This window comes from Gorilla gorilla, chromosome 4 (assembly GCF_029281585.2).
Source record: "Gorilla gorilla gorilla isolate KB3781 chromosome 4, NHGRI_mGorGor1-v2.1_pri, whole genome shotgun sequence".
NCBI classification, from domain to species: domain Eukaryota; kingdom Metazoa; phylum Chordata; class Mammalia; order Primates; family Hominidae; genus Gorilla; species Gorilla gorilla.
Window position 1 is genome coordinate 121,297,044 of NC_073228.2, and position 72,089 is coordinate 121,369,132.

At 34.6% G+C, this 72,089-nt stretch overlaps 1 non-coding gene across 1 annotated transcript; it reads left to right on the forward strand.

The window, feature by feature from the left end:
- Nucleotides 1-17,850: 17,850 nt before the first annotated feature.
- Nucleotides 17,851-42,039, forward strand: LOC109026826 (uncharacterized). The gene is made up of 3 exons (XR_002005870.4): nucleotides 17,851-18,368; nucleotides 34,788-34,824; nucleotides 41,879-42,039. It is a non-coding gene; the product is annotated as an uncharacterized protein (transcript).
- The last annotated feature ends 30,050 nt before the right edge of the window (nucleotides 42,040-72,089 follow it).

Below are 72,089 nucleotides of genomic sequence, written 5' to 3' on the forward strand. Positions count from 1 at the left end.
AACAGACAGACAGTATCTCAAATAAATGATAAGCAGTTTGGACCGTGAGGGATCAAGAATGAGAAATGACAACTTTGCTTTTACTCACACTATTTTTTCTTTCCCTTGGATACCCTCCTTTCTCCCTATGCTATAGTTTGGTGTGTTTGACCCCTCCAAATCTCATATCAAAATTTGATCCCCAGCGTTGGAGGTGGGGCCTAACAGGAAGTGTTTGGGTCGTGAGAGAGGGTTCCTCTTGAATGGCTTGCAGCCATTCTCCAAATAATGAGTGAGTTCTCACTCTGTTTGTTCCCAAGAGAGCTGGTGGTTAAAAGAGCCTGGAACATCCCCCCCTCCATCTCTTCCTTCCTCTCTCACTATTTGATCTCTACCCAGGATGCTTCCTTTTCCTTCTGCCATTAGTGGAACCAGCCATAGGCCCTCATCAGAGGCAGATGCTGGCACTTTGCTTCTCGTACAGCCTGCAGAATGGTGAGTCAAATAAATACCTTTTCTTTATAAATTACCCAGCCTCAGATATTCCTTTATAGCAACACAGAAATGGAGTAAGATCCTCTCTATCCACCTGGAAAATCCTACTTCCCAGAGAGTTTTCTTTTATTTGCTCTTGCCAACAAAGTAGGGTCAACAGCTTGAAACCAAACCTTGTAAAGGTTGCTAATCTGTGGTTTTAAAAATTCAAATGCCTTTAGAAACCAGGCAGGGGACCTTAATGTGAAGCAGGAAAGATTATTCTAACAAAGGATTGTGTAGACTAAAAGGGGCATCACCCTCAGACACTGAATACTCAACAATTATTTGAACAACTTGAGTTAGGATTTCTTCTGAATTGTGCTGGATACTGCTTTGGCAACTTAACAGAGGCTCGAGAGTATGTTGCCTCATGATTGTCAAAGGAAAGTCTATTATTACACTCCACAATGGCTCTAAAACCTGGGAATGGGCTAGCCTATTTTTTACTATATTAAGTAACTTCTATGTCTAATGGCAATAATTTTTCAAGGTTCTTGAGCCCAATTTTTATAGATTTTTAAATTACCTATTCTCTGTATATATATATATCAGTTTATATCCACCACTTCCAAACTTTTTCTTCTAACTTTCAATGTGCTGCTTCTGATGTTTTGTGGCCTAGGACTATGGATAAATACATTTTTGAAATTTTGCATAAATAGAAATAAGGTTTGAGTAAGCAATCTTAGAGCTATGTATAAATTGCAAGATATATTTTTTATATAATATTTGATAGACATTAAGCAATACATCTAACATTTAAGTAAATTTAAAAGTTAATTAAAACATTAACTATGACCTCACTATCAAACTTATAAACTATTAAAATACTAGTAATATTAATACCTATTATCTGTTCTTCCCATATTTAATTTCTAACTTCCCTACCAGAACAAAAACTACTCTTAATTTTGTGCTTATCATTTGTTTGTTGTAGTTTTTTAAATAGTACTACTATATATTTAAGTGTTAAACAATATGTTTCTTAGCTTTCTTGGTTTTGAGCATTATGAATTATCAAAATTATGTCTTCCACTATGAATTGCATTTCTCCCTCATTATATTTCTCACATTTATCCATGTCGTTTTATGTAGTTGCAATTTATTCTTCTCATTCTTTCATAATATACCACCGTGATTATTGCAAAATTTATTTACCCACATTCTAGTCAATGCATCATTTCTGTTTTTTTCAGTTCTATGAACAATACTGTTATGAACATTATGTCTTTCCTGGTATACATATGCAAAATTTCCTCTAAAATATTGTTCAAACATTTTACTGTGATTTATACCAAGATATAAATTTTAAACAACAGCTTGGTAGATATTTACAATAAGGAGTCTTTTAGTCTATGAATGTGGTATAGCATTCCACTTATTTAAGCCTTTTAAATCTTTCTCTTTTTTTTTCTTCTTCTAGAGACAGAGTCTTGCTCTGCTGCTCAATCTGGAGTGCAGTGTTATGATCATAACTCACTGCAGCCCCAAACTCCTGTGCTCAAGCTATCCTCCCACCTCAGCTTCTTGAGTAGCTGGAACTACAGGCATATGCTAATATGCTTGGCTATTTTTTTAATTTTTATTTTTTATATATATGGGGTCTTAACTTTGTTGCCCAGGTTGTAAATATCTTTTCATAAAGTTTTCTTCTTTGCGTGCAAACCATTAGCCACACTGAATTTTTCTATTCCCTCTTGAAATTACAAGTAGAAAGCAGACCTTCTAGTTTATCCCTTAGTTCTTTTAAAATTCTTTCATATTTCCCATTTTCTTTTATCTCTAAACTATGACGTGAGTACTTGCTCCACATCTGTCTTCCAATTCTTTTATAACCTTTGGCTGCTTTCTTACCTACAAATTAATTGTAAATTGTAAATTGTTGTTCTAGAATTTAATTTATTCTTTTCCAGAAAAGGTTTGTAATTGTAATAGTTTATTTTCCGTTGTTCACTTAAAAAAAAAAAACTTTCTTCTTTTTCTCTTGAATATATTACATTATTTTATATTTTTTCTGATAATTATATTATCTGAAGTCTTTGAGAGGCCTAAAGTTGTTGCCTTTTTAGTTTCTGCTTACTCTACCTCATGTTATATTGTGTTTTCTAGGTTTGTTTGTTTGTTTGTTTGTTTTTGAGACGGAGTCTCGCTCAGCTGCCCAGGCTGGAGAGCAGTGGCGTGATCTGGGCTCACTACAAGCTCCACCTCCCGGGCTCAGGCCCTTCTCCCGCCTCAGCTTCCCAAGTAGCTGGGACTACAGGCGCCTGCCACCACGCCCGGCTAATTTTTGATTTTATATTTTTAGTAGAGATGGGTTTTCACTGTGTTAGCCAGGATGGTCTCTATCTCCTGACCTCGTGATCTGCCAGCCTTGGCCTCGGAAAGTGCTGGGATTACAGGCATGAGCCACCGCGCCCAGCTAGGTCTGTTTTTATGATTAAAATATATTAGCTATACTTGGTTGAAGTTAGTTTGTAAAAAACTGGGTCTGACTCAATGATGTTAACCTCCAAAGAGAATTTTATTTGTTCCTGCTGGATCCCAGAACCTGCTATTAATCTGAAGCTACTTTAACCTCCTCAGTGTTTCAATCTTAATCCACTGATATTAGGTCCAGCTCTTTCACTGGTATTCCCAAGGCCTCGGCTCGAATTGCAGCATCACTAGTGGTATTATTTCCCAGGGCAATTATGTACCATTCACAGCTACTTTCTCTCATTAAAGTTCATCGTTTTGTTGTGGTGGTGGTGGTGCTTTGGGCTTAATTTTTACTCTTTGGAGATTTTCCTTATTTGTTATTAACCTTGACCTCAATGTCTTTCAAAATATGTTTTATCCAGATTGTAGTCGTATTGTAGCCAAAAGACCTTTCAAAGTAGCTAGCTTAACTCCCTTATTTCCAGAAACCAAAGCCCACATGCATGATATCAACTTTATGGCTACTTGACATCTACTGAGTGAATGACAAAATTCGTTAGCAAACTAAAGAACATAATCAGCTTATGTGTGAATGTGTTGGGGAGTCTGCTTACAAATTTATGTTTGACTTATACAAATAACTGTACCTGTTACTTTGGATAAATGAAATTGATGAATCTCTTTGGGGACTATGCAAATATTAAAGAAGAAGAGCCTGAAAGTTTTATCTGCTGGATATAATGTTGTGGGAATGTTAATAAGAGTTAGATTATAACTTCTGTTAATAAGATATCTCTGGTGCTATAAAAAGAGGTTTTTGCTTCATTGATGGTACAGTGAATTAAAAAACATAAAGTAAGTGCTTTTCCTCATGTGTCCACATTAAGAGGAGAAGGCAAGTTCTTGTTGGAAAAGTACTAATAGGACTTCGTTCTTCTAATTAGATTTACTTTTTTTCTTTTCCTTTTGACAGCTGCCTGGGAAATATATAAAATGTAGTGAGCTGAATGGCATTAGGGATTTAATAGTGTGTGAGAAAAAATTCAACTATCTGTGCATTGTTTTAAGCCAAAGAAATACAATAAATTATCCAATTAACCTTACAATCCTGTGGGTCTTTAAGTCTTATATTGTACATATTATCTTTCAAAGGACTATTCCACTCTCTTCATGGTTTTGCTTTATCATTTTGGTAAGTACTTTCAAGTTTGTGTATGCATGAGGATGGCTGAACAGGTTTCTTAATACATCCCATGAGGTGGCAACAGAGAGACTCCAGGGTTGAGGTGGAGGCAAGTGATACTACCTTTATGGTACAGTGCTATCATATTACTCCAACTACTTGCCACAGCAATGGCTGGAGTGCAGGAAGGTTCTGAGGATGTGAGGAGGAGGTGTATAAGACACAACTGTGCCTAGGATGCTCATTTTGAACAATCAGTTAGGACTTTCTACAGTTTGCGTACTCCTTAGTCTCTTGTACATCACATAGTAACTACTCCTTAGATTGCTTTTCCTGTGCTTTTTGCAAGTTAGGGATTATTCACTTCATTAAGGTGTAATCTAATACACTGGAATTGTCTGTTCCATAAATCATAAAAATAACTGTTTTATAGTGTCCTGTTTATGAAAATTCTTAAATATCACTTAGATTTTATAGTAAATATAAATATCACAATTATTCCTTTGTGTTTACAGAAAAGCAGAAAATTTTATTTTACGCCTGTGAAATGCAATGCAGGAAATTTAAATTCAGGATATAAATCAAGCAGCTGAGAGAAAAATCCATGATTAATTTAATACTTTATTGAAAAAGGCACTAAAGAATGGTCACAAATGTAGTGGTGTATTATAGATAATCTAATTGTTTATGTAACTGCAAATTTTTTTAAAGGCAATGTCTTTAGTTCTGCTCATAAAAAAAAAAAAAAAACAGCTTGAGCCCACAACTTCTAATCACAAATTCAAATGTATTCAAACTACAGATGTTAATCACTCAATTCATCTTTCCAACTGTGATGAAGATGAGGTTAGAGTGAAGTTGAGTGTATGAGTTTTTCAAGATAACAGATTATTGAAAATCTGGGCATCTACCTGGGTTTTGTTTTTTATGTTTGGAAATAAGAGTGGATCAGAGCACATAAGAAAAATGTTAAAATCAAACTGAAATCTGAGAAGAGACAGCCTTTCAGAGAGCCAGCAAGCCTGAATGGGATAGAAGAGAAAACATGAATTAATTAATTAAAAGGAGGAATTGAAAGACTGCTGTGAAACAGCATTACTGAGGAAGACCAGTTTCAGAGAATATAAGGTAGGAAGATGATTTAAAAAGCAATGACTATGGACCAATCAGACGAGAACAATCAGAGATGAAAAAAATAATTTCTGAAAATGTATCGGGTAGCTTATGAAGCTAAGATCATGGGATGACACCTAGGGCAGAGCCTAATTTTCTCACGTAAGTCTCTATAACCTCTCAGATACGTATATGCACTAAAGACATGCAAGTGCAGTTGAGAGGGCAAATTAGTTTTCTGCAATGCTGTCCTAATATGTTCAGACACATATTTCATGGCAATTCTCATACCCATGTGAGAATGTGTTAATTACAACAATGTTTATGGTGGTCAGGTGTTACAGACAATTTGGGTGACGGCACCAGAAAATGTGAGTAAACATAAGTAAATGTATACCATGATAAATCTTTCAGTGATTCAAACAGTGAATTAGATATATTTATGGCAAAATGGATATATAAATAAATATATGTAGTATTTACATATATTATATATATCCTTTCTGATATTGGTCAATCTACCTAAAGTTATAACAATTTCATCAATATTTTAAAAAAATCTGCATTTATTTGCTTTTTCTTTAGTTTTCTCTCTTTTTAAATTAACTTTTGCCTTTACATTTATTATTTACTTTCTTCTACTTGCTTTGAGATTTTCTTCTCTATCCAGTTTATTATATTAGAAGCTAATATCACTGAGACTTTTCTTGTATTATAAGTCTTTAATGCTATAAATTTCTTTCAAAACATTGTTTTAGCTGTATTCCACAAACTTTGATATATCATTAGCATTTTTATTTACTTCAAAATGTTGTCTAATTTGCCTTTGCTTTCTTTAAAACATGGGCTACATAGAAATGTGTTGTTTACTTTGTAATTACTTGAGAATTTCCCATACATATTGCTGTTTTTTATATATATATTTGATATATAAATATATGTGATATATATAAAATATATATGTTAATATATAGTTTAGTTCTATTATGGTCAGAAAATACATGTTTTATAATTTCAATTCTTTTAAATTTATTGATTTTGCTCTGTGGCTCAAATTATAATTTCTCTTGTTAAATGTTTCATGTCCACTTGAAACTAATGTCCATTCTGCTGTTGTTAAGTTGAAAGTTCTTTAAATATCAATTAGTTGATTTTACTCCCTGGTAAAATTTCTTGTTTTGAATTATACTTTGTATCATATTTACATGGCCACTACAGTTTCCTTTTCATTATTATTTTAATGGTGTATCTTTTCCCATCCTTTTGCTTTTTCTATATGTGTCTTTACATATATATTTTGTAAACAGCATGCAATTCAGTATGGCTTTGTTACCCAAACTGATAATCTTTGTCTTTTTATTGGAGTGTTTAAAACAATTACATTTAAAATAATCATTGATATGTTTGGGTTCAAATATTTCTTTTTACTTTTTTTTCAATTCGTAATATCTGTTCTTTGTTCTAATTTTTCTCTTTCCATGTCTTCTTGGATTATTTTTATTGTTTCATGTTATCTATCTCCACTAATTATTTATTGGTTACACTTATTTTTTCTCCTTTTGTTTTAGTGATTGTTATAGGGTTTTATATACATATGTCTCTCTCTCTCTTTCTCTCTGTGTGTGTATGTGTATTTAGCTTATAATGGTCTACCTTCAAATAATATTATACTACATTACATGTAGTATAACAACATAGAATATACATTCATTTTCCCCCATCTTGCTTTGTGCTATTTATGTCATTCATTTTACTTCTACATATATTATAACTCCCAAAATATATGTTGTTATTTTGGTTTACACATTTGACTTTTAAAGAGATTTAAAATAAGGAAAAATATAGTTTATACATTTTCTTACGTTGCTATACCTCTTTTTTTGTGTATTTATAAATGTATCTGTTATATTATTTCTGCTTAAATAACTGCTTTTAATGTTTATTTTAAACTTTTGGTTTGGCTGTTTTTCTTTCAGTACTATATATTACCTCATTTTCTTTGGACTGCATACTTTTAAATGATATATCTGATATAATTGTTACCTCTGTTCCCTTGTATAAGGTGTGTTTCTAGCTTGTCCAACCTTTATTACTTTTTACTCATCTTTGGTTTTCAGCAGGTTGACTATGATATGCCTATGTATGTTATTCTTTATATTTTTCCAGTTTCGAGTTCTCTGAATTTATTAGAACTGTAGTTTATTTAGTCATTCATTAATTTCGTAAAGTTCTCACCCATTATCTTTTCAAATGCTTCTACAACCCTATTCTCTTTGTCTCTCTCATCTAAGGCTGGGCGTCCAATTACACATATATTAGATCATTTATTAATGGTCTTGGATATTTTATTTTTTCACTATATTTCATTCTCTCTCTCTCTACACACACACAGTCACACACACATTATATTTTGGAAAACTTTAATCAAAATATATTCTAATTCACTGTTAACTTTCTGTAATGCCTTTAGTCTGCAAATAAGCATGTGAAAAAATTTTTCAACTGTCATATCATGTTTTCTTAATCTGTCATTTCACAGGATTTCCTTTATAGTTTCTATCTTACTGCTAAACTTCTTCATCTGTTCCACACTGTTCTTATTTTCCATAGATTAATGAACATATTCATTATAATTATTTAAAAGTCCTAGTCAAATAGTTTCAAAATATGTTTCATTTCTGAGTCTGATTCTGTTGACTGCTTTCTCCCTTGATGATGAGTTCTTTTTTTCATGCTTATTCATGTCTCTTGTGATTTTTAAAATTAGATTTAGGTATTGTATGCAAAAGAACAATGGAGACTAAAGTAAACAGCATTAACTCCTGGGAATTGGTATGCCTCTGCTTCTATCAGGTTGTCTGGGGGATTGAGACTTCTATTAGTCTCTTTAACTCTGAGTCTCAGAGAATGTGGAGAGAGCCTATTCTCAGTATTTTTGTCTTTTCCTCCACAGCAACAAAACTGCCTTTCATAGTTAAGAAGTCTTGTCCAGGTGGTCTTGAACATAAGCAGTTTTTTTCACTTCTCTTCCAGTAGCAACAGCATCGTGCTTTGTATTTGTGTAGGAGCCTTGAAACAACAGAGAATTTATCCTTTCTCCAGCAGCAGCCAACCTTTGCTTGGGATAAAAAGAAGAAAGATTTTCTCTAAAAGACAGACAGGTTTTCGTTTATTTTTTCTCCAGAGTCAGGTTACCTATTTCTGGAATCTAAGCTGAAAGTTTTCTTGCCCCTTACCTAGAGGAAGACAGTTTTTGCTTTATATGAGAGAAGAGTTAATTGTGGGTTTCATACCTGTTCTATAGAAAGAAGCAATTTACCTCAATGTTTCATCATTAAGGGAGACTTTCTCAGGTGGCCTTTTTTGATTCTACTCTTTCTCATGGACACCTGGTGGAGGCTCATGAGAAAGATCTGGCAAGTGGGTGAAGACTACTTTTGTATTTAGAACTCCCAAGAATATTAACCTGTCCCGCTAGCCCACACTCTCTGTTTATGTGTTTGTTAACACTGAAGATTTTTTCTTCTTATTCACTTCAATGAGTGTCATCTCTGTTTGATGTGCTTTGCCAGGGCAAGATACTTAGCGTGGCCTGTCCCGTCTTTCCTTAGAGGAATTTGTTACCCTTTGAAAATCAAAGTACCTCATTGCCTTGGGATTTCAACTCATTGAAGAACTGAAAAGCAAGCAAACAAGCAGGCAAACAAATGAAACCCCAATAACTCTGGTTCTGTATATTTTCTTTGTTTTACTTATTGTTGGGTGGGATCAACGTTCTCTTATGGCTTTCTGTATTCTTAACAGAAGTAAAACTCTGATTGGTCTTTAAGAATAAACCTTAGTGAAAAAAATGAGAACTATAATGACATATATAATACCATTTAAGTAAATTAAAATATCTTCACATTATACAATTTGCATTTTCTAAAAGAATTTCAAATAAAATTAAATACATTATAATTGTTGCCTGAGGAAGAAGCAAAGGAAAGTGATATATATTAATATAAATGAATGAATTAAAGATAAATGAATAAAGCAAGAAAGGAAACTTTCATTAAACAAAGTTGATTATGTGCAATAGACAGTATGATAAACTCTGTCCTTTGTACCTGAAATCCAAAAGGTATTGATAAACAAACAACCAAACACAAAAGATTGGATATATGACATTATCTTTTTCCACTTGTATTGCAATACTGTGCATATATATCATCTTGGTTCCCTCAATATGCTGCTTATAAAACTTATTTTACTTTAATAATAAATGTATTATGAAATATAAAATTTGACTCATTTCATTACTGTAAAATTTTAGTGGTTTTTTTGTGAGTATATGTAGCTAACTGGAGGATGAAGTACAATGTTTTAAGCAAGTGTGATTAACATAATAAAGCACATGTATTACTATATTTTTGTGAAAAGAATAAAACAAAATACTATGAACATACATCATGGAGGAAATATTTTATTTGTTAATATCATGTTTTCTTCTTTAATGGAAATAATTTTAGTTCTGTGTATCCAGTTGAAATAAAGTCAATAGGCAAAGTGATTTGTCTAGGCTATGAACGATTTGTGGTACCTTGGGTCAGATATTTTGCCAATTATGAGCCTCAATGTTTTTCATCAGACTCATGAGGTAATTAGATTTTAAGGTCACTTCCAAATCTCATAATAAAGAATAGCCTACAATAGATAGCAAGTCTTGGAAAATGTTTGGATAAGATACCAGAGAGTACAGCCTAAGACAGGACACCTTGATAAAAGAAAATGAGAGAGACCTTTGTAGGTTGAGATTTATCAAGGTAGTTAAAAAAATAAAAACAAACTAGTAGAATAGTAAATGTAGGAGCAACTTTCACTTATTGCAAGTAGCATCATGTAGTTAGCTTTGAGTAATATTGAATAAAATCTTAATTCAATTCTACTCTCTTGTGCCTACACATACATCTCTGTATGAGTCTTGTTGGCTGTGTAGATTTAGAAAATTGATAGTTCTACCTCAAAACCACTATGAGTATTCTAAATAGGATTTAGATTCCTCTCTAATTTAGCTTGGTTTTTCATCAAAAGCAGAGACTGTAAAGGATTTGTACATAGGTGGTTTATTTAGAAAGCAATGGAACCTCAATTTAGAGAGCTAAGTGAGTTTCCAGCAAGAGTGGACAGCAAAGGAAAAAGAGTCCACCCAAACTACATTATCGGATTGCTCAGTGGATGCATCAGTTGGAGATAGATCTCTTGAAGTCCTTTAGGGTAGTAAATAAAATGTTTCTCAAATTTTCCACAAAAGATCTCTAAGCAAAAAGCACATGACACACCTATCTTGAAATGCAAGTAATATCTTATACTCTTGAGCTGTGTGTGTATGCATGCCATACAGTCTCTCAACACTGCTCCATATCAGGACTTAGAAAAGCCCAGGAAGAAAGAAAAACTCATGCAGAGACTGTTTGAACCAAGGCACTGTCAATATACCTAAGTCTAGTCTTACCAGAAGCTATTTACAGAACAAGGTGAGTCTGAGAGGATGATGTGGGGTGGTGTGGAAAAGGGTCTGATATATCTGAAGCTTTGGCATGGCAAGCAAGTGATTAAATTCCCTCCATCTGGGATTGGTAAGACAGTCCTTCAGTGTGATTCACAGAGGAATTTGCTTCTTATCTTCTCCTGGCTAAACTTAAGACTGAGCTTAAATCTCAGACCATTGGCAGAGTATCTGCCTAATCTTTCAACATACTCAAGGATCGGCACGGGGATGTTGGGATGGAATATTTTTCTATGTACATTTAAGTTTCATGGAAAAAAACTAACACATATTTTATGTGTGATTCTTACATAGGGCAACGATTATTCTGAGTTAAGTACTTTTTGAAATAATAAACAATATTTTTATTAATTTACAGTTAAGAAATAATTTCTCCTGCTGTTTCTTGTGCTTTCTTCACTCTATTGACAGAGGTTTTCTGTGCCTTTGAAAAGCTTTCCAAGTGCTAGAGTTGCTTCATTCAAAGTTTGCTTTCTCAAAGTTCCAATAAACCTAAAACCATATTATTTTCATAGTAGAAAACTCAGTGTGCTAGTTTTCAATCAGAATATATATTTTTTAAATTTCTGGTTGTTTTGTTTCACCTTACTTAGCTTCACAACATAAAAATAAAGAATTAGAAGTGTTTATTTTCTCTTCAATAAACATATATCTTGAACAATAGTATTAGTTATCAAAAGTGACTTTCACCTCCAGATGAAAGACACATTGTTTAAAGAAGGGAAAAGTATGGAAATTTCCACAGAACTACTTTTCAAAATTACTATTCATTTTGATATATTTAGAAAAATGGGAAAATAAGTCGTTTTGAAGTGGTAATAAGACATAATCTTTAACAAAAGAAAGTTTAGGGACATACTACTAAGAAAAAAATAATAGCTTTGTCATCAGTAAGAGAGATGTCACTGGGTGACTATGAGAAGATTGAAGGTAAAGTGGAAATGCAAAAAGTTGAAGGAAGCCAGCTGAGAGGTTAGATTTAGATCATAAAATTCTGAGAAAAATAGATGAAGCTTGGTGAAATCTCAAATACATTTTTATTAGTAAAGCAATTACAATCCCACCTTCTTACCAAGTATTAAAGGTACTTGAAACTTCTAATTCAAAAGATCAAAGAGTGGATGCAATGCATTCATATTGTTCTTTTTGTATAGTTTTATGTTTCTCTTGGACTATAAACATTTTTACTTTCTTTCATAATTATTTGTGCTGCACAGTTTCCTCTCAGCGTGAAATCAAATACCATTTCCTTACTTTTTGGTAGACCTTTATAAAACGATTACACTATAAACCAATCAACAAAAGATGACATTTAAAATAGCCATCTACCTTTTGGCATTGTCTACTGTAAAATTTAAAAAAAAAAGGTTGAAGCAATGTTTGCCTCCCAACTGTCCTTGCCGTCACAGAGGACATGGAAAACCCAAATCAGAGGGCTAACAGTGCCACTGTTGAATTCCATGTCCTTTAACTCCTTACACAAGTAAGTGCTCAACATACCAATGACTTTTTCTAACCCAAACTATTGTAAAGTTGCTATTTTGTCAATCTGGAATGCATTTTCCTGTGGAAACAATATCATAAACTAAATGGAGTCCCAGATATACCTGTTGAAGTAGTTTTAGTATTCATTTAACAACTAGAATATTAATTGGGACCGTGCTGTTGCTGAGTCTTACATTGACTTTGGGAAAAGGATAAGGAGAGACATACAGTCAAGCAGAAAAAAGAAGAAGAGATAGTCTCCCTATTATGGGTTCAGGCTAAATCATGGGAAGATGTCAAAATAAGGCATTTGAAATAAAGAGGAACATTCTCTCTTGGCTTTTCAGTTCAGAACTCATGCTCTAAGTCTCCCTTAGTTGGCATCTCAGATAGGTGTAAAGAGGGAAGGCATCTTATTCGGTCTTAATGGTTATGACTGATGCATCACCTTTTTATTCTGTCAAAAGGTTAAAAAAGAATATTAATAAAATAATCTGTAACTACCATGCATGGCAGACCATGTCAGCCTTTATCCCAAATCCATTTTACTTCTTATCTGGGCATTTTTTTTTTTTTTTTTACTTTCTTATCTGGACAAGAAGGAGTGATGAACTCCTCCTTCTTGAAGGCAAAGTTCACATCGCTTCACTTAGCAAAACATCACCATATTCTGAGCTCCCAAATCATTTGGCTGTTCGTTGATGAAGCCAAGGTTCTTTATATTTAATAAAGCAGGAGTAGAAGGAAGACAGGTAAGGAGAGAAGGGAAGGAGGAGAAAGACAATAAAGGGAGAGAAGGGAAGGAGGAGAAAGACAATAAAGGGAGAGAAGGGAAGGAGAAGAAAGACAATAAAGGGAGAGAAGGAGAGGAGTAGAAAAAGAAGAGCAAAAATGTTTTATGCTTTCTTTCTTTTATATTCACAAGGTATGACCCATATCCAATAATATTTGGTACTTTCAAATCTTATTTGGAATATTTGGTACTTCCTTGTAATAAATTTTATTCTTTTAAAAACTAATAGGACTTAATATTTAGAGAGTTAATTTTTGAAATTTAGTATTAACCTAATGCATATTTTGATTAAATAAAATAAATTATTCCCTACAAGAAAGTCCCTTTGGGGAGTTTATTGTCTTTATATTTTGCATTCTATTTACATGTTTTCTTACACAGTATCTTTGGCGTGATTTTTATTTTATGGAAGGAGTGGCGAAGAAATGGTCTGCACACAGGTCAGTTCAGAATTCCCACTACTCCACATTTATCCAAACAGCCAATTCATAACAAGTGTTATGAATGAGAGTTACATTTAGCGACATAGAAACACACTTCCAATTATAAAAGTCATTTCTTCCCTTCTTTTTCTTTTCTTTCTCTTTCTTTCTTCCTTCCTTATTTTTTCTTTCTTTCTTTCTTTGCTTTCTTTCTTCTCCTTCCTTCCTTCCCTCCCTCCCTCACTCCCTCCTTTCTTTCTTTCTTTCTTTCTTTCTTTCTTTCTTTCTTTCTTTCTTTCTTTCTTTCTTTCTCTTTCTTTTTCTTTCTTTCTTTCTTTCTTCTCCTTCCTCCCTCCCTCCCCCTCTCTCTCTCTGTCTCTCTTTCTTTCTTCCTTTCACCACATTTTCACAGTAACATCAGCCCTATGTCAAACATGAGACAGGCTGGACCAAGGTCAGGTTCAGGAAAAGTAGACAGAGTACACTATGAATTATCTGTTTTTCTTGAAGTTGTGTGTATGTGAAATGCATTAAAGTAAATATATGTTATTATTTGATTTAAATATTAAATGTACCATGTGCATTATAGGGTTTATTTATTCTAGAAATTAAATTCTGGCTTACGTACTTCAGAAACAGCATTTCTTCAACGAATTCCATCACACTTGTCCCAAATTCAAAAAAATTTCCTTTTCACAGATTTTTGCAATTTTTTACCCATTATCTCTCATAGTAGTATATGATTTTCTAGAGGGCAAAAGTATTTTTTATAGTTTTTGCACTTTGCTGTCGTTAGCAAGGATCTTAGTGTAAGACAGGTGTTCAGTAAATATTGAATGATTGAATGGAAATTGTCCAAATGTTCTGCTTTCTGTAGAATGTTTTTATCCTTTACTTTTTACATCACAGATCCTCTAATAGTTTCTATTATTAAATTATTAACTCAATTAAACATTAGCTCCCTTGGGGCCACAGAAAGGGCTTCTCCTCTGTATCTACAACGTCAGCAAGAGCAATCACTTGTAAATTAGCTGTAATGGGAAGTGATTGCTGATGTTTCTCTGTACTTATAAATCTCATTTCTTATTTTGCAGGCATGTTCCTAATGGATAATATGATGTAATTTTGGTGATTTTGTGATTTTGACACCTATAGTAATTGTTTCGAGGGAACTAAAAACCTCATAACAGATAATCTTTACAAAAAGCAAAGAATCATGTCTCTATCTATAGTCTGCTTTTTACAATAGATCTGTATAGTTGGAGCCTACATTTTATACCAAGTATTCATAACTCTAGATATACTTATTGCTCAATTAACACCTTCATCAAATATTTTTCTACTGCTTTCAAAATTCTAAATTACAGATAAACAATAGTTATTACATGGAGCTTAGTAAACTGAAAGTAAACTTCTTAAAATAAGTTTTAGATTTACCTTATTCCCATCTTCTCGTAAAATATATCACTCTGTCTAGATGAATGGGAAAAATGGATAACCACAGAAAAGAAGTTTTTGGTTGAGGATTCTAGCGATAAGGATATTGGTCTTCCAGCTTCTGTTGAACCCTCTGGTCTGGCAAAAGCCACTCTTTCCCCTTGCCAGACATGAGCAGCCTCATCCCAGCAGTCTTTACAAAAGCCCCATTTGAGGAACATAGCTCAGAATATAGCATCTTTTCTCCTCAAGATGCTCCCCAACCATTTTTATTGTCTCTAGGTGGATAAGCAGAGTCCACTTTCAGCATAAGCCATTCAGAAAAGTGTAATCTGTGGTCTGGAGGAAATAGATCATACCTAGAAGAAGTTTTAGGAGTTCACTAATATAAACTAGCCCACCCGGACGTGGGGGAATATGTGTGGAAGGAGTACTGGACTGTAGACTTATGCAGGATTTATCAAAATGTAGTCTGGGGTCAGTAGCATTGCATCACCTATAAACTTGCTAAAAATGCATTTTTTGGGCCCTATCTTAGACCTACAGAATCAGAAACTGTGGGAATGGCACCCAGCAATCTGTGTTGTAACAAGCCCCCCAGGTGCTTCTGATGCCTGCAACAATTGGAAAACCACTTCTCACATGCATCACGTTACATCATTTGTAGCTTCACTATGCCTTGTTACAGCTACTATTGTGGTCACCTGCTGTGCATGGGCTCCAACAAATGCAGCCTAACAGTACCATGCCTCATGCATGTGCCCTGAACCTCTTGCCTCCTGCCCTAGGGCTATCTTTGGATGCCAAAGGCACAAAATGCTATGGGATTTAGTTTACTACCATATATATGCAATGTGGAAGTATGAAAATTTTCCAATTTCCCCAGAGACAATCTTTGACACATGGGAGACACTGGGGAAAACATTTTTTTATCACTTTTTCCCTCTGGATAGACTGTTTTGAAATACAGTTTATATGTTTTCTTAGAGAATGCTTCTTTGAGATCAGGCAATCACCACTAATTCAATAGCACATTTTTGTAGTATACTCTACTTTTTAAATACTCTTTCTCTCCCTTTGTCTCTCAGGTCAGCTCTCTGGGATTACATTTCCTAAAACAGTAGTAGCTCATAAGCCTTTGCCTCAATCTCCAATTTCTGGGGAAACCAGGCTAAGACAAAAGGTGCCCAGTACGTGAGATTCATTGCAGTATCATTGTGGCAGTTCTGATGTGTACTTTCTACATAGAAAATAATATGCAAAATTCATATTTTTATAAAATGTTATAATAAAAGTTGTTACATTTAACATATTAAATAATAATGTAAATGCCTGAGAGCAAACTAAGAAATTTAATATATGCATTAAGTTTCTAATCATTATTTTTAGGCAATTCTACTGGGTACTCAATGAGGTTTTATTGTACCACTTATTTATTTATTTATTTAATTTTTACAGATTTTAGGAGCACACATGCATTTTTGTTACATGGATATATTGCGAGCAGTGAAGTCTGAGTTTTAGTGTAACCATCACCCAAATAATGTACATTGTACTCATTAGGTATTTTTTCATCCCTTACCCCTCTCCCACTGTCCTGCCTTTTGTAGTCTCCAAAGTCTATTATTCCACTCTGTATGTCCACATGTATACGTCGTTTAGCTCTTATTTATAAGCGAGAGCATGTGGTATTTAACTTTTTGTTTCTGAGTTATTTCACTTAAGATAATAGGCTTCGGTTCCATCCATGTTGCAACAAAGGATGTAATTTCATTATTTTGTATGGCGGAGTAGTATTCTATGGTATGTATATACCACAGTTTCTCTATCCAGTAATCTGTCAATGGACACTTAGGTCAATTTCACATCTTGGCTAATGTGGACAGTGCTCTGAAAAACATAGAAGTGCAGGTATCTTTTTGATATATTAAGCTCTTTTCCTTTGGGCAGATAACCAATAGTGGGATTGCTGGATTTAAGGATAGTTCAAATATTACTTATTTGGGAAGTTTCTACACTGTTTTTCGTAGAGGCTGTAATAATTTACATTCATACCAACATTGTGTAAGCATTCCCTTTTCTCTGCATCCTCTCCAACATCTGCTATTTTTTGACTTTTTAATAAAAGCCATTCTGATTAGTGTGAGATGATATCTCAGTGTGGTTTTAATTTGCATTTCTCTGATGGTTAGTGATGTTGAGCATTTTTTTCATGTCTGTTGGCTGCTTGTATGTCTTCTTTTAGAAAGTGTCTGTTAATTTCCTTTGCTCACTTCTTAATGGAGTTTTTTTTATTGTTTAAGTTACTTGTACATTTCTGATATTAGCCTTTTGTGGGATGCATAGTTTGCAAATTCTTTCTCCCACTCTGTAGGTTGTCTGTTTACAGTGTTGAGTATTTATTTTGCTGTGCAGAAGCTTTTCAGTTTAATTAAGTCCCATTTGTCTATTCTTGTTTTTGTTGCATTTGCTTTTGAGGTCTTAGTCATAAATTATTTGCCCAGGCCAATGTCCAGAAGAGTTTTTCTTAGGTTTTCTTCTAGAATTTTTATAGATTGAGGTCTTACTTTTAAGTCCTGATATGGCTTGGCTGTGTCCCCACCCATGTCTCATCTTGAAATGTAGCTCCCATAATTCCCACGTATCATGGGAGGGACCCAGTAGGAGGTAACTGAATCATGTGGGGAAGGTCTTTTCCTTGGTGTGGTGAATTTCTCAAATGGTGGTTGTAGTAGTGACATACTGGGCACGTAAGTAAATGCTCAGTCTCCTATAGAGACAGGCAGGTGGAGGCCTCAAGAAGCTTATCTCATTTCCATGCGCTGTGCTCTGGAGTCAGATTTTGTATCGGGTTGTGCAGTTCAACCTCCCGGCCAGTAGGTGGCACTAGTAAGTAAGAACAGGCTACGGCAGAAACAGGTAAGTATAGGCTTAATCTTTATTTTCTAGGAGGAGCTCGCTGTTACCTGAAGGGATGGACTGGTAGGTGGAATGTCCGGTGCCGTGAGTTACCTGCTCAGCCCTGGAGCAGGGGTCAAAGCTGGGCGGAGCTGGACAGCCAGTCTCAGCCTCAGGTACTCCAGTGACAAGCAGCAGCATCAGTGCTGATGAGGGTAGCAGGGAAAACTGGTGAAATGTGCCGAGGTCTCTCCAGAGGTGGTAGCCGGTTGCGCCAGCTTCACATCCTGGATAGGCAGGAACGTTTCCCTATCATACTCCTGTCCCGGGTCTCATGTGTCTCAGTTCAAACAGACACTGCCGTCTATCTTCAAGCTGCAATGAAGCTGAGAGCCACAGAAAACACCTGTACCATGGTTTCAGGGAGGAGTCTCTTCCCTCAGCCGAAAACAGACAGCTTTGCTGGTCATCTGTTCTCCACTGCGAGGACGCTGCCACTCAGTGTGGAGAGAGGAAGGGGTTCTGCCTATGGTGCAAGAAGGTCGGACTCGGCAGGTAGGCACACCACCAATATCATTGTAGCTGCTCCTAATAGTCGTGTATTGGCTGTCCACAGGCATCCACGGCTTTGTCTGCAGCAGTGGGCAGTCGGGAAGGAGAAATCCTCCTCTCTACTACTGTGCCTGAGCACTGGGGCTGCCTGACCACTGGGGCTAAAAAACACTTCCCCCCAGAGCACTGAGCATGGTGCCCATTTCTCTGCTGGAAGGGGTGCTGTCACCCTCAGTCCCCAAGCAGGAAACTCTTGGGCACAGGAGAGGATACGCTCTGGCTTCGTTTGTCCCATGGGGCACTCCCTAGGCGCGCTGCACTCTCCCTTCCCCTAGGGGCAGCATACCCTGAGGGTCAGACCACCGGGAATTCTGCAGCTACCTTGGGTACATCTGGCCCCATGTGTGGCTGCTGCAATCTAAGCAGGTGCTAAGGAATGTCTGCGGGGGATCTGGTGATGTGGAGACACGAAGGCTGAGATTTTCTGGGCAGGACAGAGGACCACAATGATGCACACTCAATATGGCGCTTACCACTGCAGCTCAGGTCTGGGGAGAGGGTGAGCAACTTTATACAAGCTGGTTGCCTGGTGCAATGCCCTCAGTAAATTAACAAATCACCACCCACACCGGTCCTTGGGCTAGGGCCAGCAAAAGAGCTCTCCTACAGTTCGGAAACCCAGTCTGCCACAGCTGTGAGTGGAACGCAAAACACCGCACCTACCCTTTCCACCAGACTCCAAGTTCCTTGGGGTTCAATCTCTGCCACACTCTTGCTTCCTTCTTTTTTCTGTGCCCTAGCTTCTTTCTGTGAGTTCTCCAGTAGGTTCTGGCACTCTCTCCTTAATCTTCTGTTCAACTTACGATTATTCATCTGTAACTTTGGTTCTTTCTGAGGAGAACTGGCATCTGACATCTCAACTCAGCCATCCTGAGAGGGCAGAATTTTGATAAAATTAATAACACTATTTTCTCCCTTTACTCTGCATCTCAAGAGAATGAAGCAGAGTTATGACTTTTTCAACAGAATCATAAACTTCCGTACGCCATTGAGGAATAAGGAGCATATTCCTTCAGCACCAGATTTACCTTTCTTTTTAGTGGCCTGATTTTGATGCTGCTTTTTTGGATTAAAAAAAAATCATTCACTTTGCAAATGGGATAATGAAAAGTATACACCTCAATTTCTTTTTGGGATTCAGTGGATCTTAAGAGAAATCAAGTTTCGATGTGATCAATGCCCCAGAAGACAGCGGTGCACTTACGGAGACATGCTAATGCTCTTGGTGATCCGTCTGTAAGATGCGAATGGTCATTTATTCCTCTCTTGTCTGAAAAATCCTTCCTTAGGTGCCTAAATTACTCTTAGAGGTGCATCGCCAGCCCAGGAGAAACAGACTTCCGAGACAAGGCTATCTTTTGTTTTGTAATTTAGGGGATGTTTTGAAAAAGCCCCTGAAGTGAAATGTTCCCTTAACCTGCTCACAACATTGTCTTACATTTTTCATTAAAATGATTTTCTTCAACATAAGTTTTGATTTCCAGGAGGCTAGTGTTAAAGTTTTAAGTGCCTTTCTTTGAATGTCCAAAAAGGCTTTAAGTGGAAAAACAGATGTTTTAGTTCTTTCTGTTGAAACCACCAACCAAACACTATTCAGATCAATGCATCTTCTCTAAGGATTCTATATTTAGCCCATTATTATGCATCGGGGCATGCGTTAAAATCTTTTTCTTCCATTTTCAGATTATTCATATTTTAGGATTCTGGACTAAAACCTAAACCTATGTTGTTTTCATACTTCCACATGCTTCTGTTATAAATAAACATGTCCCTGTTGTCAGTTTCAGCTCCACTCTACAGCTTATCTCTGGCTGACCCCCTCCACCTCTGACTTATTGGATCCTCATGAGGTCTTCACATCTTGATTTGTGAATAAGGCCTATCCCAAAAGATCCACCAGTAGTTATGTCATTGCTAACTCACAGTTATATCCCTAAAGTTCATGCCAACAAAATAAGCAATTGGATAAAATTATACTGGGGGATGGAGTAGAAAGCAAGTCCATTGGAATTTTACATTTTAGAAATGTGAAAGTAAAAAAAAGAGAAAAAGTTGTCAACTGGTCATAAGAATGGGACAGACTAAAGAACAAAAATTGTCATTTAATCTTCTTTAAAAATAATCCATTTATGTTATACGCATTTTCGTGAGTTTTGATACATGGCTTTTAATGGCAATTTTTAGTAGTTTTAAAATATTCATCTAGCCTAAGTAGGTTATGCTTGATTTGATCACTTCTGTTTTTGTGGTTGTATTGATTTTCTTCAATTTCTTAAAGATAAAATTTATTGCAATAAAAATTTAGTTCTGCATATAAGTAGTCCTCTTCTGTGGAATTATGACTTTAGGAAATATATTCCCAAAGGTGGAATTACTGACTCAAATTGGATAAACATTTTATCTTTTACTACATATTGTTTATTATAAAGCAAACAGCGGTGTTCAACTGTATTAGTTTCACCACAATCTCACAAACTTTGAATGTTTGTATTTAAGCAATTGTTTTATCCATAGAAGAAGAATACAGTGTGTCCTGAAAAAAAATTTTTTTTTATTTCTTCAATAATGGACAGAATGCACATTTTCCGTGTTTTTATAATCTCTGCTTATATAAACTGTTTGTTCATATCCTTTGCCTTATTTAATATGAAAAGGAAGACTCTAAAAATACTGTAATAATCACAATATAAACACTTTGGAAATCATGTCTGATGCAAATGTTTTCCTAACATTATTTTTTTCTTAGGTGCTTTCATTTGTATGAAATTTTTATTATTTTATATATGTTCATGTTATCCTGTCAATAATTTCTTTGTATTTTTTAATCTCTGCTCTTCCTCACTGCTAGAGATTGGCATGCCCTTGGATGAGTTCTGTATTTATCATCTCTTCTATATCTGTTGTCGTTTATGGGTGATTTCACTTGCATCTCACCCCTTTGGCTTTAAGTATCATTTATATGCAGATGATTTTTATATTTTTATGCCCTGACTCTACTTCTCCCCTGAGTTTCACACCCATGTCCAACCAGCTACTCTTCGTCTCTACTTATACGTTTATCTCAAACTTAAGATATCTAAAGTAGAATTTTTGATTCCATTCTCTAAACCTGTTTCTCCCCACTCTATCTCATCTTAGAAAATAGATCTATACCTATTTTTGTAAGTCAAAATCTAGCATTGGTTTGATTTCATTCTTTCCCTCAACTTCACCTCTAATCATCAATAAAGACTTTCATATTACTTCCATTTTTCCCCAACTCCATACTAGCTGAAACACCATCATTGTCTACCTAGGATACCAAAAGAATGACAATCTGGCCACCCTGCTTCAACTCTTGCCCCCTAAAATATGCAAGCAGATAGCAGAGTCAACCCTTTTACTTCCATAGATGAAATCACATGATCCTTCTGTGTAAAACTTTCCAATGTCTTCTCACCCCATGTAGAAAGCAATCCAAATCTCTTGCCCTGGCCATCCAAGGTCTAGATAGCTACACATTATGAAGCTACACTTACCTCTTAATTCATGCAATTCTAGTTCTTGTTCATTTCTCTGTACTCACATGGCACTTTGTTCTGTCCATAAAGCATGAAAAATTTGTTCTTACCCCAAGCCATTACTCTTGCTGTACTCTGCATAAAATGCTTGTCTTTTTGATATGTCTACGACTGCCTCCTTTTTGTCACTCAAATCACAGTTCAAATATCACCTCCATCAATTTTAATTTTGAAAGAGACTTTCTCAGAGCACTCAGCAAAAAAAAAAACAAAAGCTCCCAAGACGCTATCTATATAGTATCATCCTATTTTGTTTTAGTAATAACACTTATTGTTTTTCTGTTTTTTTTCTTTAACTTGTCAGTTGTTTATTTTCTATTTCACGGAAATAATAGAAGCTTCAGGAGAATCATTATCTTGCATCTCTAGCATCTTAAATCATGGAAGTAATTCAATCAACATCTGTTTGATGAATTAATGAATGAGGTTTTTTTTTTTCTGCTATAAATCTGAGAGTGTTATTTTGTGATGAATCCAGACACTGGTAAACTTTTTTTATTTTCTTGTTTTTCTCCACAATTTCTTTCTTAATTAAATTTTAATTTTTTGAATCAGAAATTTATTTGCATGGTTCAAAAAATTGAAGCTATAAAAAGCAGTATATTCATATCTTTCTCCCCTCCCTCTTTCTTGTCTCTTTAGTTTCATCACTCAAACAGGGGAACAACTGTTTTTAGCTTCTTATAGCACTTCCAAAGTTTGTCTATATAAAAATGACTAAAAATAAATATTTTTATTTTCTACCTTCTTTGTAAGCACTGAGGTTTCTTAACATAAAAGCTGTGTTAACTTAGATTTTTCTTTCATCAATCATACATCCTGGATATCTTAGGAGAATTCTCATTATTTCTATAGCTATATCACATTTTCATTGAGTAGATATATTATAATTAACATAGCCAATTCTTGTCCCCATCAATGCATATATGATTATTCCATTATTTTACATTTAATAATAATGCTGCTATGAATAACCTTGTACATACCTCATTATGCACATACATATGTCTCTAGGATACTACCCAAGTTGAAATTTCTGTGCCAAGAGGTATATGCCTTTGTACTTTTCATAGATGTTGCCAACTTGCTTTTCATAAATCTTATACAAATTACATGCCCATCAGCGATATATGATAATAACTTTTCCTCAGAACTTTGCCAATGGGAAGTTTTAGCACTTGAGTTTTTGCCAATCTAATAGATAAAAATGGAATAATTTATCTTATGACTGATGAGAGAACATCTTTAAATATGTGTAAAAGCCATTTTTACTTTTTTTTTTACAAACTATGTTCTTTGCCAAATTTTTCAATTTGATTCATGTATTCATTCAATAAATATTTATTGTGTGGCAGGTAGTGTTCCAGATACTTGAGATATAGCAAGTATATAGATGAGTTATGTATCGCAAATAGACTTATGTTTATATGTTTGACTTTGCTTGTGTTTTCTCACCTTTTGGCCATGCAATGGTTTTGTTAGGTAATTGAATTTCTACTTTCTTTCTAAACCTTGTCTAGGAAGCTTCTGCTGCCACTCTGATACAAGTCATAGTTTTTGCATTACTGAATGAATGACTCCTCATCTTTAGGAAGTATATTTTTCTGGTGCCTTTAAAGTGCTGCCACTGCTGGGCTTGCTTCACTTTCTTTTTTCTTCTTCTTCTTCTTCTTATGCAGCTTCTATAAATTTCTCCTAATTTCATTTTAAATGGGGTGCCTGAAAAAGATATTTATTGCTTTTATATAATTTCCAGGAAGAACAGGTTGGCAGGAGAAGTTGATATAGACAACCATGTTCATACCAGAAATCTCTACTTACATTTTTTTTTAATAAGACATATGTAATTATAACCCTATAATAGGCATTGTCACAAAAAGTAGTCAAAAAAGTTTTGGGGGTTTCCACAGTGGCCAACTGGGAGAAGTGATGTAGGAAAAATTTATTCTTCAAAGGTCATTGATATTGGAAGTGAATTATCCAATCAGAATACTATTAAGAAGGTAAGAGACACAAAATTGAAAAGTTCAAAATGGTGGAGAAACTTACTTCCAAGACAATGTAATTCTATATAAAATCTCTCTCTAATATCTTCACCAACAAGTGTAAAGATATTCATATGCTGAAAATATTATATAATGAGAATCCCATGCAACCTGTGTCATGGATGCTAAATCATTACATGTAATATTTACCTATTTCTTGGGAAAATGTTAAGTCAGGTTTCTGTTTCTCAATTGATATCTCTGCACGAAAACTATTAGAGATGCGCTCAGTCTTGACACTGCCTATTTTGCATAACATATATTCCTGTACATATTGAGAGGATTAATGATAAAAATGAAGGGGAAACTTTTAGATCACAATTTGCCCTGTTAATTGAAGACTACATCTGACTAACACTCCCTTTCCATTGCAATAAAATGAACGTAGAGACCACTTTTGATTTTCCAGGTGCACACTAACCAATTTAAAAATAGCTGTGGTTCAAGCACAAAAAGGAACTGGGCTGATCTGTGGTCAGGTAGGAGCCTTGTAGCATTGGTTGTCTCTCCCTCTGACTGGAAGCTTGATGGTGTTCAGCAGGATAGAGGGGACAATAATGGAACTGAGCGGGGCATGTAACTGGTCAACATATTGAGAACTTTATAGCCAAGTAAAATTTATATTGCTCTATTTTTGATAATTTTTTGTTTTGTAATCCATTTACTCCAACAAAAAGCAAAGCCAATTCGTTTTCTGCTTTTATAAAATAAGAACCTCCTGGAGTTAGTTGTGAAACAAGATTCCATTTAGAGAAATATCCTCAGTAACAGGAATAGTAGACAATACCGTCTTTATTTCAGACTAGAAAAGTAAAGCTTCTAGTATAAAGAAATCCTGTTATTAGTTGCCAATAATTAGATTGTAGATTTGCACTTTGAGGTGATGGACATAGAAATAGATTATGGGAATGAGCAGCACCAGATATGACTAATGTAGAACTTTGTTCAGAATAATTCAATTATATGAAAGAACATGCTTAGGGAACTATGTCTACCCTGCTATTTAGAGTCTGTGTAGACCTGAATGCCAAGGGATCCTTCCTGTCACAAGTCCAGAAATCCTAAATTCAGTAAATTCAAGCCAGCTGTTTCTTGATTATTCATTAGGAAACACTTAGTAGAAAATAAGCAAAGTTGAATGCTACAGGACTAGTCTTTAAGGAGTTTATTTGTCTGGAAATTACTCTCATCCCATAATTCTAACAATGAGTAATATTTTTCAAATTACATATTCTTTAAAAAATATTATTGATATTTTACAAAGGTAAATACCCTCTGCTCTTCACTATAATAATAACAATTTCCTAATGGCTCAAACTATGTAAAAAGCAGTTAATGTTTTTGGAAATAAATAAATTTAGGTCAAAGGGGTACTGAAGCCCAGATAAAGAAATAAAGGATCTTTATATTCACATAGGCAAAATTTGATTTTCTGCTGTGCCTTGTGTCTCTAAAATTTAGGCATTAACATTATAAATTATATTGTGCTCATAAGAAGTAGGTTGTGTTCAATGATCAAATCATCAAAAATGATCAATGATCAAAAAATGTTCCAAAAAGGAAAGATGTTTCATTTTATATGATACTATTGAAAGTAAACTGGTCTCTTCTCTCGCTGATGAAGGAATATGTACTACATCTACATTTATTTTACACAAAATCTAGCAAATCAATGAATTAAGATAATTACCCAAAATTCAGAACAACAAATACCTTTATTGAATCAAAATGATAATTTGAAGAAAGTACACTTTGCAGCTAGAATAATAGGTGAGTATCCCATGCTTTGAAATCAGAAGAGAGTTAGAAAATGAGTGTATATGTGTGTATATATGTGCATGCATTTTATATGAATGGTCTGGATTTATTATGCCAGTAATCACACTAAAAATAAAATGTGTTTTTATATGTTTATATATAAAAATATTACCATTACAATCAAATATTTTCTCTTCTATAATACCTGAGAATTTTCCCTTTTCTATTGTTCTCATATTTTTCTCAAAATAAATGCTAGAATACTAGATAATATTTTAGTACATAATACTGAAATTAGATAATTGATGACTTTTTATTTACACATACGTATGAATTCAAGATACTCTAGGAATTTATAATTCTTTGAAAAACAAATAAAACTGCAATGAAAAGGTAAAAATTCTGAAAGTACTTTATTCTTCAATTCAGTTCAGGAATCCTGCAGATACAAAGGACATGCCTGAAATAGTCTACTCCCTCTGTAAATTTGCTACTTTGTAAGAGTTTTGCTTTTTATTCCTCCATACCAGCAGAAGATTCAAAAAGATTTTTATTTTTGTGATACTATTTATATCAATTAGGTATGGTTCCAAAAAGAATCATCACATTTACTTCATAAGGCAGATAACTGAAAGTTTATCCTTGAGGCAAAATACTTTTTATTTCTACCCTCAAGCATATCCCTATAATTATCTATTCCTAGTCTTTTATTAGTACATGTTCTCCACACAAATAAAGCAGGTTAGTGATCTCTAATCCTGAAGGTCATTGTTTCCCAAATCCATAAAATTGAATTTACTCCTAAAATTTGCAGCCTTTATTTTATCACATTAGCAGTAGAAGATCATTCACATAATCTCTAATAGTTTTCCACATTACTTTTTAAAAGTTAAAGAAAATAGTGATTATTTGAAAATTAAGGACTTAAATATGTTTGACATGTTGAAAGCCTTGTATCTTATGTATTTCTTCTGAAGCGTTTTGTCATTTAAAGCTAGCTTTAGGCTTAGGGATATTTATCCAGTGGCAACATGACTATAAACATGTCTCACTGCCCTCCTTGCCAACTCACTATCCCTTTTATTGGTAAGACTCACGGTTTTGTTATGAAATATTCATGTTTGGAATTTCAGGCTGCTCCATCCTGTCAAGTGGATGACAGTCGCCTGGAAGGCAGCTGTGCATGTAAATTAATGAACCTTACTTATCTGCCCAAATACATCTTCTGTTTCTTAGGGATTGAAAAAAATATCTAGCCATTTCCAAAGCACTGTGCAATGAATGTAGACTTGGGAGATTTTTGTAGATTTGACTGTTTTCTTCTCCAATATAGCTGGACAGTTGCCATTGTTATCTTCTTGAACACTTTGCAAAGCCATTTATGAATAAACAGAAGTGCTGCAATTGGCCTTTCTCACAAAAATTTTGTGTGGGTTCATTCAGTTGCTCAGGACACAAAGACACACAGTGTACTTCATTAGTGTCCTTGCATTGTACTCTGGTTCTCAAACTGATCCTTAGAAAGGTTGTAGCAAAATAACCTTATAAATCAGAACTTTTGGACTGAGGCCAAGGACACTATTTTGCACATGCATTTTCACTGAACAGCTTGGAGTCCAGATACCTTAACTAACATCTTTACAATCTGGCTCTAACAGATATTCTACTGCTCCTGTTTGATCACTTTAGGTACACTGAACTGTTCATGTATTTTGGCATGCATACTCTCCAGTTCCTCCATGCACTTGTGGTTTTCTCTGCCTAGTCTACCATTGCCCTTTTATGTTTAAAAAACTCTTGATCATTATTTTTTTCATAAGAAGCATGCTTAGATATACCTTTTATTTACATATGTATATTAAATTTTTAGGCATATATAACAGTTGTACATTCTTATGGAATACATGTGATATTTTGATAATCATATAATGCATGATGATCAAATCAGGGTAATTGGGATATTCATCACCTCAAACATTTACATTTTTTCTGGTGTTGGTAACATTCCAAATCCACTGTAGTTATTTTGAAATATACAATACACTATTGCTAACTATAGTTGTCCTATTCTGCTATAGAATATTAGTTCGTATTCCTTCTAATTGTGCATGTCCATTAACCAACTTCTATTTATCCCCTTCCCCCCCAGTACCCTTCCCACCCTCTGATAACCATCATTCTATTCTCTACCTTCATGAGATCAATATTTTGAGCTCCTGCGTATGAGCAAGAATATGCAATATTTGTCTTAATGTGCCTGATTTATTTCACTTAACCTAATGTCCTCTAGTTCCATCCATATTGCTGTAGAAGACAGAGTTCTATTTTTTTTTTATGGCCGAATAACGTCCCATTGTGTATATATGCCGCAATTTATCTGTTCAGCTGGGTTCATGGAAGTTTGGTTGATTCCATATCTTTGCTATTGTGAATAGTGCAGCAGTAAACATGGGAGTGCACATATCTCTTTGATATACCAATTTCCTTTCTTTTGGATATATACTCAGCAATGAGATTGCTTGATTGAACAGCAGTTCTGTTTTTAGTTTTTTGAGAAATCTCCATACTGTTTTCCATAGTACCTATACTAATTTACAATCCCACCAACAGTATCCAAATGTTCCTCTTTCTCCACTTTCTCCCCAGCATTCATTATTATTTATCTTTTTGGTAGAAGTCATTTTAATGGGTGGTATGATATCTCACTTTGTTTGCATTTCTGTAATGATTAGTGATGTTGAGCATTTTTCATATAACTATTGGCCATTTGTATATCTTCTTTTAAGAAATGTCTATTCAGATTTTGGCCCATTTTAAAATCAGATGATTATTATAATTATTTTGCTATTAAGTTATTTGAGTTATTTATTTGTTCTGATTAACCTTTTGTCACTTAAATTGTTTGAAAATATTTTCTCCCATTCTGTAGTTAGTCTCTTCCCTTTGTTGATTGTTTCCTTTGCTGTGCAGAAGCTTTTAAACTTGATGTGACCCCATTTGTCCATTTTTCCTTCAGTTGTCTCTGCTCTTCAGGTCTTACTCAAGACATTTTCTCCCAGAGCAATGTCTTGAAGTATTTTCTCAATGTTGTATTCCAGTAGTTTCATAGATTCAGGTCTTAAATGTATGTATTTAATCTATTTTGACTTAGTTTTTCTACATGGTGAGAGATAGAGGTCTAATTTCATTCTTTGGCTTATGGATAACCAGTTTTCCCAGCACCATTTGTTGAAGAGACTATCTTTTCCCCAGTGTATGTTATTGGCACCTTTGTGAGGTATCAGTTGACTGTAAATGTGTGAATTCATGTCTAGGTTCTGTGTGTGTGTGTGTGTGTGTGTGTTTTAATGCTATTAACATGTTGCTTTGGTTACTATAGCTTTGTAGTATAATTTGAAGTCAGGTAATGTGATACTTCCAGCTTTAGTTTTCTTTTTTTGCTCAGGATTTATTTGACTCTTCTGGGTCTTTTATGGTTTCACATAAATTTTAGTGTTGCTTTTTCTATTTCTGTGAAGAATGTCATTGATATTTTGACAGAGATTGCATTGAATCTGTAGATAACATTGAGTAGTATAAACATTTTAACAATGATGACTCTTTCAATCCATGAACACAAGATATAGATATCTTTCTGATTTTGTGTTCTCTCTCATGTATTTCATTAATGTTTAATCTTTCACTTTATTGGCTGTTTAATTCTAGGTATTTTATTTTATTTTAGCCACTGTAAATGGGATTCCTTTCTTGGTTTCTTTTTCAGATTGTTTGCTGTTGACATAGAAATGCTACTGAGTTTTGCATGTTGATTTTGTAACCTACAACTTTACTAAATTTATTTATCAGTTCTAATTTTTTTGTGTGGAGTCTTTAGGTTTTTCTCAATAAAAGATTATATAATCTGCAAATAAAGATAGCTTGACTTCTTCCTTTCCAATTTGGATTTCCTTTCTTTCTTTGTCTTATCTAATTGCTCTACCTAAGACTTCCAGTACTATGTTGAATAACAATGGTGAAAGGGGCATCCTTCTCATGTTTCAGATTATATAGAAAAATATTTCACTTTCTTCCCCATTCAGTATGACACTAGCTGTGGATCTGTCATATATGGCCTTTATCATGTTGAGATATGTTCCTTCTGTACCCAATTTGTTGAGAGTTTTTATCATGAAGGGATGTTGAATTTTACCAAGTTCAAATACTATTTTTTTCAAGCAGAGTCTGTACCTCTATCTTCTATGCACCTACAACTAGTTGTATCTTTCTGGTATTAATTTTTTTTTTTTGCTTCAGCATACAGTTAAGTATTTGCTAATCTAATATGCTCTTGGATTTTGAATTCTGAAGTACAAGAGTTATATCTTTCTTTTAAACCTTGCTATTACTGTATTGATTTTCTAATGGTATTTATTCTATTTGCAACAATCTGACAAGTTCAAATTTTGAAAATGATTTTTAAAATATAGAAATTGTGAATGCTTTCCATAATGTAAGTGTCCAGTGTTCTTACATTGATACTTACAGTGTAAGGTTACCTTAGACACTTACTTTTTCATATATATATACACAAATATATATACACACACACATATACATATATACATACATATACTTATATGTTTTATATGTATGTGTGTACATAATATGTATACATACATATATCTATATGTATATATGTATACACATATGTATACATGTATATACATATGTATATATGTATCTATATTATATACACCTTTGTATATATGTATATATGTATCTATATTATATACACCTATGTATGTATCTACACACATATGTATATATGTATCTATATTATATACACCTTTTAATTTGGAGTACTTTTAAAGAGCTTCCCAAAATTTTATCTATAGCAAATCACGAGTTCATAAATTTGAGCTTCATTCATTAAATAAGTTGAACAAAAAATATCCCTTTGTAGCCTTGAAATACTCATCAGTTAACTGTTGTCATGAGGTTCAGTTTGCAAAAGTTATTTTGAAGAAATATATAGATATCTTCAAAATTTGTTTAAGTGGTTGTTTTCTATTAATGAACCTTAAAAGGAGCCATAAGAGATCACCTTTCATTACCTTGTCTCTAGTTTGACCCAAACTATTTATTTTTTATGAGTCTTTAGAGAAGAAGAACCTATAGCCTGAATCATTTCAGTGATTAACAATGTTCACTACCAAGACAGTTTTATTTGTTTTTAATCTAAGTTACTAAAAGTAAGTCTATATCCTTTTGTCTTGTCTTCAGAAAAGATGGAAAACAGCAGGTTACCATCCTCTGCAGAGAAACCACTCATATATTTGAAGACCATCAATAAGCCATCCTCCTCCAGGCTAAACAATCTCTGTCCCTTTAGCCTCTAAAATTGCTCTTATAGTCCAACGTGTTAATCATCTTTGTAGCTCTTCTCTGAACATTATCCTACTCCTATAAGTTGTAGATTGCATAATGCTTTTTTAGGTGAGGATTCAGTACATTTTGTTTTGATTGATTACAAAAAAGAACACTTTTTTCAATAGGCAATTTAGAGCTTTACAGTCACATATTTTTCAGAACATTCCCTACTGAAAACTCTTCTATGTGCTCCAAATATGGTTAATATAATCAATTAAATGTGCAAGAGAGAATATCCTATGGCTACTTTTATTACAATTTAAGTATGTAAATTTAGCCACTTAATTATACATCAGAGTACTTTAAATGGATCACTATGACTGAACTCCAGCAACCCAAAATAGAGCCTGGCTGCATTGAGTTTAACTGGTATAATCAACCTGAATTTACAAATCCATAGAAATTTGGTATAATACATATAATGGAGAAAGATGATAAACTGACCCTGAATAGGTCATTATTTTAGAAATGATGTTGCACTACTGTGGTTCTAAACACATCAATCCCATTTTCTTTTTAGTTGCCCCTGGTGACCAGGCATCTCCATTATGTAGCTATGGCTCCCAGGTAACCTATGGCCAAGAAAAGATAGTAACTATACACATGGAAGCTAATAGGGCCCCCATTTAGTACAGGGATTGTAACCATTAGAAATTCTCCTTTATATAAAGACATGTAACCCTTTTGGTTTTAACCTCTTCCTTTTACACTATTTATCCATACTAGTAGTAGACTAGAAAACTTAAATGCAAATAAATGCTGAAGAGAAGTTGAAATAATATTGAAATTTTTAGAAATTTTAGTCATTCCAAGGAGATGTTACTTGTATTATTTCTAGTCCTTCTCTATTCCTGATACAACATGGGTATTCTAAGCAGTAGATCCTTCTTTAGTGTTAATAGCATGCTCCAAATTATATGGAAAATATAAGGCCTCATCTTTCCACTGCCCATACTTGCCCCCAAGTACAGTGATATTATGAGTAAAGGCCAAGGATATGTATCTAAGAGTGAAAATTTAGGTTAATAAGGAAATTTGGATTTGTGTCTGTTGGATTGTGTGTGTTAGTGTATGTTCTTTTTTTAGGCCATCTTTTTGTACTTATTTTCTCCATTAGAATTGCATTAGCTGGGCTGCTACAACAAGCTAAGCCTGGGTATTTGTACTGCTAGGAAGAAAATGTGTGCCATCAACAGTTTAATTAGGCAACTGGATGGAAAATAGGAAAAGAATCATTTCCCAGACCTCTTAGAAATGTTTTGTTGAGGGAAAAAGCAGTCGGTATAGATGTATTGATATACTAATAAAGATACAAATATACTTATTAATCCATCAATCAATCTATCTATTTATCTGTCTGTTATCTGAGCTATCACAAGGAGTTGGTTTACATGATTGTGGGGAAGTAATTTGAATCCACAGGGCAAGAAGTCAGGAAGTGAAGATCACAAGCAGACTGAAACTCTGAAGCTTCATAATGAAGCTGTTGTCACAGGTAGTGAGGAAGGGAAGGTTCCATAAAGGAAAAACAAAGTGTAGACCAAAAATATCAGAGCATGGCTAAGGACAGTGCCTAAGTCTTTTTAAAAAGGCTTCCACTGATTAGGTCAGGCTCATGAGGATAGACCCTGTACTTTATTTGTTTACAATTTTAATTACATCAGCAAAATACCTTCACAGCCAGCACCTAAGTTAGCATTTGATTGAAAGACTGGAAGAAGATGTATGTATGCTACAAAATGGCTGCTGTAGTTCCTTCTGCCCTCATATTTTATGTTGCCAATTTGACACCTTAAAAAAGTCATCATAGACAGGTCTGGATGTTTTTCCCAGACATTTTTCTCAGTGGGCATCTATCAGGGATTCCTCTGATCATTGCAGTTGTGAGAACAGAATTCAGAGGTCTGAATCGTGATCTTTTGCAGGCAAGTCTGTAGATCGAACTATTATACCTATATGCTAAATTAAAAACAAAATGAAAAGCAAAAAATCCCTCAAAAATTGATGATGGCATAAAATTTGAGAACTAGAAGAAATCGTATACATTACTGTGCTTATTTTCTCATTGTTGTTATAGTGCTAGTTAGTAATAGAGTCACATCGAATGGCCTAATCATATCATATCTTAATAACACTTAAAGACACTACTCCATGATAGTTACCTGTGGAAACCAAGGAAAAGGGAGGCTATATAACTTCCCAAGTTACTGTTAGTAAGGGAGGTAGGATTCAACATAGATGGCCTAATTTCCAAGGCTGTTTTTAACCTGCGTGCTCTACTACATATCCCAGACTAGAATACACATATCACAACTGCTGGCCACATAGTGTATTTTTTTCTAGTAGTTTCTCATTTAGTATGGAAAAATCATCTCAAATTACTTTTATCATTTGGCAGGTAGGAAAATCCATCATCTAATGGCTTTTTTTCTTTAGTTCTAATTCTTCCCTTTTTTAACTCCATTCTTTCTCTCCTAAGAAAAATAGCTAAATTATATTTCTGTGTTTTGACTTGTACCCATTTATTAGTTTCCATTTCTTTTCTCTTTCTGTGACTTCAATAGATGAATTTTATCAAAAGGTTTTTCAGATATTCAAGAGTCCCCTTCTTATTTTCACTAGCTTTTTGAACTATAAGCTTAGCAAGATTTCAAGCTTATAATAGCTACTCTTTTTGACTATCTGAAGTCTAGAATTTTAGTTTAACATTTATTTTTCCTAAATTACACACATTTAAAGATCTTTAGATGTGGCATGTACAAAAGATTAATCACAAGTCTAACATGAATCTGGAAAGCTGTTATTTCCTAGGGCAATATGGAATTACAAACCTGTTATTCCTTATAGTTTTTTTCTGTAGATATGATTCTGGTAGGTTGTACTAACTGCAGATGACTTTCATCCAACAGCAGGTTTGGAATGACTTATTTTCATACAAAAATAAAACCATATTAAAAAATCAAAAGCACTAAACAACAAAAATGGTTAATCAAAGACTCTAAAGTAAAGATCATACACATGCCAAAAGAAAATCACACACTTTTCATAGCTATATTGGGGTTTAATTTATGTACCATAAAACTCACCTGTTTAAAGTGTACAATTCATTATTTTCTTAGAATATTTAGAGAGTAAAAAATAAAACTTTCTTTGGAGGAATAACTATTCAAATCCTTTCCATTTTTAAATTGTGTGATGTGCCTTTTTGTAATTTAGTTGTAAGCATTCTTTATGTATTCTAGGTACAAATCCCTTACCAAATATATGATTTGTAAATGTCTTCTCCCATTCTATGGGTGGTCTTTTTACTTAATGATGTTCTTCAAAGCACAAGGGATATATATCATATTTTAAAAATAACCAATTTCTTTAAATAGTTACATGAATCTAAACAATTAACTGGTTAATTGGAGGAAGAAGTATTCTGGTTCCACTTCTAATATCATATAACATAAATTAGAGCAAGTAGATAACATGGTATTTAATGGCTGTACCTTGGTCAAGGATCATTGAAATGACTGGCTTAGTATTCTAAAATATTTGCAGTGAGTGTTTATATCTACTTTTATGCATTCTTTTTTTCTTTTCAGTTAATACTCTTGGATAATGTATTTAAGGATGCTTAAGGTAAGCCATTTGAATATTATCTGAGTCTTAGTTTATAGATGCAATAAGATTCTGCCTACTGAATTTTCTCTTTTTCTGAGATTTGATTAGCCTGTTTTCTAGCAAGCTAGGACAGATTTCTGTAATTAGTATTATAAATATTTATAAAAGACTACAGTAGACACAATTTAGCTTTATGAATTTTGCATAAATGCTACCTTATTCACTATGTCGAGTATTTCCCTTACAAATTAATTTTTATACTAGTGCATTCAAAAACAATGTCTTGAGAGATTTCCCACATCTATTGAACTAGAGATGACAAACTGCAATTGAAATAAAATACAAACATTTTCCAAATGTCAACATTTGTTTACATTTTACATAGGTTTCTAGGAGTCTTATCATAAACTATTATAAATAAAGGTGGTGCAATCTAATACATTGTTTTTTCCTGCTCTAGTTGACGTACTCATTCAATTTTCTAGAAACACCCGTAACTTTAGATCTATATATCACAAGTTAATCATCTTGATATATAATTACTTTTATGATTAGTTTATGATTTTATTTGAGCCCTTTGTGTGAAGATAGTGAAAGCTTTTTATGTTACACTAATTTTATACCATCTTCAACTTTGTAAGAAGCCTTTTAATCAGAAAGGCTAAGAAATTAGTCAACAGCATTTATTTGAGAATATAGTTTTAAAAAGGTAGAAATGTTATAGGTTTGATATTCTTTTCCAGGTTATAAAAATTATGTATGAGTTTTCATAATGTTAACAGTGGAGGTAATGGGAATAAATATGAATTGGGTAATTTTCTACTTGGAGGAAACCAAGACAACATAAATAATCTTTAAGTGATTTAGTTGTGTAAAATTACTTATTGGTCTTTTGAATGACTCTACTCTTGTTCATTTAACTAGGTTGTATCACACATAATCATTCATTGTAAAATAAATTATAAATTGTGCTTCTAAAAATATTGCGATATTCTCATCATGATTTGTTATTCTTCTAGCAACAATGTTAAAGTGATTGATGCATTCTAAAGAACTGCAAAACAGAAACAAAATAAAATAAGAAAGTTTGAAAGTGTAAGATTTTATAAGTTCATAGTAGACACACCATAGATGAAGTTAGGGATGTTAACAAAATTCTGTATAACAAGCAAGAGTGCTGAAGAAATGAATAGGTTGCAGCTTCATATAAAGCTCTTCTCCTTCTCAAGAGAAAACTGCTTTTTTACATGAAGTCTCTAATAACATAATGTGATTTGAATCCTTGTCCATAAAGTATGTTGTGCATTTCTTTTTATTGTCGTGGGCCCAGCCCCTGCTGGGACAAGTCTGCTGTGAGAGATTGAAATTCTCTCCTTCACTTCAGCTGCAGCTGCCAAGACTCTGCCTCCCAGGCCTGTATTCACCAAAACAATGATTACCTTGGACACTTGCTAAATCATGGAAACCTCATTTGCACCTAAATACAGTCGATGTACATGAATAATAATTGCTCATCTTTCGGGTGAAATTACGTAAACATACAGAGAAGCTACATACTTGGACATATTTATGGCAGCTTGGCCAAGAGTTTTCAAAAATCATTACATCAGGCTAATTAATCTTTTGAATTTTGCACAAGGAAGTCTGTTCACATTAACCAATGCCAACCTTTCCTTCTCCCCATCTCCTGCTATTCCACATCTGAAACCAAACTGCCTTGCCCAACCAATTTCATTGCACATAGCCTTAATAGACAACATTTACTGAGAATTTGACAAGCATGAGACTCTAAACTAAGGACTTTATATGTGGGAAGAATATTTTGTAAAATATTGGAGAGATAGTCATGGCACAATAATTTAAAACAGCATGAATTATGTATTCAGATATACCCAAATTCAATTCTTGGCTACGTCTCATGCTAACTTGGACTTAAACTTTCTGTTTCAGTTTCTGCATATTGGAAGTAAGGGGGGTAATTATAACTTGGAAATTTTTTGAGAGACTTCTCCCAGGACATGGAGCCAGTCACTTGAGGAATCAACATAAAAACCAAGGACTCAAGTCCATGTTCTTATCAATAAGTTTTATTGTCACCATTAATTTTTGATAGCTCTTCCACTTTTAACAAGGGTGTTGAGACCCTTCAAGGTATTGAAAAATATTGCTCTATTTGTGGCTTATCAGAGATAGGAAAAATATGACATTATTTTATATTTCTGAACAATTTAAATTCATACCATGCATTTTAAGTTTTGAAAACTATCCTGCAGTATTTCCCACAGCTCATCCACTCCTGTCTTTCCAATTGCTTTTCTTAACTCAGCTCTGATAAATAATTTTGTACAGTGTGCAGGGTTGTGCATGGGTACAGTGTACAGGGTTGTGCGTGAGTGGCAGGGAGTCATGGCATATGTATGAGGAAGGAGTCGCAGAACTGAATACAAGTAGTGGGTTTGAAGAAATAAAAAACTTGATTCCATTTTCTAACTTCTCATTTTGTCACATGTGTTCTGTGACTATGAAAGTGGTGTGTTTCTCAGTATCGATGACTGTCACTCATAAACTGGGAACTTTTGGCTCTAATTGTTTCTTTTAACACCAGTATAGAATATGGCAAGGAAATATTAAGGAGAGTGAAGGAGAAAAGATAAAGACTGTTTTTGTTGTTATTAAAATCTAAGTAATAACCATAAAGGGTTACATAAATGAACATAAATCTACAGGCCGTTAGAATGAATTTGCTGTTAGTTTTATTTTATGAAGAACTTGAGGTGAACCCTTGAGCTCTCATCATTATGTGGATTTTATCCCAAAGTATCCTATGGGCTGGATTAGAGGAAACACAATAAGATTTATAAAATGTTATTTTAACTCTCTTTATTGGCACTTTGTGCACACACACACAAATGTAACTTTACAGCACCCCTGCATTGTGCATGATAACCTGAAGACGCTGAAGAAACAGAAACTCAGATTTCATTGGATTAACACTTATTTTTACCCAGTGGAGTGCAGGTCAAAGGCACTCCATAAACTGAATTTGTAACTCTAGGAAGCAATGTTCTGAACCAGAAAGCAGGAAAGAGTATTAATCAAAAGTGAAAAGGTTCTGCTGAAAGCAGAACAGTCTTGGAAAATGATTTTAAAGATCACTTGCCATGCACACAATTATTTTGTATTTGCAGTTCATGCCGGGAGTTTGAAGAAAACTGATGGGAAATTTCATTATTCAAGTATGCACTGTATATACAATGTAATCCCAGTCACTCACTGGGGCAAGGCAAAAGTGACATTAAGACACAATATTTTAAAAATCTAATTGTTCCATACTATACAAAGTGAGCTTTCATTGCAAATATTTATTCCTATTATGAGGTCTACAGAGACTTAATATTGTTAAAATGAGAATAGTTTCTGAACCATATAGACTTTTATGGATATTTAAAAAATACATCTCTAAAGTGTTGAATAACTGGCACTGTTATTCCTTATTTTCATTTTTTAATGTATTTTACCAGTTCAGGAAGGATGTAGTTCAATAAAAATTCCCATTACAATCTGAAACTTCCTCTCCATTTTCATAATAGTAACTGGGGACACTGCTTCAAACATAGTTAAGCCTTTTAAAGGTGTTGAAGAGACAGCTTTTATCATTTTTAAAAGATACTTATTCCTTAAAGAAGGAATAAGGTTGATAGACTTAATATGATAAGAGATTCTGTCTTACAGAAAAATAAAATCAACTCAAAGAGATGTTTTTTCTCTTTCCCTTACTTGCCAAAGTAGTGGACTACTTTCTTGTCCCAGGGTTTTCTATATAAGCTCAAGAACGTACATCCCATAATATCTGTTAAATAAAAAAAAGATTAACCTTTTATTAAAAAGATAATAATAGAATTAAGTGAAACCATTTACTACATTGAAGGGATTGATGTTTTGTTGAAATAACTGGTTAAACTAAAATATTTTGTCCATTGTCTCATTTTTATTCTAATTCCAGTCACAGATTTACTTGTTTATCTGACAAAAGATAGTGCTATTGTGGAGAATTATGAAATAAGTATAAATCTTCATAGTATAGGTAAAATACACTTTCAAAAAATAATCCTGTAGACGAAAGAGGCAGTATCTTTTAAGACTCACCATCAGTTCCAGTCTTTGACCTTTGAACTTTTCCTGTTTCACTTTCATTGGACTAACTCTGTATGATTCCAAAGTTCATTCTCTGAGGTGGAAGTTATAATGACAGTTCTGCAAAGCTTTTATTTTTTCCTCACCCAGGCTACCATTCTATCTTAGAAATTTAAGCAAACTATACAGTAAATACAAGTTACCATGTAATAAAGTTAGTACATGTCTTCGATGAGTTTTACCTAAGTTGCATCACTTTTTTTGTGGTTACCTTATTATTGTTCTGAAAAAATTATCTTCATTTCTCTACGTAATATATAGAAAATAACTTTACATTAATGCACAGACCACTAACATATATTAAAATCTCAATGAAACTAGTGTCATTTTATCCTCTTTTCTTGAGCTATTTAATTGGTTGTTACTTCTGTTTCCTACAGTGTATCCTTTGTTTTAATATGCTTTTTAATTCAATCATCAAATATTTATTAACTGCCAACTATACTATGGCAATATATTTTGTTCAACAAATGCTTCTTGAATGCCTAGTGTGTGAAAGGAATTATACTGTGAAATTCGGGTATAAAAACATATGCTCTTGATGGTCTTATCCTCCAAATGCTTATAAAGAGCTAAGTAATAAGCCAAATGCTATTCAAAATTAAAAGTCATTGTGTAATTTTAAGACCTTCAATACAATCACCAAGGAAATATTATGAGACAAACTCCAATAGCTCATTTTATGCACATTACTCATTTTGATAATTAAACTGATAGCACTTAGAATATAGTTATGTTATATCTTGCTTTAAGTTGGATAAGTTAAAATATTTTTTCTAATGCAATTGTACCTGATTTTGTGAAATATTTTAATTCCTAACAGCCTTATAGGCATATCTCACTTTATTGTGCTTCAGTTGATTGTACCTTCTAGAGTCTATGTTTTTACAAATTGAAGGTTTGTAGCAATCTGTATCCAGCATGTCTGTTGGTGCCATTTTCCAACAGCATATGCCCTCTTTTGTCTCTGCATCACATTTGTTAATTATTGCAATAGTTGAAACATTATTAGTATTATTATTATATCTGTTATGGTGATCTGTAATCCATGATTTTTCACGTTACTGTTGTAATTGCTTCTGTACGCCATAAACTGCATCCGCATAAGATGGCAAACTTAATACATGTTTTGTGTGTTCTGACTGCTCCATTGACTTGCTGTTTTCCCATCTTGCCCCTTCTCCTTGAAGGAGAGGCTCTTTATTTCCTGAAACATAGCAATATTGAAATTGGGACAATTAATAACACCACAACAACCTCAAAGTCTTCAACTGAAAGAAAGAGTTGCACATCTTTAATTTTAATCAAAAGCTAGAAATGATTAAGCTTAGTGGAGAAGTCATGTTGTAAGTCAGGACAGGCTGAAAGCTGGGCTTCTTGTGCCATTTAACCAAGTTGTGATGCAAAGGAAAAATTTGTGAAGTAGGTTAGGTTAAAAGTGCTGCTCTAGTGAAAACATTAATCATAAGAATGCAAAACAGCCGTACTGCTGACATGGGACAAAATTTGAGTAGTCCAAATAGAAGATCAAACCAGTCACAAAATGTCTTCAAGCCAAAGCCTAATCCAGAGCAAGATCCTAATTCTCTTGAATTCTGTGAAGGCTGAGAGAGGTGATGAAGCTGCAGAAAAAAGTTTGAAGCTAGCACAGGTTGGTTCATGAGGGTTAAGAAAAGAAGCCATCTTCATAACATAAAAGTGCAAAGTGAAGTAGCAGCTGCTGATACAGTGGCTACAAGTTATCCAGAAGATCTAGCTAAGATAACTGATGAAGGTGGCTACACTAAAAAACAGATTGTCAATGTAGATGAAACATTCTTCTATTGGAAGAAGATGCCACCTAGGACTTTGACAGTGAGAGAGGAGAAGAGAATGCCTGGCTTCAAAGCTTTAAAGGACAGACTGACTCTCTTGTTAGGAACAAATGCAGCTGGTGACTTTAAGTTGAAGCCAATGGTCATTTACCATTCTGATGATGTTAGGGCTGCTAAGAATTAGGCTAAATCTACTCTGCCTGTGTTCTATAAGTGGAACAATAAAGCCTGAATCACACCATATTTGTTTACAGCATGGTTTACTGAAATATTTTAAGCCCACTGTTGAGACTTACTACTCAGGAAAAGAAAGATTTCTTTTAAAATATTACTGCCTATTGACAATGCACATCCTCACCCAAGACTGATGGAGATGTACAAGGTAGTTAATATTACTTTCATGCCTGCTAAGACAACTTTCATTCTGCAGCCCTTGGGTCAAGGAATAAATTTCACTTTCAAGTCTTATTATTTAAGAAATATATTTTGTAAGACTATAGCTGATGGATCTAGGCAAAGTAAATCAAAAAACCTTCTCGAAAGGATTCATTCTTCTACATACCACTAAGAACATTCATGATTCGTGAGAGGAGGCCAAAATATCAACACTAATAGAAATTTGGAAGAAGTAGATTGGAAGCCTCATAGATGCATTTGTGGAATTCAGTACATCAGTGGAGGAAGTAACTGCATGTGGTGGAAATAGTAAGACAACTATAATTGTAAGTAGAGCCTAAAGAAGAGGCTGAATAGCTGCAATCTTAGGGTAAAACTTGAATGGATGAGGAGTTGCTTCTTAGAGATGAGCAAAGAAAGTGGTTTCTTGAGTTGGAATACGCTCAGTGGATATGTTGTGAACATTGTTGGAATAAAGACAAAGGATTTAAAATATTATGCAAACTTAGTTGATAAAGCAGTGGCAGTTTGATAAGAGTGACTCCCATTTTGAAAAATGAAATTCTGTGGGTAAAATGGCATAAACCAGTATTACAACTTACAGAAAAATATTTTGTGAAAGGAAAAGTCAATTGATACTGTAAACTTCATTGTTGTCTTGTTTTCAGAAATTGCAACAGCCAGTTCAACCTTCAGCAACCACCAAACTGATCAGTAGTCATCAACATTGAGACAAGACTGTACACCAGCAAAAAGATCCCAACTCATTGAAGGCTCAAATGATTTTAGCATTTTTTTTAGCAATAAAGCATTTTTAAATTAAACTATATACATTGTTGTTTTAGACAAGTTTTTGCACATTCAGAATACAGTAAAGTGTAAACATGACTTTTAAATACACTGGGGAAACCAAAAAATTTGTGTGACTTACTTTATTGCAATATTTGTTTTATTGTGCTGATCTGGAACTAAATATATCTGAGGTATGCTTGTACTGATGATTATTTTAACACCAAGATATTTTAAAATTCATTAAATAAATTTTTATTTAAATAGACCTCTAGCATACATTTATTGGCAACTAAAGGCTTAGTTAACAAAGGGAAATACTGAATTATTAAGGTTTTGCATGACTTTGACAATTTCTATATTGAATTATAAATACTATGGAATTATAGCCTTTTTTTTTGTTTTTTAAATCAAAGATTTAGTTAAATTTTTCTCAAATGCATCTTTATGGTTGAAGTCTGCTTATCATTAACATTTGATATCAGAAGCACTAATTCTTTGTTGTAGCCTTATTTCATCAAAAGCTGATCAACTATGTCTGTATGAGTCTCTCAGAGAGCTGAAAAAGTAATCAAAGGTCAAGATGGAAGCTACAACTACATACAGGATCCCCGTGCCAGATCATGAGAGCTGAGAGTTACGACACGGATAGTTCTGGGTGAAAAGCTTACTAGTAATAGACTATAATATGTTTTAATTTAAAAACAATTTACTGTATTTAATTCAAACTAAAATCATAAAATCATTAGAATAAACTATAGGGATAAATTTTAATGACCTTGGCAACAAAAGAAAAGTAAAAAAAAAAATGGGCTTCACAAATATTAAAAACTTTAGTGCATCAAAGGACATTATCAAGAAATTGAAAGGCTCTCTGGAAGAATGGGAGAAGATATTTGCAAATCATATGTTTGGTGGGGGAACAGGATCCATAATATATAAAGAATTCCTACAACTCAGCAAAAAAAAGACAACCCAGTTAAAAAGTTGGCAGAGGACTTGAATATATATTTCTCTAGAAAATATACAAATAGCCAACAAGCACATGAAAACATATTCAAAATCATTAATCATAAGGTAAATACAAATCAAAACCACAATGAAATACCAGTTCAAACCTATTAATATCGTAATAATAATAATAATAGGCTGGGTGCGGTGGCTCATGCCTGTAATCCCAGCACTTTGGGAGGCCAAGGCAGGTGGATCACCTGAGGTCAGGAGTTCCAGACCAGCCTACCAACATGGTGAAACCTTGTCTCTACTAAAAATACAAAAATTAGCCAGGCGTGGTGGTAGGCCTCCCAGCTACTCGGGAGGCTGAGGCAGGAGAATTGCTTGAACTCAGGAGGCAGAGATTGGAGTGAGCCGAGATCGCACCATTGCACTCCAGCCTGGGCAACACAGCAAGACTCCTTCTCAAAACAAAACAAGACAATAATAAGAATACTAATAATCAGAAAAATAACAAATGTCGGTGAGGATATGGAGAAATGGCTGATAGGAAGGTAAAATGGCACAGCCACTGGGACAAACAGTGTGAGTTCTTCAAAAAGCTTGTTATGGACTTGATGTGTCCACCCACGTCCACTGCCAAGTTCACACTCACTGTGATGGTATTTGGAGGTAGGGCCTTTGGGAGGTCATTAGGCTAGGAGGGTAAAGCCCTCATTAATGGGATTAGTGCCCTTATCAAAGAGACCCCAGGGAAGCCCCTTACCATGTGAAGGCACAGTGCAAAGACAGCAATCTACAAATCAGGAAGTGGTGTCTCACCAGGTACCTAATCTACCAGAGCCTTGATCTTGGGCTTCACAGACTCTAGAACTGTAAGAAATAAATGTTTGTTTTTTAGGCCATCCAGTTTATGGTATTTTTGTTACAGTAGTCAGAACTAAGACAAAGCTAAACAGAATGACCATGTGACACAGCAATTCCACTACCAGGTATAATGCCCACTGTAATTGAAAACAGGGACTCAAACAGACACTTTTATACTAATGTTTTTGCAGAATTATTCACGATAGTCAAAAGGTGAAAATAGCCCAGTGTCTGTCAACAGATTAATGCCTAAACAAAATGTAGTATGTATACACATACAATGAAATATTATTCAACCATAAAAAGGATTGAAGTTCTGATACATGCTGTGATATAGATGGATCTTGAAGTAATTATGTTAAGTGAAATAAGCTGGGCACAATAGGACAATATTGTGTGATCCCACTTAAATGAAATATCTAGAGTAGGTAGAACTAAAGACAGAAAGTAAGTTAGAGGTTACCAGGTTTAGGGAGGAGGTGGGGAACAAGGAATAATTGCTTAATGGTTACAGAGTTTCTGTTACAGGTGATGAAAACATTTTGGAAATAGATAGTGGTGGTGGTTGAATAACACTGTGAATGTAATTAATACCACAAAATTGTATGCTTAAAATTTTTTTAATTGGCATTTTACATTATATAAAACCACAATAAAACATGTTTTAAAACATTTTATACTTAGTTCATTTTAGCTAACTTTGTATATCTTTCTTTATATAAAAAACTTTATATCTACTCAAGTAAATATAATTCTACAAGAAAATTGAAGAATATATTACTTATATTTTCCAAGCAGTACTAAATATGTCAAGAAATTTTATTTAGTGCTACACGTTTCTAGGCACTGATTTAAGAACTTTACCATTCTTAACTATTTCCTACTCATAAGAACCCTATGAAAGAGTAATTATTATTACTTTAGCCATTTTACAGATGAGGAAACTGAGAGGTAGAGGGTTAAGTAACGTGTTCCAGGTGCAGTAAGCAGCAGGTAGTCAAGCTGAGCAGCATCTTCAGTCTGTTTCCAGAGTTTCTGCTCCTAACCACGAAGTTTGGCCATTTTGACATTTTGCATTTAAATTACTTGAAATTTAATGATCACACTGAAGCCAGGGAATGCCCGTGTACAAGTGGAAGAATTCTTTCAATTCTTTCAAGAAAAGTTTATTATGCTGTCTACAAGTTCCCCTGGAACTGATTTAATTGTTGCCGCTACTAGTTATTATTAAAACTTGGCAAGCAGTTATCAGTACTTTTGCATTCAAACTATACATGTCATGTCTCATTTTCAATGTGCCATCTGAAAATTGCTCTTTAGTCAGTTCAGTTCTCAGAGTTGGATGCCAGAAGGTCAGTTAAAACATGGAATGTATTAGGGAAAGAGCCTTTTCCCCTCCTTTATGAACCCTCTGTCACAGCAGTCTGTTATCTCTACAGTGACAGGAGAATGGATGAAATTTGTTGGAAATGAGATCCACACTGTATCTCATTCATCTCTGTGTCCGCAGCACAAGGTACAGTGCTTAGCATGTGGTAAGGGCTAAAAACACTTTTGTTACACGAATGAAGAAAGGAATGGCACAAACAGAGCTGAGTAATTTTCTAAAGACCTTCTAAGGTGTCCAGATTCATGGTGTAACATCACAGGAAGGCAAAGAACTGAGTCCTCCTGCTCTTTACATGTGTGCCTGTGTCATGACTGGGTGTGAATTCTACAGCATTTCTGCAGTGTCCATGACACCGTGATTGGACTCTATGTTGTTTTATCTTTGGAGTTTATGGATTTGAATTTGAATGTTTTGATAATCCGAAATACATCATTGGATGTGCAAAGGAATGCAAGGAAGGATCAACTCTTTCTGGCCAAAATGGAGACAGTGCTGTTTTTTTTGTACTATTTCTTGAATGTGTCTAAGCAGAGCTGGCACTCTGCCCAGGGATAGGGGAATAAGATACCCAGAGTGCAGGGTTCAGACACTCACTCCGAGGCCTGTGCAAAGACAGAGTTAGCACAGACATGGACCTGAGAGTAAAGGCTTCCTAATGTTTGCACCCTAGGCACCCTTTTTCCCCTGAGCCTACAATATAAAAGGGCAGCACTGGAGCTAATAATGAATGACTCTAGGGCACACTGTAAATGGAAGTGAAAAGCTGATGGGGAAATGGAAAGAGAGTATGGCAGCTTTGAAAGACAGGGAGAGTCTTGCAGGTGCATGTCTTCCTTCCATGTGTTGTCACAGGCCCTACTATGCACTGGTGCAAGCAGGCTGCTCAATAAATTTAACTGGTTGGTTAGCAGCTTGTTTGTCTGTGTGTTTAGGTATCCCACAGTTGTAGTTCAGGAAAGATCTTTGCTATCAAGGCAGAGAAGATGAAGGAGACAATGAAATCTGGAGGGAACTAATTCATATTGTCTTTTAAGAAGGCCTGAAATATGAAGATAGAGATTCCCATGGTGGTTGGTCTAAACTTTCAACTTTGAGTAAATATGGACTATCTTACTGTGGGAATTCCAGGTTTGTTCTATGGAAGGAAGAACTTTCATTATTTTTGAATATTTTTAAATAACTGTAAATCATTAGATGACATTGTTTATAAGTCATTGCAAAGTAATTTTAGTTTATTGATAGGTAGAGCTATAATGACTAACATATTCGTACTTGGTGAGTGCCAGTGATGTAAATAATCTCTATTTCATCCAGATACCTTTGGGTTCCTTTGTATTGTTATGGTGTAACCACCCACTCTCAGCTATTCTATCTCCCCAGTTCATTATACTGTCTGTGTGCTCTGGTTTCCAGTAGCTAGCCCCTGCCTGTCTCTGCAGAGGGCCAACCGTGGATGCTGTGTTTTGCCATGGCCTCCCATGCAGACAGCTCAGAGGACCTGGGGGTTCCTGCTCCTTCCCACCTCAAAGTCAGATGCCATTTCTTTAACATTCATTATATGGCCGTCATGACCTGCTTCCTGCCTGTCCTGTGAAAACCCTGCATCACTCTTCCCCATAATCCTTTCATTCCAGAATGCTCTCTCATAGCCCCTTTGTTTCTTCTGCTAGAAATAGTCTTTCTCTTCTTTTACACCTCAGTCAGCTAACTCTGACTGGTCCTTATGATCTCAGCTGAAAATTAATTTTCTTCTTCATCCCCTAAATGTGGGGTTAGGAGTACCTCTGATGCAATCCCAGAATGCTTTGTACTTCCATGACAAGCTTATTTATTTGTTAAGGTACTATTTGTACATGTTTAATTTATTTTCCTACCAAGTAGCCTGTGAACTTTGGAGACCAGGGATGGAAGTTTTGGCTTCACTGTGGTAACATGAGGGTGTACACAGTGCCTGGCATATGCAAAACACATGATAAATACACATTAAATATAGGAGTAACTCCATGAATTGATTTGATAAATTGGTCAATATATGGTTTATAAATATAAATCACTTCTGGTAACCTGAGAGTATACATAGTGCCTGGCATATACAAAACACATAATAAATATGTATTGACTAGATGAGTAATTAGATGAATTGATTTGATTAATTAATATATGGCTTATAAATATAAATCACTTGACATTGTGTCTTATTTTCTTGGCTTACATGCATATTTGCCAGATTCTACATAGTAACCTTATATATGTTATATGTTATTATGAGGGATATTAATATGTATATGTATGCTGCCTTCTCTAGAAAAGTTCAAAACCACTTTAAGAATCAACACATAAATACATTTAAAAACTAAATATTTAAAGATCACTTTCTATTGATTTTCTAAGGGTTTAGGTGTCAACATGTAACCAAAAATTCATGTTTATTCACAGAGAGTATTTTCTAACTTGGGGCAATCCCTGGCCACAAATGTGTAATGTTTTCTCCTGCCCTCTCTCCCAGCTTAAGTGTATTCATTTAAATATTTAAAAATCAGAGTTGGCCTGTAATCCCAGCACTTTGGGAGGCCGAGATGGGTGCATCACCTGAGGTCGGGAGTTTGAGACCAGCCTGACCAACATGGAGAAACCTCGTCTCTACTAAAAATACAAAAAATTAGCCAGGCATGGTGGCACATACCTGTAATCCCAGCTACTCCGGAGGCTGAGGCAGGAGAATTGCTTGAACCTGGGAGGCGGAGATTGCAGTGAGCTGAGATGGCGCCATTGCACTCCAGCCTGGGCAACAAGAGTGAAACTCCGTCTCAAAAAAAAAAAAAAAAAAAAAAAAATCAGAGTTGGTTGGGATCTTCTACCATAAATATTCAGTATTCTGTGAACATAAAATGTCCCTCAGAAAAATTAGAGAGGCCTTTTAAATATTTTCCTAAAGCAGAATTTGCAAAATGATAGAACCTTAGGAGGAATCTCTTCTGAAAATAGAGCCCAAGGAAGGGTTTTTTTTTTTCAATTTCTTTACAGAAGTGGAGAACTCAGGAAAATTAAATCAAAGGAGAGAAAGCCAATATAAGGATGTGTTCTCAGCCTTTGTCCACCACTGTGGGTGACTGTAGATGATCCATGTATGTGAGCTTTGAGATCATTCCACCAATGACACAAAAAGGAGAGTGATTATCAACTAGCTTAGGTACCGCAATGGTCAATGTGTGCTCCACTTGCATTTCCAACTACCCAGACTCTGACACTGGGTAACTGCTATAAGTGTAGCATGCTGAGGGGTCAGAAAAGCCCTGGATGGAAAAGTGAAATCTACTCAGTGCTGCTGAACAAAAATACAGAGGGGCTGATTTCCTGAGCAACATCCAGAATATTGCTGGGTGTAGAGGATGTAAGTTGAAAAGCAAGAGTTATCCAATACACTTAGCCTGGTGGTTGGGGAATGAATACCTCTCACAGATGTGTTTTGTTTGGTTGTTGCAGGATTTTTTTTTTGTCAGTTAATTGCCAATATTTAAAAATCAGTAGAATTCATATAATAACCTGAATGTTGTGCTTCACTTCCAAAAATGAGATGAATCTCTCATAGATGTGGTTTGTTTAACCATTATGAAATCCAATTGTTTTGCCAATTAAGTTTTAATCTCTAAAATTAAGGTGATGTCACATAGCTATCTGGATTATAGATCACTGCAAAACTGAAACTCCTGGGCTCTAATGATCCTTCCACCTCAGCCTCCCAAGTAGCTGATTTGCTTAACTTCCTAAAATGGATCTTCTAGCCATGATGATTCATATTACCTCAAAGCTGGAAGGAAGTTACATGTGTGGTGTTCATGCCCTTTTAGATGGGGGCATATTCAACAGTCTGCCATTCACTCATGTTGCTCCCTCTTTCTATTTGCATACTTGTCTGTCCCCTGCAGATATTTGCACGTGAGACCACAATTCTAAAGACTGGGACCCCTTCCCAATGTAGATAGTTAATGTGTTTGCCTAATTGGAAACATCACTTGCCCGTCTCTATTCTGCTGTGTGCCCTGAGCAGCTGATGTGCACAGATGGCATCTCTTGGGCTCCCTTTCCACTGTGGCTTCAGGTTGTTCTCACCAATGGGAGCCATTGGCAAGAAATCAGAGGGCAGGAGGAAAAACAAGTTGGGGAATATTTTCTCGACTCTTTCCCAGTTTCAGCATCACAGCTATGAAAGTGGCTGCATCCCTCTGTAATCACAGCTCCCCTGAGCTATCACTGGTCTCTAGCAGCTTAATATTCTCCCCTTTCCCTTTTAGGCTGTTACTAAATTTTGGATACCTCCACAGTATTCTTTGGGTTTTCAGAAACCTGACCTCACTACTGTATGCTGTCCCTTCATTAAAATATCTCCAGCTAATTCACCTGATCAAAATTCTGTTTATTGGCAAGATCCTGACTAATATTAATAATAATAGAGCCACCCTTCTCTCAGCAGTCATTTGTCAAACCCTCTTTTCACTTTAGGGAAACAAAACTTTCTATTCTGAGCTGCTTTTACCTTCACTGCTGATCATGATCCAGTCCTGTTTTCCCACTTAGCTGACCATGTGCACTACTGAGGCCTAATCTGCTGCCTTGCTTTGGTTTATACTGTCTGCTTCAACCTGACAGCAGATTGATTGACTACTGGGCCAAGAGACTCCTTGCTGGGCTCTCAGGTTACCCACTGTACTTGCCAAGGCTTCAAGTGACCATAATGAGTTTCCCATGCACCAGCTGTAGCCCAACCTGTCTTGCTTGCAATAAGCAAGGGCAGTCAAGTCTCTTATCTTTCTTCCCTCCTCCAGAGCAGTGTTTGTGACTTTAGATTGTTTACTTTTTTGATAACAATCTGTGTAAAAAAGCCTATGGAGACCAACTTTTGATCCTGGTATGACAAGGCAAAGATTCCTCCAGCAGAGAAGACACCAGAGGCTTTAAAAGGTTGTGACTCTGACCTTTGCATAGCTTGACATGATGAGTAAGCTTTGGATCACTCCTTGGTCCATCTTGCAAGATACCAAAGTGTCTAACTCCCCAGGCAAGTGCAGACTCCTGATGATCTTCTTAGCCTCCACTGCAGCTCTAAGCAAGCTCTATCAGCCCAATTTCAGATTCAGTATTTCAACAGCTGTTCAAGCTCCTGCTCTTACCACCGCATCAAAACACTAGAATGAGACAGACTTGGGCTTGAACACCTATTTTGCCAATATGAACAAGTTACTTAACTTACCTGAATGTATTTTTTTGTCTTTAAAACTGGGATAATAATTCCATTCAGGAAGATGGAAGTAGATAAGTTATGTTAATTGCTATCCCAGTGTCTATTATGTAATAAACATTCTACAAATGTTAGTTTCTCTCATGAAATGGAATCCAAATTATTCATCCCTATTATCAAATGCCTGCCAAGCATTAGCCAACTTTGTTAAATTCTCAACCACAGCATAGAATCATGTGGTTAAGAGTATAATCTGTGGGCTGGGTGTGGTGGCTCAGGCCTGTAATCCCAGCACTTTGGGAGGCCAAGGTGGGCGGATCACAAGGTCAGGAGATGGCGACCATCCTGACTAACATGGTGAAACCCCGTCTCTACTAAAAGTACCAAAAAAACCAAAATTATCCAGGCGTGGTGTCAGGCACCTGTAGTCCCAGCTACTTGGGAGGCTGAGGCAGGAGAATGGCGTGAACCCTGGAGGTAGAGCTTGCAGTGAGCCAAGATCGCGCCACTACACTCCAGCCTGGGTGACAGAGCGAGACTCCATCTCAAACAAAACAAAACAAAACCAAAAAAAAGTATAATCTAAAATCAGAAAGATCTGGGCTGAACTCTGGCTACGTACCTTCCCAACTGTATGATGCTATAAAAGTCACCTGATCTTTCTGCATCTGAATGTATTAACTCTGGAATTCTATTGCCTGGGTTCACATTCTAGCTTTATTCCCTTATTACCCATGCAAACTTAGACAATGTACTTTACTTCTCTGTGCTTGTGCTTCCTCATCTGAGTTTAGATTTTGACTGGAGATCATCTACCTTATTGGGTCATTGAGATAATTAAATGACTTAATTCTTATCAAGTGCTTAAAACAATGTCTGTTCAACATAAGTTAACAAATACTCATTTCTTTATATGTAAGATTGGTGTGATATTTACTCACAAAATTATTGTGAACATTAAATAAAATAATAAATTGTGCAGAACCAGATGAAAGTGCCAACATCTGGCCATATGGCATTTTCTTAAGTAACACCATAAGCTGTTAACATAATGGCTGACACATATTTAGTGCTCAATAAATGTTACCTGTCACCATTTTAATATCATGTTAAGGTAAAAATTCACAACTCTCACTGACGTCTTTGTATGTAATTGATATCATTAACACCCTATACTCTTTCCTCAATAAGCCACCCTAATGCGGCCCAGCCTCAGATATTGCTTTTGTACGTCGAGAATATTGGGTCTGTTTGGTCTAATCTTCTGTAGACAGAAGAGATAAGAGCTTGCTTTCACTCCCAATACATGTTTTGAATCCAACTTCTAACTCTAAAAAGAGTATCCCTTAATAGAGCTTTACAGGGATCTGGCCAACTTCTTGTCTAAAAGGCATAGTGGTTTTCTCCTCCACCCCTCAAGGCTCTGTGAGATTGTGTGTACTGGCAATATGTGTCCAGATATTCCTTCTGGTTTGGGCCATTTCCAGATTGTGGCAAGCTATAATTCCATGAGTAGCTTCAAAGTTGCAGTTTAAAAACCTCTTCCATCTATTGTCCCTAGTTGGCTCCTGACCAATCACCCCCTTGAAGTGATGGTTATGTCAATAAAAAAATTATGGCTTTTGGTGTGGAGCAAGAGAGCAGCTTGCAAAAACTCTCCTGTCTCTTTCATTGAGCTCAGCTAACCATGTGCCACTTCTGTCTAACATCAGAGAAACAGGATAGCACACTCTCCAGAAAACAAGGCAGGCTTGCCTTTGCCAGCACCAAGGAGAGAAAGGTGGTGAGAGGGCAGAGGGATGCTTGGGCAACAAGCTCCTCTTGTAATAGTCTATGAGAAAATGACCAAGAAATGTACTAAAGGGCTTCTGCTTATATATTTTGTTCAAGAGTATTTATATAGATCCACACAAATGGATAAGTTTATAGAAGCACTACACTGAAGAAAGCCCTCTATTCAGGCCTCTCTCCCCAATTCTAAACAGGACTGAATGAACATCTCTGCAGATGGTGTTTCAAAATTCATTTGAACAAAAGTGGCTAGATGAGGTAATGGCCAGTTAGGTAAAAATGTGCTGGGAGAGAACAAGGGAAAATCCTTGCTATAAAAAATTTTTTATTAAATAATTGGAAAAATGGAATGAAACACCTGCAGTTTATAAATCAAAGTTACCATATGGTATAGAATATTTGCTAATAAATTCTTATAGGCACAACCCTAAAGGTGAAGACTTTTAAAAGTTTTTGCTATGGTGCAATATCTTTTTATATTAGTTTATTTCATCCTATGACTTTTATTTCAAACTTTAAGTTAATAGATTATTAAATTGTACTTTGAAGCTCATTTCAAACTCGTACTAGTGATAAAAACGCACAGCAGAGCAAATTACTGAAGAATAAATGGCAGCATTGAATTAACAGTTGGGGCATTAGAATAATCTCTGGACAGCTTTTACTCCACTTTTTGTTTATATTCAGTTTTATGTTGATGCTTTGGGGTGATGAAAGCAATAGTTTGTTAATGGTAAAGTGGTTGTAGCAAGTATCTTCATTTTCAGGCATAATATAAAAGTATATTATGTATACTTTTAATTGTCAAATATTCATTAGCATCGGCATTTTTTTCCAGACCTTCTTTCCTCGTTTGGAAAAGAAATAACAGTAACACAAAAACAGCATAATAATCACTTCCTAATACCCCATTTACTTTTGATATGTAAAAGAACAATTTTGTTTTTAAAGACAGATGGTACATCGCTTGCTCTATATTATGAAATTCTTCCTGGACACATATTATCATAGACTCAAGTATCAAATATTCCAATCCCCATTTACTTCTCAGGTATTTCATGCTGATAATTCTTACACCTTAAATACAGGACTTTAAAACGTAGAAATGGGTTCATTAAAAATGTATTATATGTACGTATCTGAAAGAGTGTTGCAGAAACAAAACAATACCAATGTCTAAGGTTTCTAAATTTGTACTGAATTGCCTTTAGTGTCTTGGCTTATGCTTTTGAATATCCTTAATGATTCTAGCTCTTTGCCCTCTGATGGTAGATTTAATGCTTCCAATCGTCTAAAGGGCTCTGGGAGCCAAGTTCAGTGCAAAAGGAGCTTTACTAGAAATAATTGCACTTACAAAATACTAAGTCCACTTTTTCTTTGTTAGTAAATTCACAAGTCATTTACTTTTAAACAACTCAGTGTAGTGCTACTATTTTAAGTTAAAAGAAAACTTTTACAGAGGTATTTGTAAAGTTTGGCGTGTAGATCTGATTTGGTGAAAAAGGGTAAATTTAAGATTAGTAGAATGGATGCTTCTAATATGCTGGATAGCCAGCAGGATTATAATTTTCTGTAAAAATCCTATTCCAGAGCAAATGTTCATTAAAATCCTGAGGAAAAATCAAAATCTAATGGGTAAATGGTGATTTATATTGAATCAGAAAGATTATCATTGACATCTCAGCCAAAACTATTTGCTGTGTTATAAAATCTCTCTCATTTTTAAAATCATAATTTGATGTCATTTAAAAGAAAGACACATGTCAACCCTGCAGTGAGCTACTAATTTATGTGTATATATACATATTTGTGTGTCGTATACATTGTATACATTAATATATATTACATTAATATTTGTTAATAGACATATATTTTCAATAATGTATTATTGAATGTTATTGAAATTATTGAATAAAAATAATAATATATATTATTTTCAATAATAAATTTCAATGCATAAAATACTTAACTATTTTAATTAAAGTAAATCTGAATTCTACATGTACTATTTGTCACAATCCATTATAAAATATTTTAAAAAATTAAAATTGAAGTTTGCAAAAATATTCTTTGGTCTTTCACATTCTTTTTCTTTACACGTGTTTTTATTTTTATTTTTATTTTTTATTATTATACTTTAAGTTTTAGGGTACATGTGCACAGTGTGCAGGTTAGTTACATATGTATACATGTGCCATGCTGGTGTGCTGCACCCATTAACTCGTCATTTACATTAGGTATATCTCCTAATGCTATCCCTCCCCCAACCCCCCACCCCACAACAGTCCCCAGAGTGTTGTGTTCCCCTTCCTGTGTCCATGTGTTCTCATTGTTCAATTCCCATCTATGAGTGAGAACATGCGGTGTTTGGTTTTTTGTCCTTGCGATAGTTTACTGAGAATGATGATTTCCAATTTCATCCATGTCCCTACAAAGGACATGAACTCATCATTTTTTATGGCTGCATAGTATTCCATGGTGTATATGTGCCACATTTTCTTAATCCATTCTATCATTGTTGGACATTTGGGTTGGTTCCAAGTCTTTGCTATTGTGAATAGTGCCACAATAAACATACGTGTGCATGTGTCTTTATAGCAGCATGATTTATAGTCCTTTGGGTATATACCCAGTAATGGGATGGCTGGGTCAAATGGTATTTCTAGTTCTAGGTCCCTGAGGAATCGCCACACTAACTTCCACAATGGTTGAACTAGTTTACATTCCCACCAACAGTGTAAAAGTGTTCCTATTTCTCCACATCCTCTCCAGCACCTGTTGTTTCCTGACTTTTTAATGATCGCCATTCTAACTGGTGTGAGATGGTATCTCATTGTGGTTTTGATTTGCATTTCTCTGATGGCCAGTGATGATGAGCATTTTTTCATGTGTCTGTTGGCTGCATAAATGTCTTCTTTTGAGAAGTGTCTGTTCATATCCTTCGCCCACTTTTTGATGGGGTTGTTTGTTTTTTTCTTGTAAATTTGTTTGAGTTCATTGTAGATTCTGGATATTAGCCCTTAGTCAGATGAGTAGGTTGCGAAAATTTTCTCCCATTTTGTAGGTTGCCTGTTCACTCTGATGGTAGTTTCTTTTGCTGTGCAGAAGCTCTTTAGTTTAATTAGATCCCATTTGTCAGTTTTGTCTTTTGTTGCCATTGCTTTTGGTGTTTTAGACATGAAGTCCTTGCCCATGCCTATGTCCTGAATGGTAATGCCTAGGTTTTCTTCTAGGGTTTTTATGGTTTTAGGTCTAACGTTTAAGTCTTTAATCCATCTTGAATTAATTTTTGTATAAGGTGTAAGGAAGGGATCCAGTTTCAGCTTTCTACATATGGCTAGCCAGTTTTCCCAGCACCATTTATTAAATAGGGAATCCTTTACCCATTGCTTGTTTTTCTCAGGTTTGTCAAAGATCAGATAGTTGTAGATATGTGGCGTTATTTCTGAGGGCTCTGTTCTGTTCCATTGATCTATATCTCTCTTTTGGTACCAGTACCATGCTGTTTTGGTGACTGTAGCCTTTTAGTATAGTTTGAAGTCAGGTAGTGTGATGCCTCCAGCTTTGTTCTTTTGGCTTAGGATTGACTTGGCAATGCGGGCTCTTTTTTGGTTCCATATGAAGTTTAAAGTAGTTTTTTTCAATTCTGTGAAGAAAGTCATTGGTAGCTTGATGGGGATGGCATTGAATCTATAAATTACCTTGGGCAGTATGGCCATTTTCACGATATTGATTCTTCCTACCCATGAGTATGGAATGTTCTTCCATTTGTTTATAAACTCTCAGTAAATTAGGTATTGATGGGACGTATCTCAAAATAATAAGAGCTATCTATGACAAACACACAGCCAATATCATACTGAATGGGCAAAAACTGGAAGCATTCCCTTTGAAAACTGGCACAAGACAGGGATGCCCTCTCTCACCGCTCCTATTCAACATAGTGTTGGAAGTTCTGGCCAGGGCAATTAGGCAGGAGAAGGAAATAAAGGGTATTCAATTAGGAAAAGAGGAAGTCAAATTGTCCCTGTTTGCAGACGACATGATTGTATATCCAGAAAACCGCATTGTCTCAGCCGAAAATCTCCTTAAGCTGATAAGCAACTTCAGCAAACTCTCAGGATACAAAATCAATGTACAAAAATCAGAAGCATTCTTATACACCAATAACAGACAAACAGAGAGCCAAATCATGAGTGAACTCCCATTCACAATTGCTTCAAAGAGAATAAAATACTTAGGAATCCAACTTACAAGGGACGTGAAGGACCTCTTCAAGGAGAACTACAAATCACATTCTTATTTTGAATAAAATAACTTCTTTTTAGTCTAAATCAATGAATATTATTGTATATACTATAAGCAATTTTTCTCATTTTTTATTTCTCTCCTAATCTTTTGCTATGAAGTAGGTTAAGTAGAAATTCATGAATTGTGTCATTAGAAAATGTATATTTGTTTTGCATTAAGACAATAGTAATAAAAAGCACTTATTTAATAAACAGATCTTTATTCATACAATTCCTCTTAAATTACTATAGTTATTATCTAACCACTTAAAAATATGCACAAACTCAAAATTAAAAATTAACTAGGGCTCTGAATGGCTATACAGTATCATTGAAATTATATTTGGAGTCTCTGACTCCAATAAAATTGATTTTAGTAGATGTGAGCAGAATGGTACACTAATTTCAGAAGTAGTAGTTGTCACCATACAATTTTCTGTCTCAAGAAATGATGTAAAGACTTGAATAAATTACCTTCAATCTATACCAAAAAATATTCTGGTTATCCTTCACTCCCCTCCTTGAAAAGGAAAGAAAAAAGAAAACCTCTATGAATTTAAACCTCAGAAAGGGAAAGGGCAGAGTGATAAATTATAATGCTTCCTAATGTACTATGGTCTCCCATTTGCTTTCTAATATATTTTAATTTCTGTTTGAAAATTTTGATGATAGAAACATATAAAAGATTTGGATTATTGTATTTCTAACAAGGAGAAAATTTTATATTAATTATAAATGAGCTCAGACAAGAGAAAGATAAATTTCAAAGCAGCAAATGTGTGAATATTCCTTGCTTAAAACCAAATACAGAACCACAGTTAATGATCAAAAATTCTCAAACACTAAAAATGTAATGTCAATGTTTTTATCTCAACAGTGAAGATACTCTATGTGTAGAATTACTTGGCAAAACTGAAAGAAAAAATACTAAGTCAGTTATTAGACAGACTGCCCATTGATGAATTTTACAGGAATGGTCCTTAAGGAAAATAAAAGTGAAACTGGTTCACTTTTGCCATGATGAAAGGGGGAGGTTGAGAAATTCTCAGCACAGAAAGTGACTACAAAGCTGTACAAAACTGTCAAAAACAATCATTTAAACGTTTGGGAATTATAAAAGATGTACATAACAAATCAAGGAGTGTTTATTCATAAAAACGACTAAACTTTAAATAATAACAGTGAGAGCATGTGGCATTTTTATTGGTGATGTTCCTATATGTACCTCATCTTTTTTGGCAAAGAAGTTCAACCAAGAAGAGTAGACCTTGAAAACTAACAGCCCCCCGCTGCTAGTGGGGGCTCACTGATGTAAAGCACTGTCAGTTAAAGTGATGATCTCAGTGACACATGAACATGCAGGGTCAGCAGCTATATCAGCCTGAGATTGAAATCCTGTTTGAGACAAACAGCAACTTTACAACCAGGGAATTTCCAGGGAGTTCCAGGATGTAAGCTAGCTGTAGCAGGCTTGATAAACTCTCTACATATCCTGGGTTGGCCCAAGGCTCAGCTCATGCACAGCAGAGACTGAAGGAGGCCCAAGCTCCCCATATATCACTGGCTAAGGGAAGATAAACATACATGCAGAGGATATGTGAAAGGGCCTGGCATAAAGTAAGAACCAAAGCAGACTTGAAAATGACCTAAAATTTGGGTGTGTTCCCCAGGCCACACAGAGATTTATCAGCAGAGAATGGAAGAGAACCTGGCTAAACATATTTGAGCATGACTTCTGACAAATGTTTTGCTGAACACCAAGATATTCAGACACAGGAGAAACCCCTGAGGAGCCATAATTAAAAATAAAAACTGCAACAAAAAACAAAAACTGCAAGTTCACACTGTAGGGAAAAGAGACTTCACAGATTTAATCCAGGGAAGTTACTAAGCAAGCAAACAAACAAAACACAACGACAATCCTCAATAAAAAAATCAGAATCCAAAGTTACTAAAACCTATAATAAAAAATGTCCAATATTCTACAAAATTTTAAGAGACCTGCAAAAAAAGAGGGAAAGAAATGTGACATTCAACAAAACTAAAAACAAAACCAGTCAATAGAAACTGTCATTAATTTTCCACAGATATTAGATTTAGTAATGACTGCAAATGAGCTATTATTGGTATTTTCAAAGAGCTAAAGACAACAATATTTAAAGATTTAAAGGAAAGTATGACAATAATAACTCAACAAATAAGTAATATCTACAAAGAGAAATGAATTATAAAAATAAACCCAATGGGAGTGCTTACAATGTGATTATCAAGGTTAGCATAACTATTGAAAAGCTCAAAATGTGTGAATTCAGACATTTTCAAATGCTCTGGATGTTACAACTTGAATTCATTTTAGATACATATTTTTTTTTCTCAACAGGTGTATAATGCTGTGTATAGCATTTAACAAAAGTTGGTGTTTTGTTTTTGAAAAAATAGGTCCTGGCATTTTCTGGTCCCTTTTTTCCTCCTCCTTCCAATACAAATACTCACTTGCTCAAGAGCAGTAAGTAACTCATCTTGGCAAATTTTGGAAAAAAAAAAAAGAGTAATGGAACCAAATGTAACAATTTTTCACTCAATCTGGGGAAAAAAGATAATATGTTCTGCATTTTTTCAGGATAAGACTGCTACTCCATTGATAGACCTATATCAGTTTGCTGCTAAAAGGACAAAACCCAACTGAAAATGGTTATTAGAGTCCATCAATTTCATGTGTTGATGTTACCAGCTGTACTTTCCACTGAGTTTCCAGTTCACTCAATAACCCAGAAACAGAATAAATTGAATTGTTTCTTTTAAGGAATAATATAGCAAAAAGCAATGTGAGGTCAAATTAAAATAAATACAGTAATATTAAGAGTTGGAAGAGTTCATAATTGGACAAAAATACCTATGGCCTTTGTGATCAGAAATCCTTCAAATAAAAAATTGCATAAAACGGTGATGTGGATTATTGGCTGCATATCCAGATTGCATAAGGAAGAATCTCAACAAAGTGAGTTATCCACAGCATCTTGCAAGATCAATATGACTGAGCTATACACTAATTTTTTTTCAGGGAACTGATGAACCAAAGGCTTGAAAAGTAGGTTGGAGTTAAAGAATTGAAGCCCAGACTAAGAGACCAAAACTCTGAATTCTTGCACTCTGCTGCTCAAACAGCATTAATTGTTCCCCATCGCTAAATGTGAACAGACAGCCTTGAAAGATCAGTGTGGTACTCACATTAGGATGGATTGGAGAGGCAGTGTATTGGAGGCAGAAATAAGATTTCAGAAAAAGATATTTTCAGAACAGAGAGTTGGCATCAGAGAAGGCCTGTTGATCACTTCCAGACTCTCCACATCAAATCCAATGTTAAACTACATTTTTATAAACATGAACCTTCTCAAACTCTGGCAAGTTTGCATGCATAATTGAGTAACTTGTGACCTCTGACTCAACTTTAACATTCTTCAGTGACTTTGCAATTTTTTCTCACATCTTTCACACTTTATGAAATGTATATTTTCAGAAAATTTTATATATATATATCCTAACAATGTAATTAAACTTGCAGCTCAGTAATATATATCTTTAAATACTATACACTATCATAAAAATGTTATACATAGCACCATCTGTTGGCTGAGGTATCTTTAACAGATGAGAAATGTTTTGTATAAATTGGATTAGAATATCATTAAGAAAGTTGAAAAGAGAAAGGGAAAATAGTTTTAATTAAGATGAGAATAAGTTGAAGTCTGTATGTGGTCACTGATAAGGAATGAAGCTTGTAATTCAGATTATTTTGGCCTCTGCCGTGAGTAATAGCAACAAGTATGACAAATTGATCTTGTAATAATTTGTATTAATTTGAGATAATAAAAGTGATTTTTAAAAGCCATCCTTCATATATTTTATGTAAAACAGGTATAAATAGTGAATGCAGTCACCTTAAAAATGCAGTGCCATATGTAAAACAATTTATGAAATAGAGACACTATTTACTATGTGGTTAGAAGATGGAATTAACCAGATAATAAATAGTTTACATGTTACTCCTTGCTTCACTTTAGCCCATCTCTGAATATTCAATAGTGTAATATGTATAGACAAGCTGCATGGGAAATTTTAGTTATATTTACATGCACATCAGTGGAAATTCAGCAATGGAATAAAACTCTATTCTTAATATTTATTTCTTAATGAGTATTTGTCACAAGGACAGGTATCTAGTGCTTATAATTTTTTTTTTTTACTTTTCCCTAGGTTGTGTCTATTGCTTTTAAGAAATACCAACAACTGAAAATTATCAGAGAAGTTCAAGAATACTATTTTCAGTATTAGATTTTCACCATCTACTATATCAGAAAATCAATAAATATACGTTAGGTGTCATGGCCCAATATTAGGCAATCCCTGTCTCTAAGGACTGCCAACACATTATAATAAAAGAGAAGATTCACATAAAGGACCATATAGGAAGAAAGGTTATATTATTTTAATATGTAATAAATATTTGACAATAAATGATAAAGGTGTTCATATATGACAGTTCTTTTAGACCTGAAGTGGTAGGTAAGACTTAGTGCTTATATATCTTGTCCTTTCCGTGCTTGTTCATCAGCCGCTAAACTCCAGTCCATTATCCTATTGTTCTTTTCTAAATAAGGCTTTCATAGTTCTGTGTGTTTTCACAATGCATTCTCACCTATTCTCTCTTTCCAAACTCAGATTCACTCTTTAATAGTCATCTTAACATGACTTTCATAGTGCTTTATCATATAGCCTCTGCTCATTTCCCAACTTCATTCTCATCAATGTCTCAATGATATGGCATGCTCCATGTATGCTGAACTTATTTATGTTCCTAAAACATGCTAAATTCTCTTTTCTATATAATTGAAATTACTGTTTCCCCTGTCTACAATGCATTCTTTTCCCACCACATCTCATCCCATATCTCATTATTAGTTTATAATTCTAACTCATTTTTCATCTCTCAGATTAGAAATCATACCGTTTTCAGAAGCTTTCCTGTTTTTCCAATATGGATGAAGAGTTCCTCTCAAGTACTCTCTTGTATGTCTGTGTATTAGGACTTACTACAACTATACTGTAAATTCCCAGTTCCTTTCTAGCCTGTAATTTCTATATATATTCTTTAAGACTGAGATCTAACCAGATAACATAGTGTCTAATACATGGTGTAGACACAATAAATGTTTACAAGTAATTTAACATGCAAATGATTCATCTCTCTTTAAAAAGCAGAGTTAGTTGTTACCCTTTATATGTTTCCAATTTTTTTTTTACCTTTTGTCATAAGTTACCATATTTATTTTAGGAAGTAGTTTAATCTTTATGTGCAAGGATAGGGACTGTCTTGGCAATTCCAAACCTTAGCAGAGTGGATGGCAGGATAGGTTTTAAATACATGTTTATTGATATATTAATGATAATAATACAAAATCAGATTGGTAGAAGGTCTAGAAAACTAAGGTACTACAGTTTGTGTCTGATTCTACTACAAATCAATTATAAATGCAACAAATATTTTTCATCAGACAACCAAAATTCAAAACTTTAGTCCTCCAAATAATGTTTTACAGCTATTTCTTTTGTTCATTTTTTTCTCTAAGAGATATAAGTAAACATGCTTGACATATTTGAAAAAAGTTTTCATTTTTAAAGAAAATCTCCTTACTGTGGGATTTGCTGTTATTACTTCTTTTTTCCTATAGTTGTAAATTTATTGTGGCAGTGAACACAAATATAAATTGCAAGAACCTATTTGAACTGGTTTTATGCATTAGAATAAAACTTTGCAGTTTTATTAGAATATTAAACACCTTTTGTTTTTCTTCTAAGATCTTGAATTCATCTATATATCCTGGAAAAGGCAGAAAATAATCTTGGGAAGCTGAATTTAGTGGACATGTATACGGAACCCAAGTAATCTCAGGAGGATTGCAAATATGTAGTTATTCAGCATCTGCTAGATACTCTTCTGGATGTTGAGATACAGCGGTGAAAAAAAGCCCAACTGTTTTCATGGTGCTTATGGAGTTTTAAACATTGAAAAAAAAAAGAAAGAAAAAGCAAATACAAAAAAGGAAAGGAAGTTAAGATCAAAATAATTAAATAAGATAATTTTATATGAGTATAACTTCCATGGAGAAAATTAGAAAATGATAGGTTTAAAGAGAGGTAGAGCTTTAAATACACTGGCCAAAAAAAGAGTTAGGATCTGAAAATGATTGAAAGGGCAAATGAGGAAAAAAAAAGTGAAAAATGCTTTAAAATAGAAACAAAAGTTTGTTAGCAAATTACCTGTTTTCTTTGATAGAGTTTACATTTTATTAAAGGTATATTAAATCATGACCCTTGATTGTTCCACCAGGTTGGGCAATTTGGTGAATTAAAAGGAGTTATGTGAGTGTGATGCTGTCATCACACTCTAGGTAATAGCTCTTGGTAGAGCCCTATGTATTTAATAAGTGCTTAGGAGTATCTGTTGACCTGATTTGAGAATTTCTACTGGGATACATTGCTTTTTCTCTTGTATGACAAGAATAGTTTTAAAATAAAGCACATTGCTTAAAATCAGGACACAAGACCACAGAGACCACTGTGTAAGGCAAGTCCATTTTTAAGCCTAACAACCTTGAGGGTGTCCCTTTGAGCAGGAAGTATTACGTGTATACTGGGAAGAAAAAACTTCATTACTGTGTCCATTCTTTAGGAGTCACAACTATCCTTTCAACTAAATAGTTTGCTCTGTCTCTTGGGATATGATTTGGATCTTTGAGAAGGAATGCAAGATTATTGGTCTGGCTTGAAACGTTTGCACATGGTAATCTAAATCCCTGAAGAAGCTTTCAAGTTTCTGGCCAAGGCTGCTGCTATTGAGTACGATAAATATGTTTTCAGAAACTCAGAGCAATAGAGAGTGAAATAATTTACTGGTAACCTTTTCAAAACTTTAGTTTCCTGTTGTGAACATAAGTTTGGTCTTTTGTCTCATTTGACTATCAATTTTGAGTTGCTTCATTAAATTTTTCACTGGGTCAGGGCCAGGTTTCTCAAGGGGTGGGAAAGAAGCATACAAAATTGACTAGGTGTAGGCTGCTTTTGAGACATGTTTTCTTCTTTGCATTCTGTGTTTAATGTGTTTAAGAGCTTTGGGAAAAGGAGTTGTATTACCTGCCGTGGGACAAATTCTGCCCTCAAAAACAAAACATAATTGATTTATAAGTTAGCAGTAATATATACAGAGAAAAAGTTATTGATATTTTTATTTATCAATATAATTATTAAGGTGCAGGAAGGGCTAATGATATGAATATTTAGTTTCACAATTTCACTTTTAAAAGTTAGCCTAGTTCAACTCTCTGTGTATATTAACACAGATTGTCACAGGAAACCCAATCATGGAAATTTGTTGACAAACATGATCCCCATTATATCTGGGAATTAAGACCATTTCATTATGTATACTTTATTTCAGGTATTGGCATATCCATCTTTATTATCATAATCACTGAGATATGTATGAAAGTAGATGTGTTCCTGGAACTTTTTATATAGCTTTATACACTTTATCTCATTTAATATATACAATAAACGTGTAAAGTGGCTATTTTTTATGGCTACATATTATGAATGAGAAATAAAGAGTTGAGAAAGTTTAAGTAACAGGCCTAAGGTCACACCCAAAATTTCCAAGTTGTGCACAAGGTAATTTCCGGTACCATAAATAGCCAATAGGAAGATTCAAATCAAAACGTAGAATTTTATCTATTTTGTGAATGCTTTGATAGTCAGTGATCCTTGATACTCTCATTTTTTTTTTTTTTGTGAGAACAAGAAACCAATGTGATGGTTAAATTAAAAACATTTTCTCTAAAAGTACTAAACATTTTTGGGGTCATTATTAAGTCTAAAAGGAATAGAGAAGTAACCCCAGGAGATTAAAAAGTCCCACTTGTATTTCTGTTTTCCAATCTAAGAAGTACTAGGTAGGCTCAGCTAACTCTGTAATCGTATGATTTCTAGAAGTGAGTAAAGAAGTCCTTGGTTTCTTCAAGGTGTCTCGTCCTGTATAGCTACTCATACATTGCAAGGAGAGTATGAGAGAGGCAATACAGTCCAGAGAACAATGTCTGGGTTAGGGTGGCTGAAGGCCACCTTGACTATTCGTCTTAGGAGCAACCTCCCAAATCTACAATGTAAAAATGGTGGCTTTGATACAGTTACTATCTGAGGTCTTCCCCAGATATATTTTTTTAAATATATGCCTTAGTTTTCGCCTTGACTTCTTTCTTAATGGGCCTCTTCTATTGAAAGCATTATATTTTAGGAACTATTGTCCTACGAAGATCTGAACCCAGTACCCTAGTTCACCTGTGTCTTCATCATTTAATATAGCAAATTAGTTTGTTGTTATGAAAATAAAATTCACAAGTAATTTTTATGTCAGCTTTGTGTATTATAGCTAGACACCCTTGACACAGATTTATTGCACTTCTTGGCAAAATATGTGAGCCAAAGGAACTTTCAAGACAGCGAAGAGAAATATTACAGTAATGCAGTGTTTTGTGATGAGATAGGTTAAATTAAAGAACACTGGTGTATTGTGAGGAAAAATATACAAACAGTTATAAGGAGAGGTCATGACACGAGTTCATTCACATTTAAACAGGCTAGAAGAAAAGAATCATGTTATTTCTGAAAGTCGTTGTGAGTGAGATTGATGCTTATAGTTTTAGGAAATCAATACAGTGCCGTCTCTACAGTACATCTTGATTTGTAATTCATACAGTGTTATGAAATGTTATAAATCTTCAGGAGGAAAAGGGGCTAAGCCTGAGGAGTTCATGCAGGAGAAACTAATGTTAGAGCAAAACGATGACTATCCCAGATTTTACACTTATTTCCTTCTCTTTTACCTATTAAATTTAGCTTTATGGTAAAAAGCCATGATATCTGTCAAAAGATATAATTGAAGGTCAAGCCATATTTATTTTTCAGTGAGTGAAAGTCTAATTTTCATGCTAAATGTAACTGACAAAATGTTATGATATAAAAGGCTTAGTTAAAAAATGTAAATAGAGGGATGTATAATTTTTTAAATTACTTGAAAATATTCAAATTTTAAAACCTTGTATTTCAATTTATGACTCAAGTGGTGAGCGTACAGTCACCATGAAGAAGTGAAATAAGATCTAGTTTCATTTAATAGATAAAATATGACATGATATTTTAAACTTAAATGAAAACTACATTGTTTCTCTGAGTAATTATTATGTAATAATTAAGATTGTAAGTTTTTAGAAGAAAGTGACAGTATCTATGTTTTATACTCCATACTGAATAGAAAAATTTGGACACATCATTAGACTCACAGTAAACACATATAGAATAGCATAGCACAGTATAGGGTAAAGCTGGGTAGATCGCAAGATCTTCTCAAACGCTTTCAGTTAAATCCATCTATATATAATCGCGTAAAAATTGTGCTACCTTACATTATTATTTGTAACCAAAAAAAATTAAAAAAATGAAAGTTTAGGCTCAGTAAATTAATGGCTGATTCTGATCAATTTATCTGCAAACCTAACATCAGTCTGCTAAATTCTACTTTTTGGGCCAGGTGATAAAACTTTTTCAACACTGAGGCATGTTTTTATTCAGCCTTTCATTTTTCTTTAGCACACTACAACATATTTCTTCATCATAATCATAGTAATATTATGCCCTACAATATTCATTGTTTTACAATCAAATGAAGCACAGCACACTTTATTATATACATATTTTCCACCTACCTACTCACCCTGCTATCTGCCACCTGGTTTAGAAGAAATCTTGACCCTTAACAAAAGATTGCTAGCTCTATTCTGTGGGTAACTAAGATGGTTTTTCAGTAGTGTTCTAGAGACAGTGTTCACAAGAGCCAATTTTTGCACAATTTTTTCACAATCTATGTTAATTGACAAAACATTGGTAGCTTGAAATTGACCGTGGAGGGAATATTTGTACTATGGAAATTGGCAAACCCTATGAATCAGGCTTTTTTTCTCTCCTCCCGCTCCCCACCACACCCCCGGCTCCTGTGATAGCCAAGTATGTTAAGTATACCAGCCTACCACTGGTTTTCCTTTCTTTTTCTTTTTCTTTTCTTTTCTTTCTTTCTTTTTTTTGTTTTTTGTTTTTTGTTTTTTGAAATGGAGTCTTGCTCTGTTGCCCAGGCTGGAGTGCAGTGGCGCTATCTTGGCTCACTGCAAGCTCCGCCTCCCGGGTTCACGCCATTCTCCTGCCTCAGCCTCCCGTGTAGCTGGGACTACAGGTGGGCGCCACCATGCCTGGCTAATTTTGTTTTTGTATTTTTAGTAGAGATGGGGTTTCACTGGGTTAGCCAGGATGGTCTTGATCTCCTGACCTCGTGATCCATATTGTCTTTTCTATTGCTTCCCATTTTTACTGGAGAAAAAATAACAACAAAAAAAACCATGGTGGTATTTTAACTACTTCTTTTACAAATTCTAAACCACAAATAATCATGGGATCCGACAGGCCTGCAAAAATGGAGATTTACAGATATATTTTGGAAAAGAGACATCTTTATTTCTTACCATTTGTAGTAAGAGGAAAACATGTTTTTTTAATACCCAATTCAAGTATATGTTTTGATACATTGTATTTTCATACTCAAAGTCTGATGAACATTACAGCCTTTGATAATTGGAAATTTAGAAAACATTCCTTCCTATCTGGCCTTGTAGTTTTCATTTCATTTGGAGATTGAATTTGTCTTTCTATTATTCCCTACCTGCTAAACTGAACTTTTGGAGTAGTCTTCAAACAGTGATGGGATGCACAATATGATTATGTTTTAGAATGAAAGTATTAACGAAACAACAAAAACTATTACCAGTGTTAAATTGTAACAGGTATATTTAGCCATGTATGTTCATTTACTATACTTACATGGTATTTTTTCTCTTCTATTTCATATGTGGGCCTAGAACTACTTAGCATTTTCTCTTTCATTTTTAATTGAAATACAATTATGAAATAAGTATGGAATTCACATGGGGAGGCTTTCCATTTGCTTCACTATGTATGTCAAAGTACATGTGATTTATACTTTTCTCTTTAAGTCAAACAACATTAGTTTTCTTTGAACATCTGGCTGGCATCTGGGAGATCTACTCCACGCAGCATTAATCAGAATATCATTGTGCAGTATGGGTAATGACCGATGTGAATAGAATACATTTATATGTAGAAAAGTTCACTTTATTGATTTAATACTACTCAGTGTCCTGAAGTGCTTTGGTTTTCAACGCAATTTAAATATACTGCCAAAGTTTTATTTATTTCATCAATTTACACAATATTTTTCTTCCAAAGTGCTGTATAGTAATCGCAACCAGGCAAGACCCAAAAAGCACTTAGTCTTCCATCTTCAGTCGTTCTCACTGAACATTTTCCTAGGAGCTAACTTTTTAACCAGCAGCTATCTGGGTTAAGATATAATGCAGCCGGCCAAGCAAGGTGGCTCACGCCTGTAATCCCAGCAGTTTGGGAGTCCAAGGCGGGTGGATCACCTGAGGCCAGGAGTTCAAGACCAGCCTGGCTAACATGGTGAAACCTCGTTTCTACTGAAAATACAAAAAATTAGCCTGGCATGGTGGCGTGTGCCTGTAATCCCAGCTACTCAGGAGGCTGAGGCAGGAAAATTGCTTGAAACCGAGAGGCAGAGGTTGCAGTGAGCCGAGATAGCACCACTGTACTCCAGCTTGGGCAACAAGAGTGAAACTCTGTCTCAAAGAAAAAAAAAAAAATATATATATATATATATATATATATAGCAGTCTTTTTCTTTTTTTTCCCTTCCATCCTCTCCTGTGTGAAAGGGACACTTTCACTTTGTTTTGCCAATAGTCTGCTTCTCTCTCTCTGCCTCTCTCTCTCTCTCTCTGTCTTTCATTCCCTGTCAGTCTCTTTCCTCATTAGGAATCATTTCAACGTCTGATCATGGAAAACATAAAAATTAAATTGTTAATGTCTTGCTATTTTTTTTTTAAATTTTCATGCAGTTTTCCCGTCCTACCCTATGTAAATTGTTTGCTTTCTTTTTGTTCTTCTCTGAGTGTCTCCTATTCTTAGCCTAGTTCAAAAGCCCTTACTTAAAGTCAGGACTATTTATTGTTGTATGGGGGTCAATCTTACTATCTCAATTTATGAATGAAGAAAAAAATAAGAGAAAATAAAGAGACAAATTCAAGAAATGTGAATTAAAATGATATAAATCTAAGGGCTTTTAATATGTTAATTATTTAGTGTTTAAATTATTTTTGAAGGCATTCTTTAAACCCAAACCCTCAAATAATGAATAACTAGCATGTTTAAATTTTTAAAAATTTTTTATTTCCATTGTTTTTTAAAATATTTTTTGAATGTTCCAGTGTTTCTTAATTGTTAATCCCCTGAAGGGAAAGACTCTGTTTAAATCATCATGTAAAGAACATTATGCCAAATAGAAACAAATATACATTTTTCTGGCAATTAAAATAATAATCAAATATTAACTGGTTTTATTATTTTCCTTTTACTTATGGTAGCAAATGGTCAGTATGGTAAGAGGCAAAATGAGTCAGTTATCTCTGAAGTTTGTTTATCTTATATTTCTCTAACAATGAAACATAAATATGTCTATAGCTTTGAAATTCTAATTCTGAAGCCAGGATTACAAATGTGAAGGCAATAGGAGTACCTGCTGAGCATATTCTTCCCAACAAATACATCCAATAGCGCAAAATCACTAGAGATGACTGCTCTCTGTTTATCACATCGGATCTTCTTTAGATACCAGAATCAGAGATTCTTGATTTCCAGACAAATATGATTGTGGTAATCTTGATTTTAAAAAATAGCACATACCTTTAATTTCTACGAAAATATAAAATTTGATATTTCTCTCTAGTTCTTATCCCAGTTTCCAAATGACTTTGCCTGTGATGATTATATACTATTAAACTTTGACTGAGGTCTTCCCCAGATGTAGCTACATGAGTCACTGGTTAAAACATTTCTTTACAGATGTTTGGAAAGTGCTCTGGGAGTTGGTGTAACAGAGGGTGTTTACATATATGCTGCCTTAAGTAAATCAGCGACTGTTATTTCATGTACCAGAAGCCTAATGAGCCAATGGTGACTACAAAATAAAAGCAAACTGGGTGTTATTCATCCCACACATAGCTATTAGGAAGAAGAAAAACTAGCTGTAGATTATGCTAAGTCAAAACAGCAGAACAACCAATTTTACCGTTTCCTACCATTGCTTTAACAATTGAGTTTAGCACTTAAGAGGTCACAAAGCAGTTCTGTATCTAACAACTGTCATGTATTAAAATAATTTAAATAGACATCTCTCTTCTTTTAAGAGAAAAATGAGATAGTTTCTGGCAAGAGATGTATTGAGCAGATAACAACTCAGAAAGCAGTCTAAATAGAGGAGAGTGGAGCAAAGGCACAAAGAAGGGGTGACCCTTGATTTCCTCTGTGTTTCCCTGCAACCCCCTAAGCCCCTTAGTAGCTATTTTCTGCTGGCTATGTAGGTCATTATTATGGCTGGGAGTAGGTCATTATTATGGCTAGGGATTCACTTTTTTACTCCTGTATTCTGAGCTGCATTTTTCTTGTACATATACACTTACAAACACAGACATATATACTCTTTTCTAATTATACTGTTATCCTGGAAATTTCCACTTTTGTGATGAGGATACTAAAAGCACAGAGTAAGGAAAAAGCAACAAGAACTTTCAGATTTTAGGGGGGCGTTTCTCCTTTCTAGACTCCAATGGCTTGGAACTTCTGTTCTCTTGAGGGAGTAGTGTTTGTGCTGATTGAAGTGACTAAATTTATAAGCAAATTGCTGAGTTGGAGATATGAGAACAGACACCAACACGAGAGGAGGAAGAGAGAAAAAGCCTCAGTCACAATGAAATAGTAGCATGTAATTTTTAGAACAGTAAGGGGGGTATCAAAAAGTGGAGAAAAATACAAATATTTGAGGGAAATGGAACAGTACCTCTACTTGATTAATCAAAGGTGGGTTTAGTCTACACATTTGTGATACACGCAGAGGCACACAAACATTCAAGCTCACATTCCCAATGAGGGAATGTCAGTTACTTTTAAATGTTTGTACTTCACTATCAATAACCAAAATTAGGGCTCTGATTGTGGCTTCAATGTCAAAATATTGGGGGAAAAATCAGAACTGTTGTGCCAAATTGTGCTTTCTTGTTTCAGGTTCACTGGTCCACTTGTGAATTCCTTAAGAGAGCCAAGGATTTGAAACTCAGTTGGCATGAGTGAAAAGGTGTGCCTTTCCTTGATCCTTGTTTTTCCGAGCTTGTGGACAGTCATGATCTTTTCGTTTTATGTGATCTCATGGGTGAGAGAACTGCACACCTGCTTGGCTCACACTAAACTACATTTTTTAAAAGCCTAAATACATAACAGATGCACCAGAGGATTTATTCTGGGAGGAATTTGCTTATAAATTCAGACAATTAACACAAACCCCACAGTCATAATATTATCCCTATGCCATAATTACGGTATAGATTGAGTAAGTTGGCATTGTGTATTCCTTATGGAAATGAATCCAATATATTTTATTCATATTTATTAGATATGCTCAATAAAACATATTGCACATATATTTAAAATACGAGACAGTTTTATACGTGCTATTGGAAATATAACCTAGTTAAAAATTTCTAATGATAGTAACAGTGTTGATAGGTGATATTCTGTTTGCAAATCTTTCTAGAACTTATCAGGACCACCAAATCTGTCAGACACTCTTTGTTTTTGTTTTTGTTCTGAGACACAGTCTCACTCTTTCACCCAGGCTGGAGTGTAGTGGAGTGATCTAGGCTCACTGCTACCTCTGCCTCCTGGGTTCAAGCAATTCTCATGCCTCAGCCTCCCAAGTAGCTGGGATTACAGGCGCGCACCAAAACACCTGGAGAATTTTTGTGTTTTTAGTAGAGATGGGGTTTAGCCATGTTAGCCAAGCTGGTCTTGAACTCCTGGCCTCAAGCAATCGGCCTGCCTCGGCCTCCCAAAGTGCCGGGATTACAGACATGAACAACTACGCCCAGCCTGTCAGACACTCTTGAAACCTACTTCCTCCAGGAAACTTTCCTCAACTAATTCGAGTGATGCTGAAGCCCTTGACATAGAAATTCTACAAATCCTCTTTCTTCACGGTCCCTCTAAATGCGGCTTTACAAAATCAAAATGCTTCATTTACTCCTTCTGATTTTCCTCAGAGTAATTATTCTGTGTCATTGCTCTTGTTTGAGACAGTAGGTTTCACAATCACAGTGTCTCAAACTTACTCATTAGTGTAATGCCAAATGTTTACTATATTCAAGTATCCATTGTAATATGTTATAAATTTCACAAAATTGGCTAATTTTTATATTTAAGTCATTTATTTAAAAAAGACATTTTAATTACTACTATACATCTGAAATTAGTATTTTTCA